Source organism: Alosa pseudoharengus, unplaced genomic scaffold, assembly GCF_046254945.1.
Source record: "Alosa pseudoharengus isolate Yale_2024_CS ecotype anadromous, Long Island Sound unplaced genomic scaffold, YU_APseudo_1.1 YU_APseudo_1.1_scf_4, whole genome shotgun sequence".
NCBI classification, from domain to species: Eukaryota; Metazoa; Chordata; class Actinopteri; order Clupeiformes; family Clupeidae; genus Alosa; species Alosa pseudoharengus.
This window is the reverse complement of record NW_027468774.1, coordinates 28671443-28743181: the sequence shown is the minus strand read 5'-3', so window position 1 is coordinate 28743181 and position 71739 is coordinate 28671443. Positions and strand designations below refer to the sequence as shown.

Sequence of the window (71739 nt, the reverse complement as noted above, 5' to 3'; positions counted from 1 at the left end):
GTTTGATGTGCCAGGCATCTGCAGTCGGATAAGGTGTAGCTGGATCTCCCTAAACAGACAAAACACAACACAACTAAAATGAGTAAAGAAAATGTTCTCCTTTTGGAATTTCATATTAACTTTGTACAACTGAAAGTTCGGAAATGAAGATGAAAGGTAAAACTTACATCATTCAGTGAAATGTAGTGCTCAAGTTTTTCTCTGAAGATGGTTGGTAAGAGCACCAAGGCAGCTCAGAATTCTAGGTTTTACAAACGAGAAGAGGTATAAATACAATGGATTAACAATGGCAAACATATCACACAATATGACAAGAGGTTACTTTTAGGGGTGTCACGATTCTCCAAATCCTCAATTCGATGTAATTTTCGATTTTAAAGTCACGATTCGATTCGATTTTCGATCTTTTTCAAATATTACTATTAATGCATTCCTTATATGTTATTTACTCTTTTTGGTCTTTTCCTTTTCAGATATTTAACACTTCTAAAGTGAACTACAAAAGAGTTGTTATAGGGCACAGTGTATGAAGGACCAAACTATTTCAAACATACCCCAAAAGGTGTTTTCAGGAAGGGATACTTGTTGGCGGCTTCAACAGCTGACATTCCACCCTGTAGCAACTCGCATCTTCTCCAGAGAAATGTGCGCCTCATTTTTTCCTCCACAATGGCACTATCTGGTTGAGACTTTTACATGGGCATCATTTGAGACTGCATCTTCGCCAACAGGACCTTCAGACTCATGATCCTATTGTGTACAAGTTCACAAACACACAAACACACACATTACTGGGATGCTCTATAACCTAGAGTCCTACCACTGCTGCAAATACTGTTGTACCACAGGAGGCCTACCATTTCGCATCTTCTTTCACATGTTATCTGGCTTGGTGTCTGTTTGGACTTGCCCTTGCGATGACCAAATTTCGCTTTGAACTGTTTGACCTGTTCTTCATCCAAGAGGTGATCGTTCAGTTTTGAACTTCCTTTTTAATGACATGTGCAACGTATGCTATGCAAAACAATGATTGTCAAGGGTTACTTTACATTGCATGACAAGATGATATTTTGTTGCAAGTATATATATATATCTCTATATATATATATATATATATATCTCTATATATATATATATATATATATATATATATATACCGTAAACATAAACATATCATTTCATTAGTAGCACAGTGACAACAGACTATTGAATAGTAACAGAAAACATCAGAATATATTGAAAGCATTCCTAAAGCACTTCAATGTCAAACACTTACATATCCATTCCCCTCCACGTCCTTCAAGAAAGGGTATTTGGCAACAAGTGCCTTGGCAGCCTTCACATAATCTTCACCGGAAGGATACCTAACAAATTCATTTAAAATGTTTACAATTGCACAAAGTTATTAGATCATACTGCATACATCCAAATACCTGCATTCAAACAAAACCAATGAAACAAAGGGTGTTTACAGCAAAAAGGGCACCATTTTGCATGTGCAAGGCTTGTAAATACACCACACCATAGTTAGACACAATTATTGCTCTCTACAGTTAATATGTTTATTGAAATCCAGTCTGTTGCAAAGAATCCAAAGATAAAAAAGTTAAAAACCCACCTTGATTCAGACATTGAAGCAGGAGCTGCAACATCGCAAATTTCTGTTTTCGGCTGAGAGATCAGGTTGATGAACTTTACTGCTACTTGCTTTTTGAAGAACCCCTCAAAGAGCTGGGAAATCATAAGGTTCGTCAGGCCACCATTAACAGTTTCCCCATCCACTTCATATTCTGAAAAAGAAAAAACAAAACAATTTCAAAAACAAAACAGCATTTAATATAACTAGTTAGACACTACAAACTCACATCCCTTGCACGAACAGAACCTAAACTAACCTGTGAAAAATTACCATTACCATTAATTCACCATTGAACTTAAACCATCAAGTCAGCAAGGTCAGCGCTAGCCTTCACCAACCACGTGGCTGGCTAACTGATGAACTGAAACGGCCTTGATGCTACCAACACTAAGTTATACAAATGCAATCATAAGTTCTCAATGTATGACTGATGTTTAACTAAACAATATTAGCAGCTATATTGCCATTGTGTTACCGTTTTTATTGTATAGCAGTTATTTCAACATCTTTCTCAGAGCCAAAACAGGAAACTAACGTTACATAAAGCCTGGGAAGTTGACGTTAATTCTACCAAAAGCATGTGGCGTCAGCTAGCTAACCAGTCTGGTAGCCAATGTAGCGCTATAGCTTCCCAAGTTAGCTATAACTTTTCTACCATTGACCACGACTGATTACCTAGCCAACTAGCTAGCTCTAACATTGGCTTAAATTAACACTTGACATGATCGATCCCAAATCCGCTAAAATGTCACCAAAGCACTAAGTAATGTTACTTAATGCATGCATAAATCAGATTGACAGGGAGCTAAGAGACCTTAGCAGCTCGTCCTAGCTTCTAGGTTCCATCTAGTAACGTTAGCTAGATAGATATTATACCACACGAAGTCCTGTTAAAAGTTTAACGCTATTGACAATTATTAAAAAAGCTACTTTACTCACCTATGAATTTTTTTCTCTCATTTACGGTTACGTCCAATCCACCTTTAGAAAGTTGCTGCAGAAGGTCTTCGGTTGTCAGCGCAGCAAGAGACATCATTCAGATTCCCTGCCTCAGCTCAGCCCGACCCACGGCACCGACCGTTAAAATCTTTATGGAACACTCCAAACACTGACGCCCGTGCCGACGCTACGGCGCCTGCAGTACGCAGCACTGTCCGTTGCGTTGACTGATGACCGCTGACGATAGCTTGCTAACTTATTAGCTGGTACAGTACACACATCGTCAACCTCACTCCTGACAAATTTGTTTGTTGTAAAAACAGGATTTTTAGACTATTCAATCCATATTTCTCATCTCATTTTCAAAACAAAATCATAATCTAGCCCAACTTTTTAAATAAATGTATAATCCTCTACCATTTCTCAGAATCATCCTCCATGTTTTTATTTTTGGCGAGGTCGAGAGTTCTAGCAGGACTGGCGATCTGATTGGCTGACGCATGACTAATAGCTCTAGTTCATGGGTACAAAATCATATGGTACAAACATGTACTTTCACAAATCTTGTACTTTGAAAGGTACAACATTGTATCACAGAGGTTCAGTCCTGTATCTTTCAAGGTACAACAAACTGAAAGGAACAATTTGGTACCTGAAGGTTTAATACTTGTACCCCTGCGTACCTTTTTTTCTGAGAGTGTACCCTCCATTAGCTGACACATATTAGTCCATTGGTGTTATTCATTAACACTATGGGAGTGCAGTCGAGTGGCATCTTCCCACTGATAATAAACGATATCAGCGCTCCCTCACTGATTACCATCAGACCACTGGCGCTCTTCATTAACCAAAACCATGATAATCTCTCTTTGATATTAATTAAATTTACTAACAGAATTGCTTTCATTCACAGCAGGGGGAATGGGGAGGGGGGGGGGGGGCAGCTGCAGGCAGTTCACGTATGGCATCTTTCCCTGCCTGTTGCGCAGGTGTGTGTGTGAGACAGAGACACTCTTCACACCTGATTCGCAACCTGCCAGCTGGGCATCTGAGGACTTAACTAGATTCCTCCCAGTGGCCGTGGTTACAGAGATTCACACAGCTTCACTACTGCTCCCATGGGTGCACGCTTCAGGTATAGAGCTTATCCTTAAGGCAGTGTTTGCTAATCCCTACATTGACAGGAAAAGAGGACAATGGAAATGGCGTCATATGGAAAAACCCCAAAAAAGACATGGGGATTTTAAACACATTAAGCCATTGAATTGTGTCTTAATGAATGTGATTAAGGCACAGTGGTACTGTGCAGTGCACTGCTAGACTGAGGATCTGACTGGGAATTCTGAGTTCTGTTAAAACCTGAAAGAGGGAGAGGGATGAGAACATTAGGGTGTGGATGAGAGACTCAAGACTGAACGAGAGAATGGAGACACCAATTAAAGGAAAAGAAAAAAGCCCAATATCAAAGTCGGGAGAGAAAAGACACTGAAGACAGCAATCAAAGAACCTCCATTTTAGAGATCAAATCAAGCATACAATAGACTCCATAAGCTGTGACAATGTGTAAACATTAAATGCATTTGTCAATAAAATATATCAATAAATCAATCAGTTGCTCTCCTGTTAAACCCATTTACTAAACTGACAGACATTCCCACACACACTCAGGAACAACTCAGACCTCTTTCCTCCATACAAGTAGTGTCTAGTTACTTTTTCAATACCATCTTGACTCTCACTTGCGTTTCCATTTACTGTGTGATTGAAAAAGATATAAGGTGATTGCTTTCTCACAGAGGGCTGGCTATGACAGGATGTGCAGACCCATTAGTAGTACTTTCATTTCCACGGACTAGGGCTCTTAAATGATGGCCAGAAATGACCTCTGGGTTTCATCACTGTACTTTTTCCTGATGCATCTTAATTCCTTCTCTTTTATGTTTCTTTGTTCTTCATCATCTGTTATGTTACATCTTTGGTTCTGCCTCACTCACTCTCCTTGTTTCTGCCAATAGGTAATTTCTATACAAGACAGAGCTCTTCATCACTCTCATTCACACAAAGAAGAAACTCTGTTGACCCTTCCCTGTCCTTCCTCCTTTGTTCTGTGTCCATCTCTCTGTCTGTGAAGAGCTGAAACACACATACACACACACACACACACACAAACACACACACACACACACACACTCACACACAGACACACACACACACACATACACACTCTCTCTCTCTCTCTCTTTCTCTCTCTTTCGTCCTCTCTCTGTCTCTCTCTCTCTCTCTCTCTCTCTCTCTCTCTCTCTCTCTCTTTCTCTCCCTCTTTCTGTTCTCCCTCCTCCTTCATCTCTTTCCATTTTACTGTCCGCTGCAGACTGCAGACCACAGACACTTTGCACAGCAGCCCAAATGAATCCCTGGCTGAGGGAGTCTGCAGCCCACTGCACAAGGGATATAATGGACTGCGCTGTGCAATGCATTCTCCAGCATGCTAAGTAATGGCTAAGTAATGGCCACTCGAGATGAGGATCCTCGGGCTCGAGGCTAGTTCATCATCTTCCAAGCATGCTACAAGAAGCAAATACAAAACCTACCTTACACTTCTTTGGTTTGACTAGCATGCACTGGCAGGTGACAGCTGGATTCTGGCAGTTGTGCGTTCTCCTTCATGGCACAGCATGCGTTAGCCTACTAGTAGCCTGAACGCCTAACCAAGGAACCAAAATAGAATCCAAGTAAGATACCACATGCAAATGAACCAAAATAGAATCCAAGTAAGATACCACATGCAAATGAACCAAAAAAGAATCCAAGTAAGATACCACATGCAAATGAACCAAAATAGAATCCAAGTAAGATACCACATGCAAATGAACCAAAATAGAATCCAAGTAAGATACCACATGCAAATGAACCAAAAAAGAATCCAAGTAAGATACCACATGCAAATGAACCAAAATAGAATCCAAGTAAGATACCACATGCAAATGAACCAAAATAGAATCCAAGTAAGATACCACATGCAAATGATGAGAAATGAACAATTAACAATTATGATTTATTCATGTCCCTTGTTTCTTAATTCCTCTCTCTCCCTCTTTCTTGTCCACAGTCTTATTATTTTCTCGTGGGTGTTATGCCTCCCTGTGAGTCTGTGTGCCTGAACAATACTGACAAATAAAAGGCAATTATATTGTTCCATATTGTCCCATATTCAGCACATCGGGTTCTTTTAGACAAGGATTAAAATTATGACTTTTAATTAGTGTGTCACACGTGAAGGGGGACTGACAGGAGAATTGTCTTTGAGACCACATACAGTCCCTCTCTCTTTCTCTCTCTCTCTGTATGTGGTCTCAAAGACAATTCTCCTGTCAACATGGCCATGAAGGAGAAGGTTTTGCTTTTGTCTTTGCAAGTCCTTCACGCATAACGATAATACAGCCTATACAACCTTTCATCCTATCTAGAGGAGAGATTTGTCACGCTACAAGTTAATTTAGATTAACGTGTATGTGGGCTACTGCTTAACTGTTGTGTCAGTCATTGGAGGAGGGTGCTGTTTCTGGTAAACAATCCTATTTCCTGGTATTTGCTTCTGTGATCTCTCATGTGACATGGGTTGCAGGAATATCGAAGGGTGCTTTTAGATGTCTTTACGGGGAGGCCATTCAAATTAAAACCAAAAATTATTAAATACTCAGGCATACCTGTGTCTTCTCTTTATGAAAATAATGTCAAGCACCTCATGGGTAAACTAGAAACATACCTTTAGATATACACTCTATATAAACACTACACTTATTTCTTGCAGGTAGAGTTAATCGTGTGAGGAATAATTCACCCATATTCCAAGATACCTTTTTTTCAGTTGTTGGATAAGTTTATCTTTTCATTGTTATGGGATGGTAAAAATCTTAGAATCCTCAATAGCCATTTATTTCATGTGGCCAGATTTCATCGCACCTTTACACCTTTGGCAGTTTCAATAATCTTTCTGAAAAATACTTTCAGGACTGTCCGTTTATTCAGACTTGGAGTTCAACCAGACCTGTCTTAGCCTACCAGAAAACAATACCTTGCAAACTCCTTAATGGCCAGATCCAATATAGATCAAAAGGTGTCATTCAATAAAATCAGAACTAAATGGGTTGAAGAACTTGGGATGAATACCTGATGCTACCTGAGATTGTGCTCAGAGTAGAGTTCATGGAACAGCCTCGGAACAGCCTTGGAACAGCCTTTCATTGAATCTATTTTATTAAATCAAAGCTGATGTGACAGTTGTAACTCTACCACAGCAGATATTGGTGAAAACTTTTGATCATCTATTTGCAAAACAGTGAACGGAGTATTTAACACAAGTAAACTAAGTGTAAAAACAGCCATTTTTAAAGTATTAATAAATTAGGTCTTAATGACCACTAATTAGGAAAAAAGCCTTTGCCTTAGCCTCCATTTTGGTTTGGAGAAGAAAAATGCTGTAGTGGAAATGTCCTGAACCACTACAAGTTGGCTATGAATCTGGTTTAGCAATCTGATGTTATTCCACATTTATTTCCATATAAACCTAGAATAAAAAAGTTAGATTCCTTGATATTGTACTTTGCAAGGCTTAACACCCTCCCCTCAGATACTATAAGGCCCTGACGGCTCTGCCCATCATGCACAATCCTTTTATCTGTGCTTTAGACAAAGTGCCAACAGTCCCCCTCCACTCCTCACTTTTCTCTCTCTTTTTTCAAAAATATGATTGTATGTTCAGTATGTGGTTGCAGCAGGTGAGATGGAATGGATTCTCAAATCAGTAAACAGGGCATTGTGTCCAAGTGAAGGGTTCTGTATCGAGTGATCGTTCTTGAATAAAACAAATATAATTAAAACATGAAATAAAATAAACTAGATGTACCGCAGAGCGGTACAAAATATGACCGCCGCCCAGTCCAGCACATTTTTTCCTCAAAAATAAATCACGCTGAAAGGCCTATATGATTCTAACTGTCTCAAATTGCATTATCCACACTCAATTCTCACTGGTATCTGCTAGACAACAAGTACCAAAACATGATTAGTTCATAGATTTCACATGTAAAATTAATTTTATACAACCCCACCCCCATCTTGCCTGTTCATAATTCTGAGAAATTCTTGAATTGTGTGCATGTGTGCGCGTACACGTTTATGTTTATGTGTGTGGGTGTGTGTGTGTGTGTGTGTGTGTGTGTGTGTGTGTGTGTGTGTTTGCCTGCGTATGTGTGTTTCTGCATGTGCATGCATGCGTATATATGTCTACTGTGTTAGTATGTGTCATACGTATGATTACTGTTTATGCACGTGTGCACATGGAATGGGTTAACATGACCCCTGTAGCCAAACATACGGAAAAAATTGGTCATCCTAAGCCCTACGGTTCTCAAGATATTCACAGAAAACTGTGTCTGCCCTACCCTCCTTTTGGGGGGTTCAGTACAGCGGGGGGGATACAGATCAAAATGAAAAATGATGGTTCCATGCTATCCATGTGGGGTTACATGCCCACCAAGTTTCGTGTACCCCGGTCTTTCAGTGTCCCGGGAATCCTTGTTGGTGTACGGTCACTAAATGTACACATAAATTATTTTATTGTAAGGCCCCCCATGAACGAAAGTTCACAAAGCTTGGCATGCATTCGAAGGGTGTCATAATGATCCTACACTTTCAATTTCGTGCAGTTTTGACCATGTCAGCCAGAGATATTGTGATGAAAACACCTAATTTTTTGCTTTTTAATTTTTAACTAGGTGGCGCTATACATGAAATAAGTGGTAATGGGATGGGTTGACATGCCCCCTTAAGACCAACATACAAAAAAAAGGTGGACCTCCTAGGCCCTACGGTTCTCGAAATATTCACAGAAAACTGTCTCCGGCCACCTACAGGCCAGTTGGTGTATAGTAACATAAATTAATTTATTGTGTGGCCCCCCATGAACGGAATTCCACAAAATTTGGCGTGCATACAGAGGGTGTCATATTGATCCTACACTTCCAATTTCGTGCAGTTTTGACTATGTTAGGTCACAGATACCTGTGATTACAACACCTCATTTTTACTTTTTTGTGTTTAACTAGGTGGCGCTATACATGAAATGAGTGGTTATGGAATGGGTTGACATGGCCCCTTGAGATCAACATACAAAAAAAAATGGTCCTACTAAACCCTACGGTTTTCGAGATATTCACAGAAAACTGTGTCTGCCCTACCCTCCTTTCGGGGGGTCCAGTCCAGCGGGGGGGCTACAGATCAAAACGAAAAACGATGGTTCCATGCTATCCATGTGGGGTTACATGCCCACGAAGTTTCGTGTACCCCGGTCTTTCAGTGTCCCGGGACTCATTGACGGAAATTTGGGCATGCGAAAAAGAAAAAGAAAAAAAAAAAAAAATTCTGACTAAACCTATATTCGCTGCGCGGCGGTCATAATAAAATCAGAGAACAAAGTTGGTACCAGAGGCACACACAGAAGTATGCAGCACAAAAATAGTTATTTTTTTCTTCTTTCTTTGGTCTTAGCCGATATAGTGCTTTGAATTACCCAAACATAGTAAGGCAATTATCAGCCATTACGCCTTCTGAAAAGAATGGGGATCTACTCTTATTGTTAACTATCCTCTTGTAAATGTTGAAGCGAATCTGATAGTACTTGGGCAGCCGCGGCCTACTGGTTAGCACTTCGGACCTGTGACCGGAGAGTTGCCAGTATTAGTCTGAGTCTGGCTGAGCTAGCTAGCTGACAGTCCACTTTAATTACCTATACACATTCATAAAGGGAAGAACACACACCGATACATATCCAGGACATACAGTATATACCCTATGGGGGCAGCCGTGGCCTATACTGGCTAGCGTTTCGGACTTGTAACCGGAGGGTTGCAGGTTCGAACCCCGACCAGTAGGCACGGCTGAAGTGCCCTTGAGCAAGGCACCTAACCCCTCTCTGACCTGGGTTGAATTTATAGTGGAAGCCTCGGGCTGTGGGTACAATAAATTGCATGGATAATGGTCCGAAGGAGATACGTCTAGGGGGTGTCTTTCCTTTTCTCTTGTGGGGACGAAGGGTGCGTGTGTTTGAATGTTGTTCTGCTGTGGAGGGGAGAGAGAGACAGAGCTAGATATCTCGGACCTGGGTTGAATTTATAGTGGCAGCCTCGGGCTGTGGGTACAATAAATTGCATGGAAAATGGTCCGAAGGGGATACGTCTAGGGTGTGTCTTTCCTTTTCTCTATGGGGATGAAGTGTAAGAGTGTGTGGGTGTGAGTGTGAAATAAAAAGAGAAACAACGTGTGAACAATTGAGAGGCAAACAAATTACTGACCAAATTTTCAAAGTACAAAGTTGTCACTAAATCACTACCACATCACGGAGAAATATAAAAAAAATATATTTGAAAGGATCACGTCACTGCACGAAACACATAGTACAATTTGAAATCTAATATTAATTGATATTAGCACAATCCAGATATGGGTCTTGGTAGGAAAACTAAGTTGTCAGATTGGATGGCAGTGAAATTACAATTTGGCAAATTTGAGAAAAAATTACAAAGGAAATTAGAGAAGTTGGAATTAAAGATCCGAGACAGGATTTGGAGAACAGAGACTGAGAGACGTGATTTAGAGGAGCAACTCATGGAAGCGGATGTGTTGCCAGAACAGAGTGGAATGAGGCGAAGAGGAGTAGTCTCAGAGGCCCACTCAACGGGGAGGAGCCAACTCCTCCCATACACCGACACCTAGTGTGGGCAGGGGGCGTAACAGGCAACCAAGCCTCAATCCGACTCTGCCTGACTTGGACTTAACAGCGCCATATGCCATGGTGGAGACATCTAGAAGTGCAGTGGACATTGATAAAGACAGCTTCATTGGACAGAATGCTTCTGTTATGGGAACCCCACATGGACCAAGCAACACCACCCTGCCTGACCAACAGCCAGCAGGTGACACAAAACAAATCATTCTGGCCCCATCAGCAGCCACTGCTTTCTACAATCCACAAAGACAAGGAATAACGTCTGCAACCAACCATCATCAAACTGCTCCACTCCAGTATGGCTATCCACAGCCACTAGCCATAGCTTCAGTACCACCTCCTGCCCCATTGTTGTTACCAATGCCACTGACTACAAGCCCTTACCCACCTTACCCACCTGTCAACTCTTTCCCTACCCCACCACCACCACCCCCGCCCCCACCTGTCAACTCCTTACCTCATCCACCCCCACCTCCCCCACCCCCACCCACACCAGTGAATGACGGGGTATCTACATCCGATGCTGACCAGGGAGTGACTGCTCCGGTAACAAGGCCGAAGACAAAGAAAACCAGGCCAGTGATGGAGGACTGGGATACCTGGGATGAGTCAGCTGATGAGGCACTCATGTGTGCACAGTAGCCACCGCCAACGGCGTGTCTGTGCTTTACCAACCAGCGAGAACCGATAACACCCTCTATGCTACTGCCTTGCTTGAAGAACACATCGAAATTGAATTCTTGATTGATACTGGTGCTGAACTTACAGTCTTTTCATCCGACCTATTGAAGAAACACAAAATACCTCTGTTAGGCATCATCAAGACAGCTGGTGGACCAAACGGAGAAAAATGCAGTCTGAAGCAGACAGCCCCAGTCACCATAGCCATTAGAGGAGGAGATGGAGAAGTCTTGTGGAACCTGAGAAGGCTAAAAAGAGAGGATCTCCTGGAACATCCTGCATGGGCTAAGGGAAAGAATGACTGTGGACTGTTGGAAATGAAACCTGTCAGACTGACTGGAAAACCACCTCCGTGTGTGAAACAAAGTCCCATCAAGAATGGACAGCTTGTGACAGAATTGTTGGATGCAATACAGCTGCCAGAGGAACTGGCAGTGATCAAAGTAAAGGCACATACAAGGCAAGACACCATTGAAGCAAGAGGCAATGCATTGGCGGATGCGGCGTCAAGAACAGCCGCAAGAAAAAGAGAGGGAGGGGATAACGAAACGACTAACGAGAATGGAAACACGGACGGATCTAACGGTAACAGGAAAAATTTTGAAAATGACGATGAGAAATGCATGATGAGAGTGACAAAGAAGGTCAAGGAAACATCTGTCAACGAAACATCTGAAGAGGGAAAACGGGAAAGTTTGGCCAACATCATGGACATGCAGAACAGCTCGAGCCGAGAGGAAAAGTGGACTTGGATTGAAAATGTGGCGAAGCTCCATGATGACAACTTGTGGAGGTTTGGAACACGAACAGTGGCTCCAGAAAGTCTTCTGCCATATCTGGCGGCGCAAATTCATTCGCTTGGACACGTGGGAGTGGAGAAGATGAGGAACAGATTCGTACAGGTCTGGTGGTCACCGAAGTTCACAGCAACGGCCAAAGACATCGTCAAGCGGTGTGTCACCTGTCGGCAAAACAATCACGACAAGAAGGTTAAGTTGCCCATGCTGAAGACACCAGCTCCACCAGGACCATTCAGAGTTCTCCAAATAGATTACATCACTCTTCCCAAATGCAAAGGCTACCGAGATGTTCTGATCGTCCTGTGCAAGTTATCCAGGTGGATTGAGGCATTCCCTGCACGATCTGGAACTGCACTACACACTGCCAAAGTCCTCGTGAAAGACATCATTCCCCGATACGGATTGCCGGTACAGATCTGCTCGGACAACGGAACACACTTCACTGGAGCAGTCTGCGCCGAGGTGGCCGGCATTCTGAATGTGCACTGGTCCCTGAACTGCCCATACCATCCAGAATCGTCGGGACAGGTGGAGAGAGCGAACCGGACCTTAAAGGAACGGCTGGCCAAGAAACATCAAGAAGGCATTCCCTGGGTTGACGCCTTACCAGCGGTCTTGTGTAGCATGCGAGCTACAAGCAACAGAGACACTGGACTCAGCCCATTCGAGATCGTGACTGGCAGGCCTTTCTCGGCACCAGGAACGATTGATTTGAGGAAAGCCGACATCCACCTGACATCCGATGCGATGCTGACTTACTGTGTGCAACTGACAAAGGCGGTCCAGACAGCGGCTAACCGAGTGACGGAAGCCTGGGGAGACCCCCCGGAAGGTGGGCACTCTCTAGTGCCAGGACAATGGGTGATGATTCACAAGCCCCAAAGGTTAGCGCTAGAGGCGAAGTACGACGGGCCGTATCAGATTTTGTTGATAACAGTCGGCAGTGAAGGTCCAGGGCAAAGAAAAGTGGATACATGCGAGCCATTGCAAGCTAGTAGACCCGCCGATAACATGATGGGCTTGGGGAGGGTACGAGTTCTATCTGATTTGCCGCCGATCTTCATTTTGGGGTAAGGTGTGAACTAGAGGGGGGAAGATTCATGGGATACTTTCATTTTGACGGGGAATGTATGAAGTCAGAGGGAAAATGAAAGGTTAGAGATCCGAGAGTAGAATCTTTCTTTGAGAACCCGAGCATGCCCGAGTGTTGTGGTAGTGGACTCTTCTTGACACAAACTCATGTTAGGAGAAATTATAGACTTGGACAAAATTAATTTTTGATTTGTAATGAATAATGTGTGATTACTAATATGTGAAATGTTTAATCTGAGATTGGTTACAATTGAGCTAGATCAGAGGGGGGGGGGGGGGGAGTAATCCTGTAGTCCTGGTTCTAGGGGTGGGTTTCTGGGGACACCCGTAGGGGAGCTGAACACGCAGCAACGGGTTAACCGGGGACTCACTGGGGGACCAGGGTTGGGAGGATGCTACACCCCTATAAAAGATGACTATATATATACTGTTGTTTTCATGTCTATCCTTCAACTGATACTGCTCTTTCTTTTCACTCCACATGTGCCTATGAGGTTGCCGGGAGCCACAGACAACATGGGACAGAGACTTTGCCTTTGAACCGGTTTCCTGAACTTCCAAAAGACTTTGTTTCCCTTTTCTTTTGACCCTTAGAATATCAGATAATCATCAGCAACATAATCAGTTTTAAGTTTTCTTTCAAGGTGCCTGCACTTTTTTTCTTTTCCTTAAAGTGCCTGAGAAGTAATGATTTTTTGTTAGGACACATCAGACTCTGTTTACGATTGTTTGATCTATAAAAAATCTATATTTTTTTAATTGATCAAGAGGGGGGACTGTAGAATTCTGGGGTATTCTTACTGTATTCTGATGTGTTCATATATTACTTCTGTGTGTAGTATACAACGGGGAGAGGTCCATACTATTGTACATAACATAACTGTGCCTTAGGCCTGTGCACCAGCAGGAAGGTCAGACAGGCCGATGTTTGGGAACATCCGAGGAACATCAGACATAACGGCCATTCGGGCTGGTATCCATCCGGCCAGAGCCTGGTTTTGTACACCTGTGGGCATCTGCCACGTTGGCATGATTTTCGTTTGTATGTTTTAGTATAACAGGCTTTGTCTTAGGTTTTGACTCTGAGACGGATCGAGGAAGCGACCAAGGAGCATCTTCTGTCGGAAGGCTCAGCCGCCGCTTCTAACAACAACCACAACTGTTAGACTCTGCACAGTTTTACTGTTCGAGACTTAGCCTGTGTTCTGTTATTCATTATTGTACCATCTACAATAAATCATCATCTAATCGCCGATCCTGATTCCGCCGTCAAGCTTTATTGACCATCTTCAATACAACCATTAGAACTAAAACACAACGCAACAACCAGAGAATCCTACATTCCCCAGGCGCCGCTGTTGTTGCAGGCAGCTCACTGCGCCGGGATTAGTGTGTGCTTCACCTCACTGTGTGTTCACTGTGTGCTGAGTGTGTTTCACTAATTCACGGATTGGGATAAATGCAGAGAGCAAATTTCCACGGGATCAAAAGAGTATATATACTTATACTAGAGATGCACCGATATGGAATTTTAGGGCCGATAACGATAACCGATATTTATTGGTTTGTTGTGGCCGATACCGATACGATAACCGATAATATTACTCTTGAAAAAAAATTGTGAAAAGTGATTTGGGGAAAGCATTTAATAAGCATAATTTTATTGCAGTAATTTTACCTACCACCAAATGATGGACAGAACTCATAATAGTCCTCAATAGTACCAACAACATAACAGTAGCCTAGCCCTACAGTATGTGTGGCTCCTTTAAGTGAACCTGACGTCAGTGAATTGCGAGTGAGTGGTTAGAGAGTTTTAATCGTTTTCATTTAGGACTAAACACTCATAAACGCTCAGCTTGGAATAAGCTACAGTATAGCGACCAAATCAGTGTTTGTGAGGGAAACTTAGGTTTAGTTTCAACTGCGGGTAACTGAATAAAGCTGCAACTCCTCAGACTGTATCTTAAGTCCGTCTACTCTGTTGCGCACAACCTGCTGCAGCAGAAATGAAAGGAGTTAGCCCTGAAGGTTTTAATAACTTATTATTAGGATGACCTGTCTGGAACTTAAGCACGAATGGTTAGCATATTTCTAGGTAATAATACAAAATCCAAGCTAAAGTAATGCAAATATAACACTGAAACACAACTTAGAACTAGGCCTACTTATGTAGGCCACTCGTCCCACTAACGAGTTTGTTTATTTGTTTCCCCGACCAGCGCGGTAACACACCAGCAAACACACCAGCACAAGACGGCTCTAGATAGGGCTGAGCTCCGCTCTGGGTTAAATGGCGGATGAGAGGATTTTGAGATGCACAGATTCCCAAATGAACGCATATCCACAGATTTTGTTAGCATGGTGAAATACATTTACACCGCTGACATTATATTGAGGAAAAAGTATAGCCAACCAAGCTCAAGTGTAGCCAGACGGACCTTACGTAGGCCTAAATTAGGACTTTAAAAAATATCGGCGCAAATTATCGGCCAGAATTCTGTTACTGGACCGATAACAATATTTTCATTTTTTCACTTATCGGCTAATAATATATCGGCCGCCGATATATCGTGCATCCCTAACTTATACTTATACTTATACCTTGAGCTTGCTTTCTTAATTATCCAGTCATCAACCTTCATAAGACACATACAATATGTCAAAAAGGATCATTTGCTTACTTAAATTGAAACATTGTCATTTTATACTTCTGTCATTTTTAACTTCCATTATGGCTGGGTAGTAAAGCATAAGGGTCTGATGATAGAAGATCCTTAGGAGACTCTGATGAGAATCAGCTTAAATATTTTAAAGGAAATTAAGTAACCCTGTCTTGTAAATGAGATTTGAACAAGTTGGTGACTCTGCAATGGACACAGAGTCTGAAGGAGTTTGTTAATAGAGGTTTAGAGATGGCTGATTTCAAGGCTTTTTGGAAAGCATTGCTCAGACTTTTTGATTACCTAGATAGATAGATAGATAGATACTTTATTGATCCCGAGGGGAAATTCAAGGTCTCAGCAGCATACAGACAACACATACACATTCTTTAACAGCAGAAAAAGTAATTAAAGTATATAATATAAAAACACAACTAAGCAATAAGGACAGTAGAAGATTAAGAATATACTAAATATACTAAAATACAAATTATACTAACTTAATCTAAACAACACTTAATCTAAATCAATTCTAAAAACAGTATCCACATAGTGGTGATTAATCAATCAGAGGCGCTTGTAATGACTGAGGCAGGGACTGAGCCTGTGATTCTCTGTGCATAAGGTAAGGTAAGGTGCTCTGTGTGAATGAGTGTCATGGTGATAGTGCAATGGTGATAGTGGTCATGGTGATAGTGCAAATGAGTAAGTCCAACAGTGCAACAATGCAGAAATAAAGTCTATATATCTATATATTTAACTATTTTAAGAAAAGGTGTGGCCACAGTTCGGCTGTGGCATGGAGGGAGGGGTTATGCGCTAATGTGCTAATATAGCACGCAAACAGAGTACCTGGGTCATTACTAAATAATGATCAATTTATTTGATTAATGAACAGGATTGAAGGCAGCATCAGGGTAGCAGGATGTTTCCTAAGGAGTAGTAATGAGTAATATTATAAAGAGTCGTGCACTCCTGATTACAGATGCAATTACAATTTTTATAAAGAAATGTGATCCGCAATATAACTGTTTATAGACACTTCTTCATATTCGTCCTTGTATTGTTTCCCTCTGAAGTTTGAATTTTCACCGCTTTTCGAGTGTTTGCTTACTTTATTGCAGGACTACTGTTATTTTCCATTTCTTGTTTAACCTTTAAAATATGGGATTGTTTCCTAGTGTGATTACACATTTGATAAGGTGTGTGCGTGTGTGTTTCTGAATTTACTGTACTGAGTGTGTGTGTGTGTGTGTGTGTGTGTGTGTGTGTGTGTTTCTGTGTGTGTGTGTGTGTGTGTGTGTGTGTGTGTGTGTGTGTGCGCGCGTGCATAATACAGAGTGTAAGGGCAGGATGAGGGCTGCGGATGATTCATAAGAGAAGCATAAAAGCCCCCTCTGGTCCATAATTGGCAAGTAACTCTAACCCCCTATGGTTCCCACTGGTAAACCGCCATCACTCAGACCCCATAACAAGCTGTAAACACTGAAACATGCCCATGGGAGTGATCGAGGACATAAATACATGCACATGAACACACACCAAAAAATCCCTCTGTGTGCTTCTCACTCTCCTTCTTCTCAGTTTCTCCTTCTCTCTCTCCTTCTCTCTCTCCCTCTCTTTATGTCTCTGTCCCTCTGTCACACTCTGACACATTAGTCTATGCTATGTTAATAGCAGCCATCAGCCACTGTAAGACAGAGTAAACAGCAGACTGCAGTGTTTGGCTGGTGATCAGAGCTGAGCTGGCCCCTGTCCAGCAGATCCCCCCCCCCCCCTGACTTCTTATCTCCGGCGTCAGTCTCGGGCGCGGGTGCAGGAGGCGCGCTTCACCGGAGCCCTGCCTCCCCTCGCCGCCCCTCCTCTCTGCAGAACCAGACGCAGTCTGAGGCAAGGCATCTGTTACACACACACACACACACACACGCACACGCACACGCACACGCACACGCACACACATACACATACACATACACATACACATACACATACAGACACCCACACACCAGAGACATTCACACACATGCACACGCACACACACATACATAACATGCACACACACATACACACATACACTTACACACACATACACATACACATACACATACACATACACATACACATACACATACACATACACATACACATACACATACACACACCCACACACCAGACACATTCACACGCATGCACACACACATACACACACACAGCCTTGGCATGGCATTTGTATGGCACGATGATAAGGGCACTGAACTGTTGACCCGACTCAGCAGGGTTCCGGATGAAAAAGCCTCAGCTTTTCTCCAGCGCCGCGGAAAATGCCCTTCGTACTTTTACAGCATTCCGGATGGAATGGGGTGGGGGGGGGGAGTAATTTGAGGCAAATTCATCTTGTGTCATACTTAAAAAGATTGGAAGAGGGGCCACTGTAATCAGCTAAAGGGTGACGGATTAAGGGAGGGATGGAGGGTGGGGGGTGTCATATTTTGGCTTTCATCGTGGTCTCTGAAAGAATACATGACTTGGAGGCGGCTTCTGAGAGTCTATATATTTGTAATGAAATCACTCGGACAGACTGGCCACACACCACACAGCAAAACAAGTGTTTAAATCCTCCCAAATGCCACCCTCACACACACACAGATACACGCACATCCACATGCACACACACGCACACACACACACACACAGAGAGAGAGAGAGAGAGAGAGAGAGAGAGAGAGAGAGAGAATAACAAACACACAAACACACGAATATGCGCAAGGACATTCAGGCACAAACACATGGACATATATTGTATAGGCACACACATGGCACACACACACACACACACATACACACTTGTATTCAGTTTCTAAGCTTGATTGTTTGGTAAAGTGCTTGATTGAAGTTGGTGCAAAAGCAGATTTGTTTTGCATCTGCCTGATATAACTCCAAGGCAGTATGCAAATGGCCTGCCGTTTGAGGGTCCTCACAGTGACAAATGACCACACATACATGCCTCAGCATTTCCACTGGGGGATAGCTCCATTATGCACTCGCACTGCTAATACTAATTTAATTATTCCAACATGTCTCACTGCCACATTCACTTGCTCTCACGGAAGGGGAGTTGACTTGCTCTGTCTGCTTCTGTGTTACACACACACACACACACACACAGAGAGAGAGAGAGAGAGTTTTAAAAACAAGCAGATCAGAGTATCAGTGCTCTTGTACCCCAGTGACCTGACCTGCATAATTGGTGGCTGGCAGTGCAGCAGCCCATTACTGTGAGAGAAATCCCCCAATGACCAGGGCCACAGTCTAGTCCAGCCCAAGAGACTATGGGTTTCTCTCTCTCTCTCTCCCTCTCTCTCTCTCTCTCTCTCTCTCTCTCTCTCTCTGAGGATGTGTGTGTGTGTATGTGTGTGTGTGTGTGTGTGTGTGTGTGTGTGTGTGAGAGAGAGAGTGTGTGTGTGCATGAATGTATGCACTGCCTGATTGGACAGAAGTGCAGCAGGCACTGGCTCCAGCATTTTTCTGACTGTGCTTTTGGTGCAGTTCCTTACTCCAATGCTGCATGCAGCATCATACACACAGGGTGGTGGGGACAGACAGTTGTGCCACTGATTGCACATGACAGAAGTCTCTCTCTCTCTCTTTTCTCTCTCTCTCTCTCTCTGTCTCTCTCTTTCTCTCTCTCTTTCTGTCACTCTTTCTTTCAAATGCACATCACATGCATGGCACACACAAAATCCATACAAAGAGAGAAGCAACAGCTCCATCTGTGGTGTGAAGTTTTAACTGCACACAGCCACTGCAGAGGCAATATCCCTGAGAGAACTGTAACTTCTTGGCAATAATATCACATGCCATGTTTGGAGGGGATGCATCATAGTGTCATGACGGGCTACTGGGATGATAGTCCATATTATTAAGGGAAGATGGATGGAGCTGGGAAATTATTGAGATGATTTGGTATCACCAGGGTGATGAGGATGAGGCATGGATGGACTGTCTAGTAAGACAATGATCCACAGGAGACTTGAGTCTCATTCAGCTCTGGGGAAGACAAATAAAGGACTTGGAATATCCCAGTCAATCACCAGACTTAAACCCATAGATAATTTGTGGAAGGAATTGAAGATCAAGATTCACAAGCAAGCCCACTGCAGGGTTGTGCACAATTCAATTCTGCTTCTTTTTGCTACCTCAATTGAAATGCAAGTGAAATTCAAGAATTGAATTGGAATTTAAGAGCCAGTTTCAATTCAGTTGTGGAATTTTGCACAAGCCTGGCCCACTGGAATGTTCAAGATTTAGCCTAAATTCATTGAATAGGTATTTCCCCCTCTGTACAAATGAAGATCATATTCTTACTTCTATATGTCAAATTCAGAAAATTATATTTAGCACCAGTCATACAGCCATACTCATCCTGACATTTACTACAGGTTGCAAAACCAGAATGTAACTCACAGGTACTGCTTCATACCCTCCCAGTGTGACACCACATCCACAAGCTAACTTCTGAAATGTTCATTCAGAATAAAATATACAAGAAACGTTTTAGCCATTTCTGCCACAACACATATCATTATTTGGAGAAAACAGAAAGTAGAAAGTATCTTCTTATTTCACTACTCCTCTGTACACAATTCTGTGCACCTCTGTGACAGGTGTGACTTGAAAATCAACAAGATAACAAAGAAGGCACACAAGACAGATCATATGATCAAATGAAGCAGCAGAATGAACACTGATGTTTTCAGCTAGTACATCAAAGGATGACAGAGACCAAATGACCAAAAAGCACAGTCATTTTGTGGGGAGAACATTTTTGAATACATGTTCCACGTCTAAGAGGACTCTCTTTGGGCTCCTAATTATAGTCCAGTCATTGAAGGTAACCAAAGAGCCCAAGCATTGATGGCCACTGAATGACAAGGCATCCATTCATTTTCATTCAGTTGTTTGTTCAACTGAATCACACTGAGAAGACTGTTTCTCTGTGAAGCCCTGGAGACATCATTGCCTGCTCTCTCTCTCTCTCTCTCTCTCTCTCTCTCTCTCTCTCTCTCTCTCCCTCTTCCTCTCTCTCTTTCAATTAAATTTTTTTTCAATGCAAGAAAGCTTTATTGGCATTGGCAAAAACGTTTCAGCAACATATTGTCAAAGCTCAGTTACATGTACACATAGAAGGATAAAGTAAAGTAAAGATAAATTAAGTAAGACATACAAATAAAATTCTAATAATTTCCCTTCCCTGAACTTGTCCTTTTCTTTTTTATGCACATTGCCCTCATTTATTAGGCATCTTCTGCTTTGTGAATACCTCTTATTTCCACACACACAATGATCTGTGCACTGTGAACAACTTACCCCTGTGGAAATTTTAAAATACTGTTTGTGTAGTTTGGCAGAAAAATAAACCAAAATACCAAGTAACATAATTTGCTGAATAATGTGACCATATTGAAATGTGAAATTGGTCAAATAATGCTTTGAGAATACAGCCCTACATGATTGTATCCAAAAGGCACCTTTCACGGGCCGGAGGTATTCCCTTGCCCACCTCTATTTCTGCTGCCTTGTCTTTCAATACTGATCCTGACTAAATTATGTCCTGGCTAAAATAAGACAAGAAAAGCCTGCAGGCTCAATTCTGTAATGAGGTCTCTCAGATTGAAGAAGTCACCCCATTTGCAGTGCACTAGATCTGCTATGGTGACTCCCTGCAGAGTGACAAAACTGAGCCTTAGTGCACTTGAGTGACACCATGTGCTGACTCTGTGCAGTACAATAAATGAAACTGACAGCATGTTAATTATGATGCCTCCTCAAATGCACTCAAATGACAATTCAAACCACCAGTGATGTCAAATCATTTTTCAAAATATAACAGTTACATGCCATCGGTGGTATAGTCTTCCCAGGCCACTCTCAGGAGATGTTCTATACACAAGACTGGAGTCAACAATGACAGGATGACAATTTAAGATGTTGTAACTTATATTGTTCTCCTCCAAATGTTCAAGGGTAAGAAAGTCATCTCCAAGACCAAGGCAAAACAGTATAATGTCTTATGCCCTTTTAGCTGCAACTAGAAATAGCCATGACTTTGCAGTTTTTACATTCAATAGTGTTCTTTTGAAGTCTTGAGAATGACTGAATGAGATTTCCCTCTTGACATTAATGTACTGTCAAGCGAACTCTAACAGAAGTGACACCAACCGAATTCTGAGAACAAACATCACTTTTGGGACCAGGGTGAAAACTGACAGGCATGTTGGAAGAAAATATAGCTTACCCACCCCCTAGGAAACAAAAAAGAATCTGAATAGACACAAATCAGACTATATGCATTAATGTTCATGACACAGCAGAGAAGCAAATAAATGCACAGCTGGAATTAAGTTTCTGGCTAAACACCCAGTGACTTGCACACAGCCTGGAAATCTTCATTAAGCATGACTTAACGAGTCTCTTCTTGGGCCTCTTGGATCTTGGTCATGAGCACAACCTCCCACACTGAACGTGACAGAATATTTCTGACATTCCTTGAACAGCAGGCATGTCATAAAAATAAAAAAAATTCAGTGCAGTGGACAGTCCACCTACGTCCACATTTTCAAACATTTTTACATCTTCCTCCATGCCCTCACACACTAGACACACCATCCCCTGTGCAGTGGTGTCAGTATGGGACAGAAGATGCCACATCGACAGGCGAGTGTGACAGCCCTTTTTATTTGTTCAAAGACACATCACTCTGACTAACAACAGCACCAGAGGAACTGAGCAAGCAGATTCAAAGGTAGGGAGCCGTCATGAGGATATCACATCACTTATAGAGTTTCTATCCTTTACCTGACACCTGAACGTTTTTTTGCATCATCAGACTATGTGATTATGGGGTACATTCTTTAAATCATGACTCCAAAATGTTGATGCTACGTGTTCAGAGGTTCATAGCCTCGTAGATTAAGATTAGAAAGCCTTTCGACTGGATTTCTTTGCTCCACTCGTCAAACCCCTCAGCCCTGAAATGAAATCCCTGCCTGAGTCCTCTGACTTCCTCTCTGGCCTCAATCAGCAGCCTGTCCTCATTTGATTCCTTTTAGAATGTGAATGCATCCATGCACTACTTTCATCATAGGCCTGTTGATCTAATCCTGAAATTTGGCAGGAAAACAGAACTTCAGTGAAACTCTTTGAAAAATAACATCAGCCTTTGACTATTTTACATTTGATTAATTTGGGATGCATGTTTTATCAGTGGTTCATATACATGCCACTTCTGTCTACATCAGCCTGCTCAGAGATTTAAATAGAGTGATGTAAAACTGTATTTGATAATATGTGTTTTTACAGTTTGGGGCTCTAAGGTCTTTACTGAGATTTCCATTGTTTAAACTTGTTTTGTATCAACAGTCTTTATTTTTCAAATTGCACCACGACCTCTGATAATATAGATTATCTCCTTCATTTTAAGTACTGCCTAGACACATTGCTTTCATTTTCTGTGAGAACAGAAAATTGTGTTTTCAGCGCTGTTTTTTTGCAATACATTCAGTCTTTCAACAACCTCAGTGAAAAGGCTTTCTTAATCCTCTGATGATTCAGGCTATGATTGATTTTATGCAAAAACCATGATTATGGAAGAACATTTTGCTTTTGTTTTGCATTCTGACCATATTATTTTCAAGTTTTCTTTTATCGCTGTTCAAGGGATTCTTCTCAGATCGTGTTCTTGTTTTGAGGTTATCTTTATATATGTGCATTCATATTTGTGTTTGTTCAGCACTAAAGCTCGATGCTTCTATACAGTACATGAATGAGCGAGTTAAAGAATAAATGAATAACTTAATCAATCAAGCATTCTGTTTTTGCCTTCACACATGTGCAGTATGCCATCTGGTGGTTGAGGTACTGTAGGCCTATTGCATTATTCGTGACTCAAATTCATTATTTCACTGAGGTGAAGAGTGCAAAATGGATCTATCCTTGAAACAATCGTATACTGATAATGATAATAAGTAGGCCTATAACATTGAGTATTCACTTTCACAATCAAGAATGGACACAGCAGCCTACTACTTCAAAATGCCTATTAGGTAACAGTGCGGTTGTGCTTGCAGTCAAATGTTCACATGTAAAAGTAAAAAGATGTATAGGCCTGTAGCATAGCCTACTGTTTTGTTGTGTGGTCTAGCCTATTTATAATGCTCATGGGACTCAGAAATCGCATCAAACATCAAGTCAAAAGAATAGAATGCTGAAGTGTGTGGCGTAGAAAAAAACATTCTAGATGACACCCAGTCAGACATTAGGCTATTTTTCTTCCAAATGTTGATGGAGCGCTTAACACGTCATCCTAAGCGGAAGGCTACATGGCAGTACGTTCAGAGTAGTGAACCATAAAACAGCTGATGAGCAGTGACCACTTCCTGTTAGCGTCACCTGACACAGAATAAATGGATACTTGGCATCTTATCGAATGGAGAGAATTATGTAGATGATCAGTCGTTCAATACATTAGCCCAACATCTCACAGATACTTGAATGCATGCAGACAATGAACCGGATAAAGCGGCACTAACTGGCACTACTTCTATCCATGCGTAGTAATACACTGTCGAATGCATCACGCAGAGCGAGCAGGTGTATGACGCAAAACGTTGCATTCAACGAGGTGAAATCCAAGTCTATCATTCTGGAATTTCGCACAACTTACAACCATGTATTTGATCAAATAACGTTAAATGCATTCGGTTACTGCTCTGAGAAGAAAAAGAAACCATCGACACGTAAAGGACTCGGCGGAAGAGTGTTAAAAAACGTATTTACAGCATGACGGTAAAGGTAAGTCGAACATCACAGCAAGTGATGATAGTGAGAACGCGTAGCCTACGTTTAGCGTTTAAGTCCATTTTTGAAGCTAGCGTCAGGGAATGTCTAGCGTTATGTTACCTGATGGTTTAGTAAGAAAGCTAGCAAAGATTGCTACTGTCAACGGGACTGCAGGGCGCAACCGATCGTCCCTAATACTACGCCTTCGCAGAGCATTATCGACATTTAGCCTTTAATCGTTGCATTTTAGTTGGTAAGTGTTTATCTCCAGTGGGCTCATTTAAAGCGGCGATACTATCTGGTTTAGCCCAGCTGTCGTAGGCTACTAGGATAGTTTTGAAATTAGCTTGCTTGCTTGCTCGCTATAATGTGTGTTTACGTCTGATTACAGTTTGCAAAGATGTTTCAGGAAGAAGAGTTAGCTAAGTAAGAAGCCAACTATGTTAGTTAAGTTAAAAACCCCTGGTGGGTCTGAGTTTTAATAATGCACACATCACTCTTGTCTAATTTGTCATCAGTTGCTCAGACAGCCTGATTGTCAAGAGGTCCGTTTTTCTTCTCGCTAGATAACAAACATGGCCAACTCCATCGTCGTCAATGCAACTGACATATATGGTGCCTGAAATGTAGCCTGCCAAGTTAGGCTGTTTACATTGCTTTTAAGTTCATAATGCCTAACTTGAGGGAACCATTGTTTGTTCTATGTTCGGTCTCACGTTATTTTCTTTCTGCCACTGATTATTTCCCATTATATTCTTCATTATTTCCTTCATCGTTGAGATTACACATGTGCAATTTAGTAAACCCATAAACAGTTTAATGCAAACAGACTCTTTAAGCATTTCCTTGTTGCATAGTAAGTCAGTTGTGGACATCCAAATACTGGTCGTAGTTTTGGACCTGTTGTTATACATATTCACCTGATGAGAAGTATCTGACTATCCTACCAAGAGTGGCCATTGAACAGGTGTCAGGACTTGCAAACACGTTTTCAACGCGCAACTTTACATAGGCTGTAATCGCAACGTGTCCTCATTATAGTGAGTCAGTCATAGTCAGTCCCCGCCCCTCAAAAGCTATGTGCGTCAGTTTTAATAATTTGATGCAGTTCTCCAACTTAACATTGAAAACCAGTTAAAGGTTTTTCCAATGTAGCCCTATTTTTCATTAATTATGTAATGGCATTTAAACAGTAGACCACCTGTTGAATCATTGTTTGCAAATCTGCATCATAGGCTGTTGAAATATATGGATTAGGCTTCTGTAGATTTGCAAGATTTAGATAGATTTAGCCATAATCAGCAGCTTTTGTTCAAAATGTTGTGTTGATTTTGCATTTATATTTAACCAGAATATTCATTTAAATAGCGTGTGAATAACACAGGGGCTTGCAGACTGATGCTCAGCTGGGCAGCGAACACGATAGGCGCGTGGCAGCTCTTTATCGTCAGTGTGTCGTCACTGTGTGGGGTGGGGGCTGGCATAAGGGAGAGAGGGAGGCACAGAGAGGGGGAGAGAGAAGCGTGCTGTGAGTCATGATGTGCTGTGGTAGGCATAGGAGGAGCACAAAGGAATAGGATTTGGCAAGAGCCTGTGTCTTTGAAGTGTATCTCTCTCTCTCTCCCCCCACATTTCACCCAATTCGGCTTAATCAGATAATTTTATCTGTGATCTCTGAACCAGTGGCAGTTTAATTAACTTACGTGTGTGTGTGTGTGTGTGTGTGTGTGTGTGTGTGTGTGTGTGTGTGTGTGTGTGTGTGTGTGTGTGTGTGTGTGTGTGTCTACTCTCTGACTGGCACTGAATACAGGATCTTCTGTGTGTAGTTTCCTGAGGAAGGGTGTGGGTTTACAGTTAGGCAAACATGCTTACAACTGAGGCCTTGCCAATGTACACCTACTCTGGCCTCTCAGTGATTATAGTTTATGTGTAAGTTAGTTAAGCCTACATGTTGTACGTGTGTTTGTTACTCTGGGCCATTTTAGATGTAGTGTTCGGCACAATTAAACACTCTTTTCCTGTCTCATTTACAAGCACCATCCCCTGCACCCCCCCCCCCCCCCACCTGCTGTGACGTTATCCTATTTACCTTATAGAGGGCTCTGTTGTCATGACACAGGTTGCCATAGGAATGACACTATTGTACCCCTGCAGCTGGTTAGTGTCCCTGTCCTTTGTCACATGTGTTGACTTGGATTGTTCGTGAAGGCCAGTAATGATGGCTATCAGTGAGCGAGGTATTGCCTGCTGCCTCATTCATGGCCATATCTGTGCTCTAATGGGCCTTGACCACAGCAGAAGTGTGTGTGTGTGTGTGTGTGTGTGTGTGTGTGTGTGTGTGTGTGTGTGTGTGTGTGTGTGTGTGTGTGTGTGTGTGTGTGTGTGTGTGTGTGTGTGTGTGTGTGTGTGTGTGTGTGTGTGTGTGTGTGTGTGTGTGTGTGTGTGTGTGTGTGTGTTGATTTTCTTTTTTGTTGTGCCTATTTTTGTCTCCTACCATCAGCCAGCTGATTCCCCAGTTGGATATTAACCTTTAGCTCATCTATGCATTGGACGGGTAGAATAATTAAGCAACTTTGCTCTGTCTAAGTGCATTTGATGCCATTATCAGAGGGAGAGCTCACCTTCATTTATCCAGGCATTTCCTGAAGGGTAGAGTTTGTTTATTCATGGCTTTCTGTGAGTCATTCATTGCCAGCTAGTCAGCAATCTGACTTATAGCCAGGCCTTCTTGTCAAAAGGACCAGGTGTTGGAGAACAGGCTAAAAGCTTAGGTGGTGGGCTGAGAATCTTTTTTATTTTTTGAGTCATAGCTCCATACAACACTGCAATTTAATAGGCTGTACTCTCAGTCTTCTTGGTTAATTGCTTCATAGCTGGTGTGATTCACTTCGCTGGCCACTATAGTGCATTTCTGTTGCCAAGCAGTGAGTCAGAAGAAGCAAAGCTAGATGCTGGAGTTTGACAGTCATCTCGCAAGTGCTGACATAAATTTGCACCATGAGATTAACTTTTAGCTGCGTAAACCCTGCAACCCTTACTCTATTCCCTTATTAACAGCTAAACTGAGAGAACAACTTCATCCCCATCTCTTCACTCAGACACACTGTTGTGTTCTGTTTGAATTTAGTTTTTCTCCTTTTTTCTTCTAACCCTTGAGTACTTGCAGTCTCTGCAGTTTTACACCTTATAGCAGTTGCACCATGGTCGAGTAAACATCACTTCACCCCTCAAGTCCAGGCATGTATGTACTGTAGCCACGTGTGTGCATGACTGCAAAATCAAAGATGACTTTGACTTTGACTTCAACCCTATGCATTGATAAGGAAAAGCTATGTTTATGCACTGATAGTTTTACATCAATAATACAAAACTAATGGCTTGGTGAATGATTTAATCAGATGCCGATCTAGCCATGATGGACTGTTTTAATTTCAGATATACACAGGGGTGGTGTTAAATTCCTTGTGCCGTAGGTCGGGGATTCCCTCCCAATTAACAACCAAGCCTATTTAGCATTACACAGGATACATCGGTAATGCACATTTGGCTGGCAACAGTTGCAAATGTGCCACTTGTTGTACCCAAGATTCGTAATGGCCCTACATGCGGGACGGGACTACATGCATTGCTAGTAGCCTGAATGTCCAATGAAAGAACTAAAGCAACAAAAACAAAATCACCACCAAAGCAACCCTCGTGCGCAAAAAACAGCCTCACCAACAGAACTGCCTTTGTGAGCAAGCAGGCACCTCCCTTCGTCGATCGTCGATTCGTTCGTCCCTATCGTTGAATTAGGTCCTTGACACCTCCAGAAGGCTCAACAGTAGTGTCTAGTGTCCCAGAGCCCCCCCCCCCCCCCCTATCCACACTCATGATGGGTTCTCTACCAACAAATTCTTTGGTCTTTCTGCTTCCTCGCTGTGGCTGTTTATGATCCTATCAGCATCATAACTAGTTGAACCCTTGATATAAGTACCAAGAAATAGCAACAAGTTCTCGTGTCAATTCTCTTAAAGGTTGTATCAGTGATTGCAGGCCCAAAAAAGGCCCAAACATAAATGATCACATTAATCTAATCTTTCCTAACGATCCGCTAGCTACCCGCCCCATAAGCAGGCTGTCAAAAAAACGCATCTCTGTAGGCAGCCTAGGCTCTGAGATCTGCACACAAAAACATTTGCTACCAACAAGTGTTGCCAACCACTCAAAGGGGTCATTCCACATCAATTCAACCAATTTCCAAGATACAGCCAGTTTTACAGGGGGATGGGGGGCTCTTGATTTATTTTCAATAATTTCAAAAATCCCCCCCCCCCCCAAAAAAAAAAAAAACACACACACATTTGGCTGCTTTTTGACTTAGCCTAGCAACCCCAGTGTTGATGTGCAAGTTTTCTAATCTAAATGTGTCATCACCTGTCTGGGCCTTTAACTCTGGATGTCATTACTGACCTCTTATCAGCTTCTTGAGTGGACTGTTGTTTTCAAAAATGTGTTGTATTTTTCTATCTGATTGAGGTAGCTTTGTGAAAGTGAGCTTATCTTGTCTAGGCCTACTTTGAGGCTTAGACTCTAAAATGAGCCCTAGCTTTTTATGGTATCTAGTAAAAAAGGCTAACTGATCTAGCAAGACTTTTTGTGTAGGGTCTAATATGTGTGCCACATGCTTACATTCCTTATTTTCCATTTCCTACACACACTGCACAGAGTAGGCTGCATTCCAGGAGAAGGCTATTCTCAACAGTTCAGCTGTGCAGGACTTATCGAGCAGGAAATCCTCATGGCCCCTTTCTTCCACAGTGTCATGCAAAGCTGGTGGTAAATACGCCTCCCTTTAATCTGACACCAAAATAATGCCAGGAGAAGTTCCTTTGAACAGAGTTTGAAGAGGCGATTTGATGCTTGAGTTGGCCTGATCCAACACCAACCTTAAGTTATAAGGATTATGTGGTTTGATAAAATGTATAGCCAATAACTTCCCTCTGATGGGACTGATGTGTTCCTTAGTTTTAATAGTCTCTCCATTTATTTTCTATTCCTCTATGTGGGCAACCCCCCCCCCCCCCCCCCCACTGGATCAGTCATGGGTTCTGCTGTGAGAGTGAGAACAGTGCTCGTCTTATAGCTTATGCTGTGAAAACACTGTTGATGTCGCTCCTGGAGAAATGACTCGACCAGAGGCCACTGTGATGAGATTAGCCAAGGACGAATTGTTTTTAAGCCATGGTTCCCAGTATCTGCGTTATTATTATTGTATGAGAGCACCGGGCAGTAGCAAAAGTTGCTCCGTGTTTTTCTAGAGCTCTGAGATGCAGGAGGTGAGTCATGGTCTGTGCTCCTCAGCCACGGTCTTTATGCCCTGGGTTTCTGATATGCTCGTGCCAATGCATTGTCTTAACCAGGTCAGCCTTTCCCGCTGTTAGAGTCTTGACTGTTTTGAGTCATTTGCAGTTTGCTGTTTAGTCTACGAGAGTGAGTGTTTGGGCTTATTCCCCAGTTCCATTGTTGTTTCCAAAACAATGTTGAGTGCAATTTATTTTCTTGTAAGTCCTCAAGTGCTATTTGAAATAGTTGTAGATGTGTTGTCTTTTTGTTTTTCGTGTCTTGCATGTTTTGTGGGCTTCGGGCAGGTTTTATCCAGGGGCATTGTGTTTGTGTGTATTGGGCCGTGTCTGTGGGAAAGAGTGAGATGTAAACCACTCCCAAGGGAGCAGCTATCTGCTGTCAGAATCCACCTCGGGGGGGGACAAATCTGTTGCTGCTGTTTGGCTGTCATTTGTGTAATGCAGGCTTGGTGCAGGGAACAGCACACCAACACATATTTGGGTTAGTCAGCTGCCTCTTTCTCTGGCGTCATTAACCATCAGAGTGTATGGGGTCTGTACAGTTTTTAGGGTTTTTAGGGTGACATCAGGTTGTTCATTTTTCATCCATTGACATTTAGGTTTTAAAAGTACGCTAAGGTTGAGCCATGGTGGCAAAAAAAGCTAAGGGTTACCTTTAGTGCGGCCTCCAGCTGAACTCTTTGATTGATTAGTAATGTCCTTTGTGTGGTGTAATAAGGTAGTGGGGCTGACGGTACACTTTTCCCCTCTTTTTCCCCCTGCAGCGCTGGTGATATCTGTCAACCTGCATTTGACCACCCTTTAAATTCCCTGAAGCTAGCCACACAGACAGACAACCAGCATGTCCGGTAAGTGTTCCTTTCCTTGTTACACTGCTTCCTCGTCGTCTTGCCTACAATGCTCCTGTTTCTGTCCTCATAGGGCCTTTTAGCCTCCTGTTTCCTTATGCATAACATGTCTTTGTTTGCATGATAGATAATGCATTCTCTCTGCATGTCAGTGTGTGTGTGTATACTCTGTGCTGTTCTCCTGCTTCTGTGTGGTCATGTGTGGGGTGGTGTGTTTCAGGGAGGTACACCCCCGCCCCAGGAGGGCCCTTCTCTGCTCTCACCCCCAGCATGTGGCCTCAGGACATTCTGGCCAAGTACCACCAGGTAAACACACAGCAGATGGGCCGCTTCCCACAGTCACAGTCTCTACTATTGAGGACGGTTACTTCTCTCCACTTTGTTTTGTTGTTTTGTTTTTGTGGACTATGAGGGTTTTTTTTTTGTTACAAAGTGTCTTTTATGACTGAAGATCTTTTGGTTAGAGACTTGAGAGAGTGTATAACTGGCTTTTGTGATGTACGTTTTTGCAGAAAGACCCTGCATTGGAGTCGGAGGTTCAGTATGATGAGTTTGGGTTCAGGATCGACAGTGAAGGTGGGTAGTGTAAACCAGCACTGGCACAAAATGGAATAATTTTCATCTTTCGGTGATCTGCATTCTATGCTTATTGTATACATTTACCCTCTCACTGCCGTTACATTGCTTTTGTTCAGCTCATGATTGAGTTGGGGGGGGGGGGGGGGGAAACCCAGCTGTGGGGCAGCCGTGGCCTACTGGTAAGCGCTTCGGACTTGTAACCGGAGGGTTGCCGGTTCGAACCCTGACCAGTAGGCAAGGCTGAAGTGCCCTTGAGCAAGTCACCTAACCCCTCACTGCTCCCCGAGCGCCGCTGTTGTTGCAGGCAGCTCACTGCGCCGGGATTAGTGTGTGCTTCACCTCACTGTGTGTTCACTGTGTGCTGAGTGTGTTTCACTAATTCACGGATTGGGATAAATGCAGAGACCAAATTTCCCTCACGGGATCAAAAGAGTATATATACTTTAGCATGTAGTGATTTGTGATGTAGTGGGTTGTAAAGAAACTAAGCCATGTCAACCCATCCCATAACCACTTATTTGCAGTATTTTCATTAAAAATGAAAAAGCAAAAATTAGGTGTTGTAATCACAGGTATCTCTGGCTGACATGCTCAAAACTACACAACATTGGAGGTGTAGGATCATTATGACACCCTCTAAATCCATGGCAAGTTTCGTGGAGTTCTGTTGGGGGGGGTCATATATATTTATGGATAGATTTAGTGACTGTACACCAATTGGCCTGTAGATGGCCGGACACAGTTTTCTGTGAGTATCTTGAGAACTGTAGGGCCTAGGCTGACCAATTTTGGTCATATTTTGTACCCCTTTGTGTTCCATCTAGTTACAATTACATTAGCTCATGGTATACTAAAAAATATGATGAAATGGTGTGGATAGTTTTTTTTCTAAATGGTTTCTTTTCAAAATGTTTTCTTTTCCCCCCCCTCACCCCCCCCCCCCCCACTTCCTGTCCTCAGACGGCCTGGACTCCCATGAGTGGCTGCGTGGCGAGGGTGCCCCACTGCGCGAGGACCCCCAGCAAAGGCTGCGCTGGCAGGCCTACCTGGAGTTCACCCACAACCACGCAGTGGGAGACCTGACCTGGGACGGCATCTCGCCCTGCCTGCCCCGCACTGACCGCCTGCGCTCGCTGGTCCTGGCCGGCATCCCCCACTCCATGAGGCCGCAGGTGCGTATGGGGGTTCAAGAGCAAGCCCTGCTGGGTGAGGGGTTGGTGAGAGAGCACTGAGGTTCTGTTGTTGCTGTATGGTCTCAAGCAAAATGTCATGGAGCTCAAATAAGGTTTTTGTGTGTTAAATGTAGAAGGATGGTTATTAGCATTGAATGGTGGCCATGCTCTTTTTTTGATGTCCTCACAAGAGGCTCTATTTTTAGATGCAGCCCGCCAGAGATGTTATTTGGACTCTCCCTTGGAAACAATATAGCACTGTACCTCGGCCCTGTTTTTCCCCATTAAAATGGTTGTCAAAACAAGTTGTTTTTGTTGTTAACTCTGCTGTGAAACAGTAGTCTGTTGATGTCCAGAGAGGGTAAGCATATCTGTATCAGTTCCGGTCTTTTAAGTCTTCTTATCAAAGGAGTTGTTTGTCCAGCCTGAATTATCAGAGCAAACTTCTTGGAACTACTTGGTACATTTGACTTGGAACTTAACAGATCTAACAGGCTTCTAAATGCAGGAAGTAGGACTGTGTGATATGTTTAAGCTGGAAAGTCCCCCTCTATTTTTGCAGCTAGTCGTGGGTTTCAGTTCTTGACATTTGTGCACTCCTCGACTCTTAATACAGTACACTCCTCACAGTCCTGTAGCTGTCTGTGCTAAACAACTCAGAAAAAGTGGCTTGGAACAAGACATAAACAAGACAGACAGTCAGCATGTTGCTTTAGAAGCACAGATTTGATGGATATAATTTGATTAGCCACATTTCCACAGCCTTTCACCAGAATCAGACTGTACCTTAAAAATGGACAGTGGCTATGGCTTTTTTTATCGTGAACACACACCCAGAGACCGATGACTCTCTCCCCAGCTTTGGATGCGGCTGTCGGGGGCACTGCAGAAGAAGCGGACGTCTGAGATGTCCTACAAAGAGCTTGTCAAGAACAGCACCACCGACGACACCACAGCAGCTAAACAGGTACCCCTGTTCTCCCGTTCTCATGACCTTACATTTCAGCACTTCACTGGACTAACGGTAGCTGCACCAATCAAAGTTTTTCCTAAAGTTGTTTTGTGGTCATATGATTGCATAAAAAACAACCTGTCATTGTGTGTGTGTGTGTGTGTGTGTTTGGCAGATCGAGAAGGACCTGTTACGGACGATGCCCACCAATGCCTGTTTCAGCAGCCTGACGAGTGTGGGGGTGCCCAGGCTGAGGAGGGTGCTGCGGGGGCTGGCATGGCTCTACCCCGACATTGGCTACTGCCAGGGCACGGGCATGGTGAGAAAGACACCCCCCCCCCTCCCCACCAATGACCTGCAGTCTTCACTCCTTTTCATTCTCTTTCCTACTTCCTCTCCAATGTGTTCTTGAGTTCTTTTTGTTTCAATTTCGTCGTGTTTTTGTTATCCAACATTCTCCGTTTTTGTCCTCCCTGCATTAGTCATGTCATGTAGTCATCATGCTGAATCTGCTTAGTCATCTCACACCTTCACACTTGTACCCACAACTGTGACATTTAAAAGTATTATATTTATATTATATTATATGATTTATATTATATTTATATGCGTGTGCGTGTGTGTGTGGAGCTCTTCTGACCTTCTCTGGTGTTGGTCCGGTTCCTGCGTGTGGTCCAGGTGGTGTCGTGTCTTCTGCTCTTCATGGAGGAGGAAGACGCTCTGTGGATGATGTGCGCCCTGATCGAGGACCTGCTGCCCCCCGCCTACTTCTCCTCCACGCTGCTGGGGGTGCAGACAGACCAGCGCGTGCTGCGGCAGCTCATCGTCCAGTACCTTCCCCGTCTTGACCGCCTGCTGCAGGAGCACGACATCGGTGAGGAACCACTCTAAGGATGAGGGTAGTTTACTAGAGGGTGATGGCCAATTTGATGGGTATCTCTTTTCTCCTCTTGCAGGAGTTTGTCCATTGGCACTATTGTAATAGGCCGACTGTGGTTGATGTAGTGCCATTGATGAAATATGTCATTTTGATTCAATTAAAGCAGATCCTTTCTCCAAAATTGAATTAGCAATGCCAAGAGTGTGGGTTCAATTCCCACACTTTCCAAGTCTTCAGTGTAGTGTGTCGTTGTTCTGGTCAATGCGAGTTGTGTTTGGGTGCAAACATTCCTGGTGGTGTGTGTGTGTGTGTGTGTGTGTGTGTGCGCGTGTGTGTGTGTGTGTGTGTGTGTGTGTGTGTGTGTGTGTGTGTGTTTGTGTGTGTACGTGTGGACCTATTGTGTACCTATTTCCCACATTTTCTCTGACTGAGCCACCGTGTCTCGTGCCCTGTTCTCAGAGCTGTCCCTGATCACTCTGCACTGGTTCCTGACGTCCTTCGCCAGTGTGGTGGACATCCGCATCCTGCTACGGATCTGGGACCTGCACTTCTACGAGGGCTCCGTCGTGCTCTTCCAGGTCACACTGGGCATGCTCAAGATCAAGGTGATTAAGATGGGATCCCGGGAAAGACCCATGATTGTGCTCCACAGCTTTGGCTTTGTCTAGTCTCTCTCTGTCTCTCTCTCTCTCTCTCTCTCTCTCTCTCTCTCTCTCTCTCTCTCTCTCTCTCTCTCTCTCTCTCTCTCTCTCTCTCTCTCTCCAGTCCCTTATTTATTACTTAACTGATTAAGAAAGAAAACACAGCTCAGAGCATAGTGCATTCATTATTCATCCATTCTTATTTATTTATATCCATACCCTGAAGCCTAGTGCAGTAATGAAATGAGCTCGACCTCTTTAACCCTTTCCTGTGATAAAGATGTAACACCTGTGCTATTTTATTCTCTCTGCCTGTCTCTTTGTCTTCTTGCGCAGGAGGAAGAGCTGGTGTCGTCCGAGAACTCGGCGTCCATCTTCAACACGCTGTCGGACCTCCCCAGCCAGCTGGAGGACGGCGCCGCCGTGCTGGGCGAGGCGGTGCGACTGGCCGGCTCGCTCTCGCAGGACAACCTGGACGCCCAGCGCCGCAAGCACCTGGCCTACATCCTGGCCGAGCAGGCGCAGCTCAACTCCGAAAACCACCACCACCCGCACGCCAACCTCAACGCACACCTCAACAAGGTACCCGGCCGTTTACATCTCACCTCAGAGAGCCGCAGCATAGCTCATCACAGAGAAGTGCAAACTGGCCTCTGTTCAGTGCACCACTGCTAATTTGCACCACATTGTTGCGCAACGCAAAACACCTCTGTATCAATGCAGCACCACACACTGCAACGTTAGATGGTTATTTATTAACCTCATGACCAATTTGTTTCACTTAATCTACATCACTGTCAAAGACACTAAGTCCCCACATCGAGTCACAGCTACTTGATTTCATTGCTTACAAAGGTTTCCACTGTGTACTTGATGCTCACATGATCCTGGAGATCACATTGGCCAGTGGCAAGTGGCAGCGGCAAGCGTAACGCAACGCTCAGACCATAATAAGTTCTATTTCGTTCCTAAGTAACACAAATGGGTTGTCTTAACTGACAATTGAATACTCTCGCGTTGCGCTTTGAAAGTTGAACCAAGTTCAACGCTAGTGATATGCTAGCGTTGCCACTGTTCCGCTGCTGAACCATAGAGAACAATAGGAAACCTGCCGCTTGCCGCTGGTCAGTGTGATCCCCGCCTTATCACCTTATCACCGCCTTATGATGGTTCTCTGCCTGATGTTTAGAATGCCCCCTGGACAAGTAAGCTAGTTCATTCATTTGCACAAACAAATGACCTGGAAGTCCATCATCTTGTGTTCCTCCCTGACACACACACACACACACACACACACCTCAGGCGGTACGCAGACAGAGCCTGCGCAGGAAGTCCACGCTGAGCACGCTCCTGTGGGGCGAGGACGACGCGGAGTCGCTCAAGGCCAAGAACATCAAGCAGACAGAGCTGGTGGCCGCGCTCCGAGAGGCCATCAACCGCACCGCTGAGCACTTCCACTGCCTGGACCCCCGCAACTGCAGCACGGTGAGACACCACACACACACACACACACACACACACAGCACTCCACACAGAGGAGAGGGCCACCAAATCAACAACATCCATACTATATATGGAGTATTTGTTTAAATTCATCAGTGTCAGATTTTCTATCCATCTGTTTTTTTTTATTTGTCTCTTTCTCTTTCTTTTCTTTTCTGGTAGTTTAAATTCCAAGATCTGTATCTCTCTGTATCTCATTCACTAAGTTTGCTCATTCTCCCATTGTCTCCTCTGCTCTTCTCTCTCTCATTAGGATCTCACTCCAGACTACTCCATGGAGAGCCATCAGAGGGACCATGAGAACTTCCTAGTGGTGTCACGAAACCGCCGTCGGCGGGCCAAGGCTCTGCTGGACTTCGAGCGCCACGACGACGACGAGCTGGGCTTCCGCAAGAACGACATCATCACAGTGAGTAAAACCGAAGAAGTCCCCAAAGCAGAGCAGTCATGCCCAGTTCACAGTGGTTGGAGCCGAGCATCACACGCATTCAACACCCCCCCCCCCCCCCCCTTCGTCTTTGCCTCCTCCTCAGATCGTGTCCCAGAAAGACGAGCACTGTTGGGTGGGAGAGCTCAACGGGCTGAGAGGTAAGGATGAGTCATTTCAACCCCCACTGCACACACTGGAATCTGTTACAGTATTATAGGATGTCGAGGTTCGTGGCAAAGAGTCTCAGCAGATGGTTTAATTAGAAATGTTTAGCATTTTCCCTTTTTGTGTGCCATTTAGGTTGGTTTCCTGCCAAGTTTGTGGAGATCCTTGATGAACGGAGTAAAGAGGTCTGTATGCCCTCCCTGACTTGTATGCAACTCACTTTAGTGATAGGCCTGACACTAATATCATCCTTTATGTTAAAGTGTGGCAAGGAAAACTTATGATCATGGGCTAAAATGGCTTTTTTACTAGGCACCACATAAACATGACTGTCCTTCATGACTTTCATGAAATGACAGTGAAGTTTTATATCAACCACCCTTTCCTAAAAGCACACAAACACATACGTGTGGTAGGGCTGTGCAATTACAAAATGTATAATTCACAATTGACCATTGATCAATTAATTTGGCCCCTTTCCTTTACAGTGGTAATTGTTGTATAGATGATATTTTGCATACATAGTTTATTTTACAGTTGAATTATATGAATGAGGTTTCCAAATGGATGACGTTTATGATTTTTGCCACAATCGAGCAGTCCTACAGTGTGGTCTGACTGCTGAGGAAGTAATCATCAGTGCCAGAGTTCCATGTCATTTTACAGTTGCACTGGCGGTCATTGTTGTTAGTTGGAAGTGGCAGAGGTGGGTAGTGTGAGTGGGGCCGTGCTTTGTGCGCTGATGGTAGGGGTGCGTGTGTCTCGCCAGTACTCCATGGCAGGGGACGACTCGGTGACGGAGGCCATAACAGATCTGGTGAGGGGGACGCTGTGTCCAGCCCTCAAGGACATCTTCGCGCACGGCCTGAAGAAAACGTCCATACTGGGGGGGCCGTGCCACCCCTGGCTCTTCATAGAGGAGGTAGGACGGCCTGCTCTCATCAAGCACACTTTAACTCATTCAAGGAACTCGCACACATTCAAATGTTGCACAAATGCAAAAATGTCTACATTGTTTTAAAGATCCGATAAACCAAAATCTTACCAACATTGCTATCTTATAGGTGTATTATCCAGAGCATAAGGTGGATAACCTCTGTTTTTTTCCGGTATTGTGGGTGCTTAGCAACAAGTGTTGGATTTGAAATGTGGGTAGTGCCCAGAATTCAGTACCTTTGAAATGATGATGCTGGTGCTGCTACTGCATCATATATGATTATGATTATGATGAGGATTACAACTTGAACCATCGTCTGTATGCTCAGGCTGCTAGCAGAGAAGTGGAGAGAGATTTCAACTCCGTCTACTCCAGACTGGTGCTGTGCAAGACCTACAGGTGAGCATTTGAATGAAAAACCTGCTGTAGAAACACAACACAAGACGACCAGTAACTCACAGAGCAGCTCAGTCCAGACTACAGATGCACGTCATCCCGGCAGCAAATGAGAAAAATTAGCCATTGACCTCCCCCATCAGTGTGTGAATCATGTCAAACGGATGTCATGCTGTAATTGAGGTAATGAATGTGAATTGTGTGTCTGCTCAGGCTGGATGAGGATGGGAAGGTGCTGACCCCAGAGGAGCTGCTCTACAGAGTACGTGTGGGCGGAGGCTTCCCCTTTCACTCGCTCACATTTGACCCCTCAGGGACTTCACTAGCATCTTTATTAGATTTACTTTCCCTGCTATGACACATCTCGGTTACTGAAATGTATGTGTGTGTCAAATGAATTGTCAGTACAAGTTAAGGCACTTTGCCATGACCGTGGGTCACATGATGCATAGTTTCTTTAACTCATTCGAGGTTTAGAGGACTTTCAGTATTGAAATATTGGTTGTCTCTTCATTGATAGTAAATGTGATAAGCGCCCCCTATCTCTTTTCTCAGGCAGTGCAGTCTGTTAACATGAGTCACGACACGGCGCACGCACAGATGGACGTCAAGTTCCGCTCACTGATCTGTGTGGGCCTGAAGTACGTGTTTGTACACACACACACACACACACACACACACACACACACACACACACACACACAGTCTTTGTCTCTCGGGCCTGTGAGCATAGGTGCAGATGATCCACCATCCACATGTTTACACAGCAATGTGCCATTACTGAAGGTTTGTGTTCATTTTCGACTGTGTGCTTGTCAGTGAGCAGGTGCTGCACCTGTGGCTGGAGGTGCTGTGCTCCAGCATCGCGGCGGTGGAGAAGTGGTACCAGCCCTGGTCCTTCCTGCGCAGCCCTGGCTGGGTGCAGATCAAGTGTGAACTCCGGTAAGACAGATGTGAAGGGTGAGGGAGTGTAAGAAACTGAGGGATGATCATTATAATGAGCTGGTACCCATAGAGGGACCCAAGAGTGGTGGCTGGTTGTAAGAAAGATTGATACCATTCAGTATTTGACTTCTGTTTTGCTTTGTGTTTTCTTCAGGGTTCTCTCCAAGTTCGCATTCAGTCTCTCTCAAGACTGTGAGCTGCCTGCTAAGAAAGAGGTGAGCCATAAGTATATGTCAAGTTTCAATCTTATCTTTTCCTTTCTCTCTCTCTCTCTCTCTTTCTCTCTCTTTCTCTCTCTCTCTTTTTATTGCTCTGTTTGTCTGTCTTTTCTTTGTTCCTCCCTTTTGTTTTCAAAAAATCCTCACACACAGACATTGAGCACAAACTCTGTCCACATAATGGATTTCTGTATGTGTCTGCTGTTCCAGAACTCTCCCATTCTGAAATCTGAAGTGGTGGATGTGTTGGTTCAACATCATCTCTTTAGTTGGGATCTTTAGGTAATCGGCAAGGCTGCAGAAGACTCTTGCTGAGTAGCAATACGTCCCTTAGAGTAGGTACTATTGTAGTAGTAGTAGTGCAGACCTGGGTCAGATAGCAAGCAAGTGGCTGGAGAATCACCACTGCGGTATAAAATGCATGTCTTTATACATAATGCATTTGGAGGAGAAATTCCTCTCAGTGCATGATTGCAGCACTTAGCTGATCCAGGCCTTTAATCATGTAGCTTTAGCCTAGCATTGCTCTTTCTCTCCAGGCTGTCCTCTTGTGTGACCTAACTCACGTGCAAACTCTACTGCCCCCTACTACCACCTAAATCGGCCGTGGAATCCTGCTGTGAAATCTCTGGGTCAACAACAGTGCTCCAGTCCACACCCAAAGCCTTAGCTGCAGCTGTTTGTCTTGCTCTCAAGAAGTGCCCCGTCCTTTGTTGAAATTAAGAGAAAGGGGTGAGGCACTGCAAATACTGTCACCACCAGCCTGCACCTAGGTTGACTTCCATAAGGCTATTTGTCAAAGGCAGAACTAGAAAAGAAAAGAACTAAGCAATTAAGAAAAGAACAAGGCATTGTTAACCATTTTTTACAGTCTCATCCCCTAAGTTTGTTGAAGGCACAGAAATCTGAGACATTCATCTGTATATTTGTTTTCTTTAAGGTGGGGAACTTTTCTCCTATCATCATCATTATTATTATCAGACAAGGCAGTTTCGGTCCTGGAGACTGTTCTGAGAAGAGTGGGAAATGTATCTGACTAGCTGTTGACCTTTAGAACAGTTAAAGCAACACCAAAGTACTTTTCCTCTGTCGCACGCACGCTATTTATTCATCCAGCACCGGCTTTGCAAATAACGATGTCCACAGACAAGGTAGAATATGTTGCATGATTTTATGAAAGTATGATGTATTGCGACATCAGAAGCAAGTCAAACTTGTAGTTTCTTATCTCATTCCATCGAACTACAGATCCGCTACCCGATCTGGCAAACTTACATAGTGCGGTTATAGCCGATAGAGGGTCGTGAAGCAAATGCAAAAGTGCCGTTCACCCTGTTACGAGTTGATGAACCACTGAAACGATTTTGGAAACATTATTTTAAGCTACAAAAAACTCTTTGGTGTTGCTTTAAGGCTTTGGGTACCTTCATCTTCCTGGGGCAGCAGTGTGCCTAGCTTTGACTCTAATATCTGACTGAGTGGCAGCGTTCTCAACAGAGAGTGGCACCCTGTGTGTACAGTTTAACCCCCTCAGATATCTACACTGGTCAAAAGCGCTGGCTTTACACAGAGATTATAAACTGCACTCCCATGCACGTGGCAAGCTTATAAGATGTGACAACACTGCCACAAACATGGCAAGCTTCAGATGCTGACAGTCACTCAAGACTTCCCATCAGCAGGTCACTGGTGCCGGGCAGGATTGGCCAGTGCTGATGGGTGATAGGGCATCATCACATGCATGGTGGCCATGTCTGATGGAAATGCTGAATTATGAACACTGTTGAAGTAAGACCATCATGACAAGAACTTACATTTCCCTCTCTCTGTGTGTGTGTGTTCGTTCAGGAGAAGGAGCAAAAACCGTTGAAGGAGGGCGTGCAGGACATGCTGGTGAAGCACCATCTCTTCAGCTGGGACATCGACGGCTAACATGCCCCAGTCACTTACACACACACACCCACACACACACAGGCCCATCCATCCACACGCTTACCTCCTTCCTCACCTGCACTCAAGAACAGCATCACTCAGCAGTCTGGATAGGCACCTGTACATCGCAGCCACTTGGGCTCAGAGCTTACCAGCTGCCGCGAATGATGTCACTAAAGTATTTAAGGACACGCAGGTCGTAGTGGTCTGCAACAACCTTTAACGCGCCTTGAAAATGAATCGTTGCCCTTGCGCCTTACTCTCGAGAAGACTATAGTCTTTTGAAGAAGGACAAAAAAAAGAGACCTATGTTGTTGAAGCTGGCATGAATCTGGCAATCTGTCATGGCGCCCTCTCCTGGCCATATGTCATCAAGGCCCTCTCAAGCGTTTGCATTGCAGTATATAGCCCACATGCAGGGCTGTGTCTACCTAACACTACTACAGTACGCAGTAGAAGGGCTGTGTTTTACCTCTGTCTCTGCTGAATAGAATACTAGCGATCCATCGCTAACTATGCAGCAAGGGGGGTTGCGTCTCATGGCTGAACTAAGACACCTCCATTCTGTCCTGGCTGTCTATCGACCACAAACCTAAAGATGGAAGGTTTATCTGTGCATGAGAGTTCAGTCTCTCTGTCCACTTGGCACTGTATTGTTTTCGACCACAGTGAAGGACTCATTAATAGGTCAATGTCAAAGTTCTTATGAATAAGGAGAACTTAATGAAGATGCTGAAAGATGCTTAAGCAATGTTCATTTGTATGTTCTGGTATTACTGATGAAATATCACTGTGGATCTAGTCTCTTTCCATATCTGTTCTAAATAGCTTTACCACTATCTTCCCCTGAATTGTGTAAAATATGTATAATTCTATTTTTTTTGTAAATGTAGTGGATTCATGATCCAAGTTACGTGTGTGGTTTACAAGGGCCATTTTGCTTGCAGGCTTCACTAACGGGTAAAAGAAAGGTCATTTTTTTGCTGCACAGTGGACCCCAGGTCACCCATTGTGATTGGTTGTTTGCCCATTATATGCCATGAATAGGGGTCTAGCGGTCACCAATATCTGCAGTTCAGTCATCCAATGCTTAAACACTAAATAACCTGGACCAGAGATTTATGCCCAGCCAGGACAAGACCAGGGCATCCCAAATTGGGCCAGACTGACCTTCCTTTCACTACAGGTGTTAATGTAGTGGACTTTGGCCTCCTGTTGTATTGGTTGACCAGGACCACATGAACCTGCAGGGCTCTTGATTGTATCCTATGTAGATGTACTATAATTCAGATCTACACATGAGTAAATAAAACTCCAACTTTCAAAACAGTATTGAGACCCTGTGTTGGCAAAAAGAGAGAGGGGGAGGTGCAGTGAATAATACATACACAATAATGGAGATAATTATTTTATTCTCAATAATTTATTTGCTGAAATATCTAAGAGAAAAACATGGTTTGGTATTTCACATGTAATCGTGAGAGATGGTCTGCATGTTTTTATTTTACCTGCAACAAGTCTCCACAGAGGATGTCTGCGACAAATTACAATTCTATCTGATGTAAGGTGCTTGGTGAAAGTGTGGCATTATGGGTAAGACCATTGTGAGTTTATCATTTCCAAAACTTGGTTGCAAATAAAATGGCTTTTCGAATGATCCAGAATAAAACATACTAACTAAAATGCATTCCCTTTCATTAAAAAAAAGAATAGAAAAAAATATATATAAATAAACTAAGGCTAAATGTGTTTTTATGAACCACCAGTTCGTCCACAGGTGATGAGTTAAAAATGAAACTAGATAAAATTCCTCTTGACTGCTAATAACGTGAACTGCTAAATAATCTAACCCTACCGGTCTAAGTTCTCCAAATGCTTTTAAAGACCCTAAAGCTGTGCTGTGTGTATGCATGCTTGTGAGAAGTATCAAATGACACCTGACTGCCTTAACAATGGTCACTTCCAGAACTGGAGACCAACACTTCCAGATCCTCATTCATGTAACTATTGGCCAGATCTTGATGAACATCGGATAAGTATTTAAGTTTGGTTGCTTTCTGATTTTTGCATGATCAGTCATGGCTTTTTGAGCCAGGCAACTGCACTGCCTGACACTGAACACTGGAGTGCAAACCTCTGTGTCCACTTGCGTCACAGCCTGGCTGCCCAGTGAGTGGACGCAGATGGGCCTCATCCCTTCTGTTCCACTAGAGCTGCTAGACTCTGCACTGCACTGTACCTTCATGATGATATGGTGAGGTGGACACAGCACCACAAACGGTGAAGATGGTCAAGGATAGTCGGCTACCCACAGATTTGACATTTCAATATTCAGCTGAAAGCATGCAAGTGGTGTTCCTGTCACCTTTGCAAAAGACCATGTGTTCATATTATATAGATCATCTGTGTGCACTTAAACAGCTCTCACTCACATTTAACAATACAGAGCGCTTGTGCAGTTTATCTAGAGATTATATATGCGCTCAATTTAGACAATATAATTCCAAAACACATCAAAGAACAACAAACACCTTTGTATAATAAGTTAGTTTCACAAGACGCTGCCATACCTCAGTTGTCTTGGCTCAACGACACCCCCCTATCTCATCATTAGCAGTGCAGTGGCCCAGTTGCGCAGCATACGGGGGGAGGATCCAACGTTTTTAAAATGGGGGGGGAGGAATTCAGACAGTCAGTGAGCTTTCTGCTCCCAGTACTGTGCGCGTTAAAGACACTTGATGGAGTGATGGGAATGATATTTGAAGGAGGGAGGGAGGGAGGAGAGTTTATACAGGCCCTGTGGCACCTGTTGGGGGCGCTGTGGAGCTGTTCTGGGATTTTCCTTTGTGTCGCTGTCCGCCTCGTCGTCTGCCACCGCCAGATTTGGGCTGAAAGATGGAGAGGGGAAAAAAAAGAAAAAAAGTTTTAAATTATGCTAAAAGAACATGTTCTGTTAAATGAAGGTCACGTAAACACAGTAAAACAAGAAACAGATGTTGCATGCTTTACCAATATCTTTTAAATTATCCTCCAAGAATAAAAGAAATACTAGTATTGGTATGAAATGTAAGTAAAAATACACACACACAAGACATACACAGACTCACATACAGTAACACACAACAGAACACTGTTGGATCCAGGACCATGTCCAACAGAACCAAACAGTCTATTTGCTATGTCCCTTTTACAGCATGTCTCCAGAGCGTGAAGGGACAATGGTCACCTGCGGGAGCGACCAGCCCCACAGACCCGCTCTTTACCTTGTTCTCTTTGTTGCCTTCTTTACTCTGGGGGTCCTCCTCCCCCTCTGTCTGAAGCGGCCAAGCAGCACCAGAGAGACAAGGGACGTGTTAGGGGTGCGGGGAAAGGGAGGATTACGAGGAGGAGGAGGAGGACAAGGCAAGGGGAGGACATGTCATGAGGAACATAGACCAGATGAGGAATGAGGCAAGATGAGAAGGAAGAATGATATGAGATAAGAGGGGGAAAATGGTGCACAAGTGGGCCATGTGAATGATGAGGATGAGGGCATTTTACAAAAAAGAAAGAGGGAGTCCAATGATGACGTCAAGGAAGTGTGGATTGGAGGGGAAGAGTTGAAGAGAGAAAGTGGAAAAAGAAGGATTAGAGGAGCTGTGAAAGCTTAGGGACATTCAGCAGGAGAGGCAGAACTAACAGGGACTACATCCTACAAGCAGACCAAGCAGCCCTTCTATTACCACTCTCATCATATGAACTGCTGTTTATGCAGCCATCTTGAATTGCATTTGTATTGCATTTACTTACGGTTTTTATAAACAAGAAGGTTAAAATGTATCTACGTTGATGTATATCTTCCTGGGAAACCTTTGTATGGCTAGAGCTTTGTTATTACAGTCAAGCATTATCTGAAGCATCAGTTCTCCTTCAGAAGTGCAATCTTCTCCAAGGCCTCTCTTACCAGTTGCTGTGTTGTGTGTGGAGTGGATGAAAGTGCTGCACTCATAGACTCCTCATTGGTTGGTATCGACCCATCCTCTCGACGGGGCGGGACTTTCTTTGTCGATAGCATCTTGATTTGCGGAGGTTTGGAGTTGGAGGGCTGGTTATTGGTCGACTGTAGTAGCTGAAAACGAACATAATTTCCTCTTCATTTGGTGCAATAACAGTAACAATAGGCATTCAGCCAAGACATCCCAGTGAATTGATGCATGTACTGTACCTTGCAGAGATGCCATCAACCACAACTGTCCAACAACTAGAAATTAATGTTTTAGATCTGTGGTGTTTGGCCGTTAGCTTGCTCATTTTAACACTCTTTACTTAAAAAGTCAATTTCACCGGTAGCATTACGAGACTGCATGGTACTGGCTGGTGTATCTGACCTTAGTGATGGTGCCCACAGCTTTGGTCCTGCCCTCTCGGAACACCAGCCTCTGGTCTGTGTGCAGGTACTCAGGGGTCTTGATGAAGCGGAAGTGAACGGAGGCCTTGTCCCCTGTTCGTAAGCAGTCCTTGTTCATAGAGAGGATTGTTGCCGTTTGCCGGATACTTCCGCAGTGCACTGCAACACACGTTTGACACACAATGGTCACAGTAGGATAGGATACACAGATAAATACACTCTGCACTGCAGCTTAAATGTTATTCCTCATTTTCGTAAGTCACTTTGGATAAAAGTGTCTGCAAAATGAATAGGTGTAAACTTAAATCACTTTAAGTATAGAGCTAGCTGGCCATATGAACTTACGGTGAGGCCATCATGCACCAGAGGCATTGAAAAAATGGCTTTCTGGGTTGTCTAGTGGGGGGCTGTGGGGAGGCTGTATATGTATAGTCATGGTAAGCTGGGATAACTGCAAGCAATCATGATGCCTTAATCAAGTCTTAAACTACTGTGTTTTGTGCCTGCTTGTATGTGTGTGTCCATGAGTGTGTGTATGAGAAAGAGCAAGAATGATAAAAGACATATACCCATTGCCTGGTAGCGGGGGGAGATGGTGGTTGGGTGGTGCAGCACTAGAATCTCGGCCTCAAACTCCCAGGAGGCCTGTGGGTTTAGCTTGGGCGACACCATCACCATGCCCTTCCTTATGGAGGAGCGTTTAATCTGGGAGACAGAGGAAGATGCTTTTTTCAGCTTTACAGTTGCACTGGCACTTCCTGTTTATTTGGCTGCCAAATATATGATAATTTCAGACAACCACAATGAAAAACAGTGTTGCTCTGAATGCAGTTCATGTAGTTTTTTTTTCTAATCTGACATTAATGGCCACTATTGCTCTTTAAAACTGTTTTCAATTTCTGTGTTAGTAGAAGTCAGGAAATCCATGTTATAGCCAGTGCATTTAGCTATAACAGGTGTATTGTGTTGGTTAATAACAGCCACACCATTTTAGCCTTGAAAGTTTTAGGAGCGGATTGCAGAGCCCAAGGAGTCCACACTTATGTTTTGTTCATATTTTTTCATTTCAGATCAGATCGTTGGTTTACATCTGCTACAACAAGAAGAACTTTAAATATTTGACATTACACATATTTTCAGCAGGAAGTCTGGGTAGAGCTCTGACCTTTTTCAGTGCAAAAGAGGCAGTCTGTCCACCCCGCACTTCCTTCACAGGCATCCTTTTGCGGTGAATGGATTTGACAGCGATGGGCAAGAAACTTCCCAGAGGGTCAGGACCAAGGAGCATGGTATCATTCAGACGTATCAATCCACGTAACGTAGTTCCCGATACTACGGTTCCCACACCCTAGTGACAGCAGTAGGAAAATATATATATATATATATATAAGTGGAAGCTACCAACCTATCAAAGTGTGTGTGTGTGTCTGTGTGTGTGTCTCTGTGTGTGTGTCTCTGTGTGTGTGTGTCTGTGTGTGTGTGTCTGTGTGTGTGTGTGTGTGTGTGTGCATTCTTTTTGTCCGAATACTGACTGGCACTGAGTAAGTGTCATCAATCTGAAACTCGGCAGGCTCGTCGTCTTTGAAAGACGCTCTGGATGACAGCAGGTTGAGGAACATCTTCAGCAGGTCCATATTCTCTCCTGTCACATTGGAGATCTGGAAGATCGGACACATTCTGCAAGAAAAAAAAATGTAAGTTATATATTCCAAGAATTGATTATCTATGCTAGTGTGTGTGTGTGTGTGTGTGTGTGTGTGTATGTGTGTACATGCATGTACGTATCCACATTGCCGTGAAAATCTGTACCTCTCAGAACTGAAGTTTGATGCAGTGACGATGACGTCGTCTTTATTTTGGACCAGGACAGGGATCTTCCTGCACCCTGGGGACTTCAGTAGTCTCTGCAGAAGTTTCAGGGTCTCTGAGGAAAGACACGAAGGTAAGACTTGAACTCGAACATCACTATCGATACTTAACAAACATGATTATTTACTGTGTGTGACCATCATGACAGGAGCTGCTGACGATGCTCACCTTGAAGGATGTTGGCTGGGCACATGTCAATTTTAGTGACCACCACAAACACAGGCACATTCAGGGCCAGCGCCAAGCCCAGGTGCTCCTTGGTCATGCCCACGATTCCTGCATTACTGCCCACCTGAAGGACACAGAGGACCGGGGGGGGGGGGGGGGGGATCAGTCAAAGTGGGCTAGTCTTAACAAGCATTATATTCACAAATAAATTGATGGTCAAGCATGTTGATACTTACCATTAGCATGCAGAAGTCCGGTAGGTGGCCAGTCATGCCAAACACGGTGGTCTTAAGGTACTTCTCATGGCCAGCCAGGTCAATGAAGGTGATGACTTTTGAAGACTTCTCACAGATCTTGGTCCAGTCAAGGCTGCCTCCATGGCTGTCGGGCTTATTGACCACCTAATGAAGGAATGAATGAATAAATGAATGAACAAGCATTTTGAATGTTTAGTCAGTGAAAAGCAATCTGTAACAGTAGGAGAAGCACTTCACTTTCCTCACTACAACATACTCCCTTCACTGACAAGAAATACTGATGGGAATTGGGAGCTGTCGGAATTAGTCTTAAAATGCTGACCTACAGTTGCTGTGTTATAGGACAGCATCCACACGACCCTGAGAAACTACATGAACTAGTCAGTGACTGGCCAAGATTCATCCTGTCAGGATGCCCACCTCACCCTCCTGGTCGAAACCCAGGATGTCGTTGCCCACGCTGCTGGTGCGGCCGCTCTCCATCTCGTGCTTGTGGCGGAAAAGCTTCTGGCGGGCGAAGCCTCGGCCGTTGTCCAGCTCGCCGTGGGTGAGGACACCCAGGAGCGTGCTCTTCCCTGCGTCTACATTGCCCACCACGGCCACTCTGAGAGAGAGAGAGAGACAGACAGACAGACAGAAAGTAAATAAGTGAGAGACAAAGAAGAAGCATTAGAGGCTATTACCATCACTGTTTCTTGCATGTTCTGACATCAAGAGTGAAGCCTTCACAAATAAATGGTTTGCCTATATAAGAGGAAGAGATGTGACACAAAAAGACATTTCCCCTGGGATGGATCATTGCTTGACTCACCGGACCTCCAGGAAGTCGGCCTCCCCGACGCGGCGGCGGATGAGATAGTCGCGCACCTGGCCTCCCGCCTCGGTCCGCTCCCTCAGCAGAATAAGGTCGGCCTCGATCTGCTCGCACATGGACTGCACCGTGGCAACTGAAGCCTCCATGTCACTCTCGTTAAGACCGTACTCTCCACCATCTGCACAGGTGAGACAACAAATGAACAACAACAACAAAAAGACCAAGAGGCCTAAAGCTTTTGATTTGATACAACGCTTCAGTTACATTCATCATTTATGCCTTTTCCATTACAGGCTACATGCACAGCTGACTGCTTGTGGTAGATGCAAAACAGGTCGTCATCCCTGATGTTGAGCTTTAAACCTCAGGGGGCGGACAGGTAATAATAATAATACTGTGATCCAGACTGGGTAAGGTTTCTGTAGGTCTACATTGGGAGAGGGAGGTTTACATGGCAAAGTGTAATGAAAACTAGAGGTTCAGTGCTGTGCAATGTACTGTAAAACCCTGTGGACAGACCGGTTGCTTGTTGTTACAGTGCTAACAAGACACATGTATTATGTACTGTGTACATGCTGTCCACACACATGTGCCGGAACCATTATTATATGGTTTTACACATGTACAACAGGTCCTGTTAAGAGTTATGTCCTTTAACAAAGGTACAAAACCATATGACTATGGGAAACTGTCTGTTGTTTCTGTAGTTTGTGGCCTACATTATTAAGACAATACTAAGGAACTAAGAAGCTCATATTCTGATCAGTTGGTGTGTGAAGGCACCTGAGGGATGTCTGACCTTGACTACAACTCAGTAAAGGAAGATTTGTAGTCACACTAGAGTTATGTGGTGTGATAGTTGTAAGGAGGAAAACGTTTCCGATTCAATTTGCTTAGGTACCTCAGCGTCTCTCTTATTTCCCTTTCAAATGTGGAGGCCTGAATTGAGTAGAGCATCTGATCTGTGTTGCCTCCCTCCAGATTTCCATAAATCCATCTATCCATCCATCACCCTCTGTCTCCTTACCTAAGCCCACTCCCACAACGTAGATGGTCTCTCCACATCCTTCGTCCATCCGCTCTCTCAGCTGCCTCAGAAGTGCATCATACTGCTCGCCGTTTGGACTGACCAGAGCCAGCTGTCAGGAAAAGACATTGACCGTGAGATACTTTCAGCATAGCAACCGACTGTGTACGTGAATCTCTCACGTTCTGTTGGACACACCCAGTCTGACATGGGGGGGGGGGGGGGGGGGGGGGGCATATAGGGCAGCAGAGTTGAACAGATAATTGTTGACAGAGAAAGAGCTATTCTGATGCACTTTGTTGCTGCATGTTGCATCATTCATTCACTCTGCACACAACTGACACAGCAGCAGTCAATATGATTTGGGGGGGTGGACCTTGGATCATATACATTTCCAGACATGCATGGCCATGATAACTTGAAGATTTTGAATATCAAAAGCAAACTGACCTCTCCTGTCTCGCAGATTCAACCCTCAGACACACACACACACACACACACACTATCGCTCTCTCTCGCTCTCAACACTTAGTTGATAATCAGTTCACATATGAATAATCAATTCACATGAGAAAATGCTGGGAGGTCAGTGATTTTGCTTTTATTAGTTGAAACACCTGTCACAAGTGGAGAAAGTTCCCATAGCTCTTTGGCGAAATGTAGGCAAGTATAATGTTTCGAAGTCCTGAAATGCTTTCTTAAAAAGTTAATAATTACTTCCATCAGTTATAACTTGCGTTTAATCTCATCAGCTTTGTCAAAATGATCCATTAGATTTGGGCACCTTACTGCATAACGGCACTGTGTTCAGGACAGGGATGAGAAACCCTGACTCAACACAGGACTACGTTAACAGAGAAATAACTATCCCTGAAGCCAGCACGACACAACATCTTTGATAACAACAACGCTGGTCAGACTCGTAGCTTGTTAATGATACCGTTTAGTTTCTTAACTGAGAGGACTTCCTCCTCACACAACCATAACATTCACTACAATTAGCAGCTAGTTGACTAGCTTTAGCTATATAGCAGACTGTCCTCATCAAGGTACATACAAGGTGCATTGCTTGCTAACGTCTTGCTTACGTGCAAAATTAAATCATCAACAATTTGCAACTATCTAATATTAATCTAATATAAATTATGGTGATATAAACCTAAAAGGTTGCACAGAAGTTTGCTGGCTGGTCAGTGGCATGCTATCTACAGTCCATAGGCCTACCTTGCTGGAGAAATCTATTCCATGATCCCCGCCCTCGCCGTTAAAGGTCTCGCCGTCCTCGAAGCAGTCCGCCTCTGCGTCGTCTCCGCATCCCCGTTCTGGAGCAAACATGCTAGCAGGCACAAGACTGTCAGTAAGCATAGGAACAGGGCTTAAGCTCGGCTCGGTTGCCGCAGCCATCGATGCCATTCTTCAAAATTCACAGATGTCAGTAACTAAAGGATATTTAGTTACACGTTACACGATATAGACGGAGAGTTTAGTCAGTCTAGCAGGCAGGCAGGCTGCTTGATTTGTTGTGATGCCCGTTGACAGCTAGTGCTAAGCTAGCAATAGCTCTCCTGACAGCTAGCTGCTGTGACGTTACACCGGTTTAGCTAACTCGCTATCTAATGAGACACCTACATATTGCTGAATAGAAAGCCCACGTTGATCCAACAAACAAGTAATAACGTTAGGTTTCAGACATCAACTGTCAAGCAGTCAGTACTGACACTAGGTTTGTAGAGTTTGGAAACCGTACACAATCATGGAGACACACCTGTCAATTAATTATTCAGCACCATTCTGACCAATCGGAAAAGAGACTCGCAAAGCATGCCTTTACACATCCAATCGTGTTTAGAGGGTTGTTCATCTCATTAGGTCAATGAAACCAATGATCTCAGCAATTTCAAACCTGTCCTGTGAAGTTTCACTTGTCTATGGGGTTATTACACCATGCATTTTGCAAAGCAAGGGTTCTGATAGATTCTTACAAACGAGAGCAATTCATCAATGACTAAAGTAGTGATCTGCCACGTCAATAAACTGTCAATACAAAATAACTAAAACGACTAGGCCTACCCTGATACAAGTGGTCATAGATAGACCTATGAAACACTGTCATTAAACATTTAGCTTACCTGGGGGAAAAAATTATCTATTGTTTTTAATTAAGATATCAGTGACAGTAACGACTGAGTAAAATAAAGTCATATTAGGTCTATTCACAACAACCATTCGACGCACTAAAGAACAGGCTGATGCAACCACTTGTAAACGCTGAGTCCTACGCGCATAATCACGGACACTCCATTATTTTGCTTAACGCGTTGAAACAAACTGTCAAGGCAGTTGAAGTCATAATGGCCAGTGGTGGACGAAGTACACAAATCCTGTACTTGAGTGAAAGTAGAGATACACATGGTCAAATGTTACTCCAGTAAAAGTCCTTTTACATTTCCACTTGAGTGAAAGTACAAAATTGCCTTCAAATGTAGCCTATGCTACTTAAGTATCGAAAGTAAAAGTCCTGAAATGTATTATGACGCATGATGCATAGGCTACTTGAAATGATTCGGCACAGACATAGGCATTCCTAGAGCCTTTCTCCTTCATTCAATAACAAAACCAACTAAGAATTGTTGTATGTCAAAATAACTAGAAACAAACTAATGTGATATCTTATCTTAGATACTTCAAAGTAACCACTTTTTGCTTTGTTGAATGCTTTACACTTTTGGACCCAATCAAGACATCCCTTTTGTGTTTGAGTGTCATATTGTCTATCATTGTCTATATTATCATTTGCTCAATGGCGTCATGAGGCTAGGTCAAGGGGTCAACAAGGTACATTAATAGTGCATAACAATAACATTAGGCAACACCATTATTTAAAGCCTAGCTCACTTAATAGAAAATACACATATGTAAGTACACATGTATTTGGACAGTCTTTTTCCAAAAGGAACTTCAGCTGTACTTAAGCTGTCACAAAATGTAGTCAAGTAAAAAGTAAGATATTTGGCCTAGAAATGTACTGGAGTAAAAGTAAAAAGTTTAACAAAATTGAAATAGGCCTACAAGTAAAGTACAAATACATAAAAAAGCGACTTAAGCTACAATAATTGAGTAAATGTACTCAAGTATGTCCTCCACTGATAATGGCCTATGAAAGTCAACTTCAAAGTAACCTACACTATGGGAAATTATAGGTTTGTTCAGTGGTGTAGTCTACGTGATACGCAGGACTACGCATAAAAACATCACCATCTCATACCGGGTACCCACTAGACTACACCACGTTTGTTAGGTTCCTTGGATTTGTTGAAGAACCAGCTGATGCAAGTAGGTTAGCTATGGTGTAAACGCCTTGTTAGGGTGGCAATCCGTCCGGATTTCGTCCGGACAGTCCGGGTTTTCAGCCTTCTGTCCGGACAGAGAGGGTGTCCTCCTTTTTGAACTTTTGTCCGGATTTTTGGCATGAGTGGCCATCTGTCCGCATTTCATCAGCACATAGGCTGCGCCTCATTCCAAGGCCCCTGACTATGATACCTGACTCACCGCTGTTTCGTGTCAACGTGTCATTTGTGACCCTCCGCCACCACCGTAGGCTATACATCACAAAACTCTTTACTTTTCGTGAAGTAGCTGATGCGACAACTCACCTCGTGATTGAATAAATGAATGCTGCACTATACCGGTAGGCAGGATCGGACTGGGAGCAAAATTCGGCCCTGGCAATTTTCTCCTGGACCGGCCCACCACTGGACCGACGACACCCCCCCAAAAAAAAAAACCTGATTCCCCCCATAAATAACAAACACACAGTATTATAGGCCTACTGTAGCAACACTTCATAAACTGAACCCAAACATTTACATTTGGACCTAGATTTACCTTTTACCTTTTTTTTTTTAATTATGGCTAATCACACCAATTTAAAGTGATTTGAAATTGAGAGGGACAGGATTCAGGGATACTACTAAAGACAGGCTCATCTTCTTCTGTCTGTCTCACGTCATGTTACCCCATGCATTAACCACATGTCACTGCTTGACTAAATGAAAAATACAGGCTACTGAACATGGACATCGTCATATAGTAGTTGACCGAAATTACGTTTTGTGCCAACATGTTGTAGAAACACAAACACAGACTTTATTTGGTGCAAATCTTCTCCTTTACTTGTAGTCCGCGACAGGCCCGTCGCTAGAAGGCAAGCAAACCAAGCAATTGCTTGGGGCCCCGAGCTGGCCAGGGGCCCCAAGACAACGACTGGTTAAGAATAAAATGCAACGACAAACTGTTAGCGCCCCTTTGATAGTCAATGCAGTAAAGTGCAACGACACTGTTACCGTGTAGAGTAGTCGCTGACAGCAGCCAGCCAGCCAGCCAGCCAGGTTTGTGGTCTCTGCTGCTGCTGCGAAAATATAAAACCTTGGCAGTCATAATGAAGCGGAGTTATGCGTCCGGAAGCCAGAAGAGAAAAGAAGAGGATGACAAGAAAAAACAAGATAGTGGTAAGTGATAAACTAGATGTACCGCAAAGCGGTACAAAATATGACCGCCGCCCAGTCCAGCACATTTTTTCCACAAAAATAAATCACGCTGAAAGGCCTATATGATTCTAACTGTCTCACTAAATTGCATTATCCACACTCAATTCTCACTGATATCTGCTAGACAACAAGTACCAAAACATGATTAGTTCATAGATTTCACATGTAAAATTAATTTTATACAACCCCACCTCCATCTTGCCTGTTCATAATTCTGAGAAATTCTTGAATTGTGTGCATGTACATGTTTATGTTATGTGTGTGTGTGTGTGTGTGTGTGTGTGTGTGTGTGTGTGCTTGTGTGTGTGCCTGCGTATGTGCCTGTGCATGCAAGCGTACATATGTCTACTGTGTGAGTATGTGTCATACGTATGATTACTGTGAATGTATGTGTGTGTGTGTATCTGTTTGTGCACATGTGTGCACATGAAATGGGTTAACATGACCCCTGGAGGCAAACATACGGAAAAAAATGGTCATCCTAGGCCCTACAGTTCTCAAGATATTCACAGAGAACTGTGTCTGCCCTACCCTTCTTTCGGGGGGTCCAGTCCAGCGGGGGGGCTACAGATCAAAACGAAAAATTACGGTTCCATGCTATCCATGTGGGTGTACATGCCCACCAAGTTTTGTGTACCCCGGTCTTTCAGTGTCCCGGGAATCCTTGTTGGTGTACGTCACTAAATGTACACATAAATTATTTTATTGTAAGGCCCCCCATGAACGAAAGTACACAAAACTTGGCATGCATTCGGAGGGTGTCATAATGATCCTACACTTTTAATTTCGTGCAGTTTTGACCTTGTCAGCCAGAGATATTGTGATGAAAAACCTAATTTTTTGCTTTTTCATTTTTAACTAGGTGGCGCTATACATAAAATAAGTGGTAATGGGATGGGTTGACATGCCCCCTTAAGACCAACATACATAAAAAAGGTGGACCTCCTAGGCCCTACGGTTATCGAGATATTCACAGAAAACTGTCTCCGGCCACCTACAGGCCAGTTGGTGTATAGTAACATAAATGAATTTATTGTGTGGCCCCCCATGAACGGAATTCCACGAAACTTGGCGTGCATACAGAGGGTGTCATAATGATCCTACACTTCCAATTTTGTACAGTTTTGACTTTGTTAGGTCACAGATACCTTCAATTACAACACCTCATTTTTACTTTTTTGTGTTTAACTAGGTGGCGCTATACATGAAATGAGTGGTTATGGAATGGGTTGACATGGCCCCTTGAGATCAACATACAAAAAAAAAATGGTCCTCCTAAACCTTACGGTTTTCGAGATATTCACAGAAAACTGTGTCTGCCCTACCCTCCTTTCGGGGGGTCCAGTCCAGCGGGGGGGCTACAGATCAAAACGAAAAACGATGGTTCCATGCTATCTATGTGGGGTTACATGCCCACCAAGTTTCGTGTACCCCGGTCTTTCAGTGTCCCGGGAATCATTGACAGAAATTTGGGCATGCGGAAAGAAAAAAAAAAAAAAAAAAAATCTGACTAAACCTATATGACCGCCGCTTCGCTGCGCGGCGGTCATAATTACACTGGATAAAATAGCTCTACTTGTCTTATACAAATGGTGTCGCAGCAGGAAGGCTAGCCTAGCAAAAAATGTTTATGTTAACTACCTGCCTGACGGCCCATGCTGCTTGTAACAAACTAGAACAGTTAGCGCAACTTTTTTTTTCGAACGGACGGAATATGGTTACATACTGTCATATGTTTATTAACGGGATAAGGAAGACGCAGATCTGTTCCAGAATCACTGTTTATCGTATTTAATGACATAACATTGCTATAGCTTTGTAATAGGTTTTGATGAAAGTGGCATAGCTTCTCTAGGCCTACTAACTATTCGACCGTGATAATCTATTTACCAAATGGGGGTTAGGAAAACCACACGATAAATTCCGTGCATCAAAGCGGACTGGAACTTTCGTGTCTAGTAGTATTCATGCACGCCAGCTGTTTACTGTCTTTAAAGCACCAGGTGCATCTGTCTATTTCTCAAACAGCAGAATGCTTAAATGCTATGTTAAGCTACAAGTAGGCCTAGGTCAATGTATAACATTAGCTTGGGATGTTTTTACAGTAAGCATTGGTAGTTGTGAAAGCAGCTGCATCCCTTCTAAATATCAAAATATGGAAATGCTAACATATCTTTTCTTTCTCTCTCAAGGTGCTTTGCTTCCTAAGGATACTTCCACTGATGAAGATGGCCTGAAAGGTTAATCTTATGTGTGTATGTGTGTGACTGTGTGTGTACTTGTTTTTATGTTGGATTTTTAAATTGCTATACAACCTGCACTCTTTATAGTTTGAACAATGCATCCTTTTTCTGCATAAGATGGCAGTGTTTTATTTTCTCACTTAGTGAGAACTGAAAAATGTTAATGTGAGTGTGTGTGTGTGTGTGTTTAAGTATGTTGGATTTAGTTATTGTGCACAATTTATATTGGATTTTATGGTACGGTGGTGTTTTTGCAAATGTTCAAATGTTCAAAATGTTCAAAACTAATGCACAGTGTATATATGCAACTGCAGTATTTGCACTGTCAAAATGTTGTATTTATATAAACTATGGGTGAACTTAAACTATATGGCTATGTGGTGGTTCCTGTAGGCTTTTTGCGTGCGGTGGGGGGGGGCTCCATGTCCATTTTGCTTGGGGCCCCCAAATTCCTTGAAACGGCCCTGGTCCGCGATTAACATTAACTGTAGGCTATCACCACAACTGTAGACTATACTAAACGTTTTTGCCCTAGTTTGTGTGCCGTCATCACATTTTGCAAAATTAGGCTACCCTTGATAGCCTACTTTTTACCTGCATCGACTCGCGATTGATTGTGCATCTGATGTAGGCCTAACACTCGCTGGAGAGACCACTTTCCAAGTTTCACTTTCACTGTTGTTGTGAGCTAAAAGGCTAGGCCTACTATATGGGGAAAACTTTTAGCCTTTTGAGTAGGATCAATGAATGGGTTTTCTTTAAGCTGTGCTACACTTTTCCACCAAGTTGTGCGAAAATTGTAGGCTACATGTAGTTTTTTTTTTATGTTGACAGAACCGCACTACAGTAGCCTATATGGTGCAGTAAATGGAAGCTCTTGGTGGCGCGTGCATCTAACGTCTATAGGCCTATTTATGGAATAAAACTAGACCTCTGATTGCTGTTTACGGTTAAACTGCGATAATGTGAACACCAGCCAGCGGAGGGCACTTAGACAGCCTAGGCTACCATGCACTCCAACTAGCGGCTGCTTGGACAAATCCACTTGAGGGGTGGGGCAGGGGGGCGCGATCGTAACACACACTGAACCTGTAATGAAGAGGCCAAAATGATTGACCTGTCACCCCCCAAGCCAAATGGATGCAACTGCATTTATAGGCTAGGCCTAGGCCTACACGACGAGCCGCAAATAGGCTAAATAACTTTTAAAAAAAGAAATCCCGGAGGTAACCGGTTGTACAGATTACCAGTCCGAGCCTGCCGGTAGGCTAGTTGCATATGCCAAAACTAAAGACGTCTTTCAACTCTGGGTGGTATTCTGAACACCGCTTTGCAACCAAAAGCGGGACAGGTGCATGCATTTTATAAACTGTGAAACAGATGTCAGCTCCAGGGGTAAGAGTGCCTTAAAGGCACACTCTCACAGACAAGCACAAACAGAAAGCCAGATTGGCCGGGCAATCCTCTGTGGCATCGTTTTTGCTCCAGCAGCAACCACAGCTGTAGAGCTCATTAAAACACACACAAAAATGATGTACTATGTTATTATAATAAATAGTTGCCTTGTATGGGGATGTTGGAAGTGGAAATTGTTGACTAATGTGAGAAAAAAACACACAAAACAACAACAAATGTTACTATAATAAATTATCAATAAATAGGTGCCTTCTTCTAAAGAAATGTTTTTTTTTTATTTCATTCCCCACTAATGTTAAGCCTATACCTGATTCCGAGTGTGTCCTCACTTTTGGACCTTTGTCCTCACTGTTGGGCACAAGTGTCCTCATTTTCAGTGTCATGGCGGTGGTCACCCTAGCCTTGTTCCGTGTAATCATGGACAGCTCCTTTTTTTGTTTTATTGGTGTGTTCAAACCATCTGTAGGCCAGGCCAGTTTAACAAGACAAAACAATACTTTTTCTTAGCAAAAGTTAAGCAAGAAAATAACCTCAATGTTTGTTTTTTAATGGTGGTTATTATAATTCTCTAACTGGGGTAACTATACAGAAACTCAGCAACAGCACATGTTAAGTCCACATGTCTCTTTTTATTCTTCTCCCAAAACTACATGTCTCTCAGTGAACTCCTGCATGTAACTTCATACTACTGCACCCTAGTGGTGGCTCCATAAATGCAGGATACAACATCCCTCCACCCTTAGATAAGTTACACCCTTATCTGAAATAACAGACCCTTTAACATCAAACAATTAACATGACATAAATCAATGCTAACTCAGTGGGGGTAGACTGCCCCAGCTCTGGTGGACTCAGAACAGGGTTTATTCTGCCCCAACAGTTCTGGCCACTCTAACTACAAATCAAGTTTGTCAGGGGCCATCCTTGTCCTACATGAACGACGAGGGCACTCCACTGGCTTCCCAACAGCTGGCTCTTCTATTAGCGGTAGTGGAGTCTGCTCCACTGTACTTTCATCACCCTCCGCAATAGCACTAGGCCTTTGTCCGTGCTCCTCAGGCTCTGTCTCCGGCAGCTGTTCTGGCTGTTCAGCTCTCAGGGCATCAGCATCCCCGTCTGCTTCAGTGTCTTGTTCGTGTTCTCCGTGTAGCTGGTGGCGACCCTCTAACCCCCTTCTCGCTAAAAGGTGGTCCACATGGCGCCTGAGCACCTGGCCATCCACCTGGACTTTGTAGCTGAGAGGGCCGGTGCTAGTCATTACCACTCCTGGTACCCATTTCTGACGACCTGTAACATCCCTTACCCACACTTCAGAGCCCGACATCAGTGCCCTGGTAGGTCTGGTACGGTTCCCCCTACAGATCATGCGTTCTTGGCTCTGGAATACTTTACTGGAGTGTCTGGCTTTAATAGGTCCCATCTTGTTCTGACAGGACGCCCAAACAGCATCTCTGCTGGTGACCTCCCCGTAGTTGCATGAGGTGTCGATCTGTATGCTGCTAAGAACCTCGATATGCGTGTCTTCAATGACCCTCCCGACCCCATGGTTTTCTTCAGGGCCCTCTTTACCATCTGCACTGCTCTCTCAAGTAAGCCATTTGTGGATGGCTTGTAGGGGGCAGATGTTATGTGCCTTACACCATTGGATGCCAGAAATCCCTTAAACTCTGCACTTGTGAAGTACGCCGCATTGTCTGACACTATCGTGTGGGGAAGGCCGTAAATGCTGAACATCTCCCTTAAGTGCTCAATTGTTGCTACTGACGTGGCTGCCCTGACTGGGGCCACTTCCAGCCATTTTGAATGCGCATCTACTGCTATCAACAACATCTCCCCCAGAAACGGACCTGCATAGTCTATGTGAATGCGTGTCCATGGCTTGCCAGGCCATTCCCAAGGAGATACTGGTGCCTGGGGAGGAGTGTTACGTACCTCTTGACAGATAATGCAGGCATGCACTTTCTGTTCTATTTCATTGTCCAACCCTGGCCACCACATGTGACCTCGGGCTGTTGCCTTCATCCTCGAAATTCCCGGGTGTGGCTCATGAAGTTCATCCAGCAGAATTTCACGAGTGTGTGGTGGAACCACCACACAAAGTCCCCAGAGCAGGATGCCATCTTCCACACTGAGCTCTACTTGTCTTTTAAAAAACGGCCTCAAAGCCTCAGCTGGGCAGCTGGGAGGCCATCCCTCTTTGACGAAACGGCAAACCTTTGCCAGTGTAGGGTCCCTTGCAGTCCACAACTTCAGCTGCTGGCTGGTAATAGGGGCTGTCTGAAGCTGTTTTAGTAAGCATGTCAGCTCAGCTGGTCTGTTTGTCTCCTTGGGCCTTTCTGGAAGGGGAAGTCTGCTGAGACCATCAGCGTTTGCAATGGTGGGTCCTGGCTTGTATGCGAGGACATACTGATATTGAGCCAGCAGTAGAGCCCAGCGCTGGAGACGTGGTGAGGCTGCCAGCTGAATGCTCTTAAGCTCCCCAAGGAGTCCCAGCAGGGGCTTGTGGTCTGTTTGTATGGTGAAGCCACGCTCGTACACGTATTGGTGGAACTTTTTCACTGCAAATATTACGGCAAGGGCTTCTCTCTCTAACTGCGAATAGTTCTTTTCAGCTGGCGACAATGAGTGGGAGGCAAAACAGACAGGTCTCTCAGAGTCGTCTATCCTGATAAAACCGCTCCTACTCCGTATGGAGACGCATCACAAGTTATGATTAGGGGCAATTGTGAGTTATAATGGACGAGCAGCGTTGAAGCTGACAGCCAGTCTTTTGACCTCTGGAATGCTACATGCTGTTGAGAACCCCATCCCCACTTTACCCCAGCCTTTAAGAGGCCATGCAGAGGGGCCAACACTGTGGACAAATCAGGAAGGAATCGGCCATTGTAATTAATCGTTCCCAGGTAAGCACGCAGTTCGGTAACATTTTTGGGCTCTGGTGCCTCCCTTATAGCTCTTACTTTCTTTTCCAAGGGTTGGAGACCAGCGGCACAGACCCGATGTCTTAAATATTCAACCGCTGGAGCCATGAATTCGCACTTAGTACTTTTTAGCCTAAGACCTGCTTCCTCTAATCGTGTCAGGACCTGACTGAGTGTTTGGAGATGGGCTTCTTCTGACGGTCCTGTCACCAGGACATCATCCAGATAAACAGTTGTGTGTGAAATTCCTGCCAATAAGTTCTCCATTGTCCTCTGAAAAATTGCACAAGCTGAAGAAACTCCAAAAGGGAGACGTGTGTACTGGAATAACCACTTATGAGTGTTAATCGTCACCAGTTTACGCAAATCTTCAGCTAGAACTGTTGGTAGGCATGTGCCCCCAGCCAGTGTAGCAAAAAGCTCCTCTATTCAAGGTAGAGGGTACTGTTCTAATCTTGAAGCTACATTTGCGGTTAACTTATAGTCTCCACAAATCCTAACAGTACTGTCTGGTTTCATCACAGCCACGATGGGCGCTGACCACTCAGAGTGTGTAACAGGTTTAATGACCCCTGCTGCTTGTAGTCTGTCTAACTCTGCTTCAATCTTAGATCACATCGCGAAAGGCACAGGCCTGGCCTTACAGTAGCGAGGCTTGACAGATGGGTTAACATGGAAACTTCTATAACTTTTAAGGTCCCCAGCTCATCTCTGAAAATCTCATTATGTTTTGAGAGGACGTTTTGCAGCGCGTTATCTGACACCTTGAAGATTGGCTTGAAAAGTTCTTTCCAATTGAGTCGTAACACGCCCATCCAGTCCCGCCCCAGCAGATTTGGACCCTGATTTCGAACCACCAGTACATCCAGAGTGGCTGTCTGGCCCTCATAGTAGACATTCACCGTCATTTTACCTTTTACTTCTACCTTCTCCCCCGTGAAAGATCTCAGTACCACTTCAGAGGGTAGCAATGCCAACCCAGGTGCTGCGGCTTGCATTTTCTTATAACAGTCCTCCCCTATGACTGTGCGTGGTGCTCCTGTGTCCACTTCAAATTGCACTGGACTGTTGTTCAACTTGACTGTAGCCACAATGGGGCCATGCGGCTTTCCTTTCAGTGTCATTAGATAATCAGTCTGTTCCTCCTCTTCCCCTGACTCTTGAGATGGAGGGGACTCAGACATAAGGTGAGCGGCTTTTGGGTCCTGCCTCCTAGCTACTTTACCTTTGTCTTGTTTACGCCGCTTACACACTCGGGCTATGTGACCCACACGTTTACAAAAGTGGCACACCATTTCCTTAAATCGACACGAATCAGCTGTGTGCGCATCTCCACAGCGATAGCAGGTTACTGGTTTTGTAGGTTGTCGTGTTTGTGTCATGGACCCCGGGTTTGCTACTTGATTTACTTGAGAAGTAGGCTGCAAGGTTTGTGCACCTTTATCTGCTGCTCTCCACAATTTTGTTCGGGCTATCAAGTCCATCATTATTCCATACAGAGCACTGCCACACACAGAGAGAAGAATGGCCTGTTTCATTTTTGCATATGTTACCTCATTAGCTTCAAAGTAGAATTCCAATCTTTCCACATATCTACTCCAGTTCTCTGATTCTGGATCGAATGCCTCCACTTTTCCAAAGACAGACATTGTTGCAGCTTCCTCCACTTCAACTTCACTATCAGCAAACTATCATGGGGCTAACTACTTCTTTGAGTAGCCTCGATGCAGACCTTTTTCAGTGCAAGGTAAGTCAGATCAGCATGTTTTATCCTCGTCGCCAAATATTATAATTCTCTAACTGGGGTAACTATACAGAAACTCAGCAACAGCACATGTTAAGTCCACGTCTCTTTGTATTCTTCTCCCAAAACTACATGTCTCTGAGTGAACTCCTGCATGTAACTTCATACTACTGCACCCTAGTGGTGGCTCCATAAATGCAGGATACATCAGTGGTATTGGTGTAACTAAAACAGATAGCCCAGTAAATACTGATAGGACTTTCAAACTAGCCTGGTGAACTATCAAATAATGTACGTTGTCTAAAAAAGTGTAAGTATTTGTGTCTTGGCGCGTGGTTGGTGTTTCAGCTGACAAACACAGCCTAGGATTAGGTTATCTATTCAGTTGTGTCGCAACAAATTGAATTAGCCTATCTCAAGTCAGACTAGATGTACCGCATAGCGGTACAAAATATGACCGCCGCTCAGTCCTGTACATCCTTTCCGCGAAAATAAATCACACTAATCAATTTGTCTCCATCTTTTACTCCATCCCCCACTCTTGAAACTTTTGTGTATGCTTGTTTGGCATGCCTGTGTGTGTGTGTGTGTGCGGCTGCACAGAAAGTAGCCTACTGGCGCTGAAAAGGTGAATAGATTGTAGAATAGCCAAATAAGTTGTAGCATTGTTATAAAACATTTAAAATCTCTAAACAATCACAAGTAGGGCAGTTCATCACAGTTCATCCATTGCAACTGGATTGATGAAAGGTCACTTACAAGGCTACATTGTATTTGGGAAAAGCAAAAGGTATCAGCATAATGTTATATTTTTATTTATTTATTTATTTATTAATAAACAAAAACATCTCTGTCAGTTCCATGCCGTTTTCAACAGCTATCAAAAACAAAGGTCATTTTTGGATAGATGGATTTTTTGTGAATGTTTCTTCTTCTGCATAAGATTTTAGTCATCTTTAGTTCATGTGATACTTTATTGTCAATGCACAAATTAAGTAACAGTAGTCTGAAACAAAATGCTGTTTTACATCTAACCAGTGGTGCAAATAACTGACATGTCCAAATGGGCCATGATGAAATGCGTCGCTAGACTGTTCATACACATTTTAACGGGCCAAAGTTGAAGAGCTGTTGTCCGTTGTTGTTCGTGCAAATATAGGCTGATTCATGTTCCAATTGTGTAACTGAGGTCCATGGCTTGTCTGGCTTTCACCAGACCAAGCTCAATCTTTTAAGAAATCAAAAAATAAATAGCGGGCAGATCAGGCTGGGTTCGTTCACCCAGCCTAGTCCATAGGCGCCCGATATTGTTTAATTTTCCGATTGAGATATCCACGCTCTGGCTATTCTAAATGCAAAAATGCATCAGGGAGTTATGATAAAACTGTAACTAACAAACTTGATCCTAATAGAAAGCTGTTAGCTTCCCTAAGCTACAGTTAGGCCTATAAGGTAGGCCTATTTACAACATAAATTGTCAATATAGGCTATGCTGGCGACACCAATAAAATCTCCTTTGGATACAATTACAGTGCTGCTATCAATTTGCTTGGTATAACCGCATTTATAGTTTTCTACAAATGCAATCAAATTGGCCTCCATCACTCAACCAACGCTAACGGTAACATTACTATACCTAGGTCCTTATTGATATTATAAGATTAACGTACCTGCAGTAAAAACCAAGCATGTCCAATAAACATTCTCACATGTATTTCGGCTTCAAGAAGAAATAGGAATTACATTACATGTGAACATCGTCCTATCCTTATTAGACGTTCTCTGCGGTAATATACTATCCTTGTAGGAACTAGGAAGCGTCCATTGTTTTTCCAACCCACTTTTAACTTCCAACAAAATTACGTCTTACTGCAACGATGCGCCATCTAGTGGACAAACGACTACTTATCGCCAATACTGGAAATGCAGCCATGATGATGATGATGAATATTTGGCTTTCTTTTAATCCTACTGAATTTGTAATTATGTATCGGCCGTTCTAATACCGATAGTATGTGCGTACCTGTGTGTGTGCATGTGTATATGTGTGCACCGCCATCTACAGGCCAATGAGTGTACAGTCACTAAATGTACACATAACCTAAATTTTTTAGACCCCCCCCCCCATGGATGAAATTCTACGAAACTTGGCATACCCCCAGAGAAATCCAGGTCAATCATACACATAAAATTTGGTGCAGTTCTGAACATCTTAACTGAAGATAGGGGCGATTAAAGCAGAATGATATTGCATTTTCATTTTTTACCGGGGGGGTGCAAATCACAATGAGTGATTATGGGCCAGGTTGATGTGGGCCCTTGAGACCAACATACCATAAAAGATTCTTCATCCTCAGTGCCACGGTTCAGGTAGTTATTTAGGAAAAACTGCTTTCTTTGCGGTTCGGGGGGCCCAGCACGGGGGGGGGGGGGGGCGGGAGTGGCCCCCGGGGACGAAACTAAATTCTTCCGTAAAAGTCTACTGGGGCTACATACCAGGGCCGTAGTCACCATAGAGTTTTCCCCCCCAATATTCAGATGTGACCAAAAAGTCCCCCCCAATATTCGGACATAGAAAAATAAATAAAGAAAAAAAGGAAACCAACAAGTCCCGCCATCTGAAATGCAATCAAACGTAAATAACGCACAAATTAGTGACCTGTTGATGGTTTCAGAGAGAGTAGCCTACACTGTGAGTGGTTTGTCCTGGAGGTTTTGCGTTTATCGTTTGAGGCGTGCGCTATCAAAAGCTTAATGCACCCTGCTGCGGTGCGGGCTGTCAACAATATCGCAAAAGATACCGGTACAATTCTCACAAAACTTGTTGGAAAGGTGTAGCACTGTCTAAGGAAACCCCATTCATTTTTGAAGCTGATCAAACTCAGAGGGAACTTTGAAGCTATTCCATATTGTAGCCTATTTTCTCGCAATGATAGCGAAAGTGAAAAAGCGAAAGTGTCCTTTTATTTGAATGTGTGCTTGACTGTGTCATTCATTTCTTTCACATGTCTTACAACATAAATAATGCATTCATATGCTAGTAGTAATGTCAGAAATGAACCGGTTTATAAGCCTCTTAGAAATGGTTGTTGCATCTTGCATGTTACATTTAGATGCGCGCTCAATCGCGCATCCATGCAGGCAAAACGTAGCACTCAAATGTGGCGACGGCACAAAAGTTGAAAAAACTTTTACAATGGCGGTGATAGCCTACAGTTAATGTGAATCGCGGACAATAACCAAAGAAAGGAATTTCCATCCATTCACCAAATAAAGGCTGTGTTTCTACATGTTAACACAAAACGTAATTTCTGTCAGAAACCAGCCTATAATGCATAGGGTAACTTGAGGTGAGTCAGACAGAAGAGGGACCTGACTTAGTAGGCTATAGCCTATCTTGAATCCCATCCCTTTCAAACTACCTTAAAATTGTGTGATTAGCTGCCAGAATAATAAAATCAAAATACAAAATATGATTGGGCTATAGGTCCAAACCTATGAGTAAGCATTCAGTGTAATATAGAGGTTATCAAAGATACTCTAGTTTGTATTTTTTTTTTTTAAATATACATTTTGGAGACAAATGGAGTCATAGGCTACGACAGGTCTATATCCAGGGATGGATTATTGAATGGACCTACTGGGCCCAAGAGCTCAGGGGGCCCTGAAGCGTAAGACTGTGTGAAGTTGCTTCTCCGCCCTTCTCTTCTATTTCCACAAAACTCACGTCGTCATAATGTAAAGGGTCATTTTTTTTAAGTCTTCCGGGGCAGTATGCCCCGGGCGCCCCTATCTTAACAGGGGAGGGTTTTTTTTTGCATCTATGCCCAGAGGTTCATAATCCATCCGTGCCTATGTCCGTCAAAAGTTTGGTATATCCTAATTGACTGACTTAACTAATGACTTGTTTGTGATTTTAATAATATTTTTGCATGGCAGGAAATGTGAATTGAAATTCTGTTATTGAAATTCACACCGCACCACAGATTTGGTCCCCCCCAATGTTGGCATCATGGCTACGGCCTTGCTACATACCCACCAAATTTCATGTGCACCGGTGTTTCGGTGTCCCGGGTATCGTTGACCAAAAATTCAGGAAGTAGATGACAAAAAAAAAAAAAAAAAAAACCTTTGACAATCATTATATGACCGCTTCGCTAGCGGCGGCCATAATAAGTTAGCAAGTTAATGTGTATTGGGTCTGGGTATGTATTAGTCTTTATGTATGAGTCTTGTGATTTACGGATGTTTTATGTTCACAGATTCCTTCCTGGCAAATCGCAAGTTGTCTTTATAAAATTTTGCAGGCCAACGGATAGACTGTTTCCAAGATTAAATGTCATTATGTAGGCGGCCTAGGCCTATTGCATACGACTTAGGCTTGGCCAACTATTCTGTCAAGATCAGAAGGTCAGTGCGTAGTATGCCATTTCGGAAACATATTTGGCTTTGCCCATAGCTCACAGCATCAGATGCAATCTACTTGGAGATACTTGAGCAAATAGCTGGATGCGCATGCAGGAATCTAGTCATACCGCAGGAGGGGGCCAGAGGGCTGCGCTGGATTTCCACATGGGCCTACACTACAGCATTTGCATTTCACAAGTTCTGACGACCCTGTTGCAACACTACGGAGACGGACGGAGAAACATAGGAATGAAGTGTTCAGATGGCGAAACACGGCTTCATCTGAATAAGCCTACATATTCCTGTTTTTGTCTTGTTCCTGTAGCATAGGCCTATATTATGCCCCAATCACGCAAGTCTTCGTTCTTCTGTAAAGGTGCCACTAATCATCTTGGCTAATCATTCATTACAGTGATGAGAAAAGTAAAACATGTTGCAGCCCCGATCCAAGGACAACCTTCCAAACTAAATCTGGAATTGCGCCAGGCACTATAGCTAACTTCATGACGTCGTAGCCCTGCCAACTGTCTCATGATTCTCTCCTGACATTGCTCTGAGCGTGGTCTGTTTTTCAAAAAAAGGCACTGTTGAAATCATAGCAACCGAACTGAAAACTGGAAAGCCCTCTGTGTGCGCGCGTTGCGCCACGTTTTGGTTTGGACAGATTTTGGAGTTCACGTGGAACATCTACATACGCACAGGCTAAGTGGACAAAACTATTTATCCATGATGCCACAAAGTGTTTTATGACATTTGACACCCTACCCCTAAATATCACAATCTGGTTTAATGAGAATTCATAATTCAATCACTTACCCCACAAAATATAGCCTGATGATTTGCGTAAATATAAATTGTTTTGGTGTTTCCAGGATGCGCGCACTAGTCCGCAAACAACATTGTAGGCCTATTGTGTTTTCAAGTTGGATCTGCATCTGCATCCATGGCATTTCTAAGTCCAATCGCAGTTTGGCCGAAATGTGGAGTAAGACGCGTTTTCCATCCGCAATATGCTATAGTAGGCCTAGGCTAATATATAGTTTTGCTTGCAGAGGGCTATGAAACAAATATTTTGCCATTACCCTGGAAACCCGGCGCATGGGCTATTATTAGACGGGGGGATATTATTCGTGTATATGTTGGCTATATGCCATTTCAAATTAATCACATCTGCGGATTTAACGCCTATTAAATCGACTATGTCTTAAACTATCACAATGTTACACTATTGCTGAAGAATTCAAACTGTAATCTAAGTCAGAAACTGTTTCATTTCGTCATTGGAGTAGAGATGAAAGCGCTTAAATCCAATTGGCTGCATTCAACATCAGTCACTTAGCATGACTTGACCCTCAGTTGATAAGCGCGTGCGCAAGTCAGAACTTTCTTCTCACTTTCATACTCTCTCCATACTCTTCACACAGGGAAAAAACTGAGAAGGCTACGATGGCAGTAAGTGTCACTTTTGTTCTTATATTCATTGTGATTTTTTCAAACAATAAATGCAAATGGTCAGTCAGTCTGAATTAGGGAATTTAGTTACTGTGCTGTTGTGTCCATATAGGCTGTTATGTTTTAGTGCATTTAGATTGAATCCAGAAAGTAATGTATAGATTATGAGGCAAGAGGTGAAAAGCTGAAAGGCTTTGAGACCTCGAAAAACAGCAGGAAAACAACACAAAAATTTGTAATAAAACACATGCAGCATCGAATAGTCAAATGTTAATATGTGCAGCATATGACTGAAATCCTCAGGTGTTGTTTCAAACAACAAAGGCTTTGTCTATAGGTTGGTGTTTACTGGCAACGGTCGATAACACTGTCAATGGTCGAAAACAATATGGAATGCAGAACAAATTCCATCAAGACCCAATTAAGAAAAGTGATGGAGAGAATTTAGAATGTAGTGGCTGAGTTTAGAAAGTCTGTATGTTTTCAGCATGCTGAAGTTCAAATGGCTTATGGTTACTTTAAGGTCAATTGTGTAGACCAACCTCAAATGTACCTTAATTTTCTTCTTCAAGTCACAAGACATGTTAGACTTCATGCTTAGATCAGATTTAGGCTATAGAGCTACTGCAGCCACACCCATTCAGCTTTACTTTCTGGGTATAAGGGACGGAGAGGAATCCATGACGCTTCCAGAAATGAGAAACGTGTTGGATCTGGTACAGAGCCATTGGCTCCAATAGGGTCAGTAGGGAAACTGTGTGCTGACTGACCGAGGCGGCAGCTGTCCGGTCTCATCGCTCGCTGCCCCAGTCCATTGCAGAGGGAGGTGATATGTGTCACAGTGGCGAGAGAGCCAACTTGAAGGCTCCGTGGGCCGTTGCCAAGCACTCTGAGAGAGGGGCCAGTTTACACTACCGCCAGCTGAATAATGCGGAAAGAATTCCCCCTCTGTCCTCACTGTATCTGCCTTCATCACTTTCTGTGGCTTTCCCACCAGTTGCTTGCTATGCACGCCTGCTTTACACGTCTTTTAGGTTTTACCTCCTTGGTTCTGATCTTGTTTCTCTCCCTGTTTGTCTACTGTCATTCCATGCCAGTTCTCATTCATACCCTCTTCCACTCTAAACTTTGTCTTCCTCACTTTCCATCTCTCTCTCTCTCTCACTCTTTCTCTCGCTCTCATCCTCTCTCTCTCTCTCTCATTCGCTCTCTCTCTCTCATTTGTTCCCTTTTCCCCTCACTTTCTATACTCTTTGACTTCCCCTTTCTCTTCCCTTGTCCTCCACCAGATTTAGAAGCCTTCTTTCTGCCAGTATAAGCGCAGCTATCACATGTAAGCCCCCCCCCCCTGCTCCAACTCAGGCTCCTATTTCCACAGGCTTGGCATGGCTCTGCATATCCCCCTGTAATCATCACAGCTTCACTCTCTCAGCTTATGTAATAGTGTGCAGAGGAGACGTGCATGTAGGGCCACACCACCTAGCAAACCAGGTTATCACACTCACTAATAGACTACACACACCGACCTCTTTGCACACAGCAAGGATGCAGGACACATTCCTCAAAGGCTCACAAATATCAACGTTAACCAGTGAGGATTTCAACACAGGAGAAGTAGCATTGGTGAGTCACGCCTCACAAGTGTGGCAGGCTGGAAGTCACATCCCTGTGACTCACCTCAGTGAGTGCTGTAGTAATCACTTACATTATGCACAGTAACAATTTACCAATGGGGAACAATTAATCTGTCAAGTACGGCATGACCACCGTAACATGAATAAAACATTAACTTTGGGATATAGACTATAGTGGTTACAGTATTATAGATATATAAGGGGTCTATATGTAGAAGCTTGGGACTCCCTTTCACATGATGGTGCCTCATAGACAGTCACAGAGTGCAAGTTTCTGTTGGACTCCTATTGGTGGTTTCCTCAGCATCTTCCCGCCTTTTGGCCCTGCTCTTTCATCTGCCAGTAGGACTGCCACAGTGGAAAATATGATTACATTTTGCCCACTCCAGCCCTATACATTAGCCACCTATTTCCGTCGCCATAATAGGAGCTTTCTCTTTCTTTCCCTCTCTCTTTCCACCTCTCTTTCTCTTTCTCTGTGTCTTTCTTTCCCTTTCTGACTCACACTCAAATGCTCCAGTGGAAAATGATCACTGCTGTCCAGCGGCAGGATTTATAGGCCTGGACTGACTCTATGCCCATTTTCTAATGGTTTGTTAAAAAAGGAAAAAAAGCACAGATTGAAAACAGATGTTTTGCTGCGGAGATGTGTGTGGCAGAAATAGCTCAGAGAGACTTGGTGAGGTGTGGCCTTGGTCATCCTTACTGGCCATTTTTGGAATTTGTTCCTTTTTTTTTAACCTTTTTTGGTGTCCTACAGCTACAGCTAGCTTAACCTTGATGCTGGATCAAAAATGTATTTCAGTGTCAGCTGTATACTTCTCTTTTTAATTAGGTAATGAACTAGTTCTGAACTCAGCCTGAAGCAGTACAATAATAATTCATTGTTGTATTTTCCCTTAATTGATTGTGTATGAACTTTGTGTTGGCTAGAAGGCACAACAACTTTCCCATGTTTTCCTGTAGGGTGTGGTGGTAACGAACATGTCCTTCAAAGTGGGTCAGACCCTAACCGTCACAGGGGTCCCCAACGCAGATTCAACCAAGTAAGTGAAGTAAGCTGCATTAACTATTAGAATGGTAAAAGCAGCACAAAGCATATATATTATCTAATCTATCTTTATCACTTAACTGTACATCTACCTCCATCTTAGACTTATCCTACATGGGTCCTTTAACTGCTAACTTCTGCCATAAGCCTGGTTATGACTAAATATTTTGCTCTGAGTGGGAAGTGTTTAATACAGTGTATACAAAGTGCATGCATTCCTCAAACATTGTTTGGAAAACCACAGTGCTGTCAAACTGTTAGTCTGCATGTAATCGAAAGGCCGGTGAGATGTAATCTTTGCGACTGACCTGTGGCCCACAGCTTTGCCATTAACATTGGGAACAGCAAGGATGAGCTGGCCCTGCACATGAACCCCCGCTTCGATATCCACGGCGACCAGCGTGCGGTCGTCTGCAACTCC

At 43.6% G+C, this 71739-nt stretch overlaps 3 protein-coding genes and 1 long non-coding RNA gene across 7 annotated transcripts in view; 2 read left to right on the top strand and 2 right to left on the bottom strand.

The window, feature by feature from the left end:
* LOC143103134 (uncharacterized) overlaps window positions 1–2781 on the bottom strand; it is a 2920-nt gene extending 139 nt beyond the window's left edge. Inside the window, exons 1-7 of the long non-coding RNA XR_012982728.1 lie at window positions 2579–2781; window positions 1619–1790; window positions 1277–1364; window positions 858–1014; window positions 555–750; window positions 168–241; window positions 1–49 (exon numbers count right to left, since the gene is read on the bottom strand). The exon at window positions 1–49 is cut by the window's left edge and continues 139 nt beyond it. This is a non-coding gene — a long non-coding RNA (uncharacterized LOC143103134). The remainder of the gene's footprint in view (window positions 50–167; window positions 242–554; window positions 751–857; window positions 1015–1276; window positions 1365–1618; window positions 1791–2578) is intronic.
* Window positions 2782–24058: 21277 nt separating this feature from the next.
* sgsm3 (small G protein signaling modulator 3) lies at window positions 24059–42711 on the top strand. Of its 4 annotated transcripts, none has more exons than XM_076265751.1 (21): window positions 24059–24450; window positions 30548–30631; window positions 30852–30937; window positions 31144–31207; window positions 32171–32382; window positions 33242–33349; window positions 33510–33653; window positions 34013–34208; window positions 34674–34819; window positions 35192–35437; window positions 36158–36340; window positions 36612–36767; window positions 36892–36946; window positions 37089–37138; window positions 37723–37875; window positions 38219–38289; window positions 38500–38548; window positions 38842–38927; window positions 39106–39228; window positions 39386–39446; window positions 41298–42711. In XM_076265751.1, the coding sequence occupies exons 2-21, from the start codon at window positions 30625–30627 to the stop codon at window positions 41379–41381; spliced, it is 2280 nt and encodes a 759-aa protein (XP_076121866.1). In that variant the 5' UTR covers window positions 24059–24450; window positions 30548–30624; the 3' UTR covers window positions 41382–42711. The 4 variants fall into 4 exon arrangements, with proteins under 4 accessions (XP_076121866.1, XP_076121870.1, XP_076121869.1 ...); XM_076265755.1 differs by lacking the exon at window positions 24059–24450 and adding an exon at window positions 24552–24691; XM_076265754.1 differs by lacking the exon at window positions 24059–24450 and adding an exon at window positions 29055–29256.
* Window positions 42712–42773: 62 nt separating this feature from the next.
* gtpbp1 (GTP binding protein 1) lies at window positions 42774–52355 on the bottom strand. The gene is made up of 13 exons (XM_076265756.1): window positions 51128–52355; window positions 49904–50015; window positions 48874–49054; window positions 48483–48666; window positions 48042–48206; window positions 47806–47929; window positions 47578–47692; window positions 47301–47445; window positions 46934–47116; window positions 46338–46473; window positions 45749–45927; window positions 45325–45489; window positions 42774–44269 (listed from the first exon to the last, which is right to left on the bottom strand). The coding sequence occupies exons 1-13, from the start codon at window positions 51314–51316 to the stop codon at window positions 44168–44170; spliced, it is 1980 nt and encodes a 659-aa protein (XP_076121871.1). The 5' UTR covers window positions 51317–52355; the 3' UTR covers window positions 42774–44167.
* Window positions 52356–68583: 16228 nt separating this feature from the next.
* The window catches only part of LOC143102264 (beta-galactoside-binding lectin-like), a 4312-nt gene continuing 1156 nt past the window's right edge, over window positions 68584–71739 (top strand). Inside the window, exons 1-3 of the mRNA XM_076265750.1 lie at window positions 68584–68633; window positions 71234–71313; window positions 71640–71739. The exon at window positions 71640–71739 is cut by the window's right edge and continues 72 nt beyond it. Coding sequence (XP_076121865.1) covers window positions 68628–68633; window positions 71234–71313; window positions 71640–71739 — 186 coding nt within the window. The 5' untranslated portion in view covers window positions 68584–68627. The remainder of the gene's footprint in view (window positions 68634–71233; window positions 71314–71639) is intronic.

What these genes read in the sequence shown, in the direction of transcription:
- gtpbp1 (XM_076265756.1), bottom strand. Translation starts at nt 51,316, where the DNA reads ATGGCATCGATGGCTGCGGCAACCGAGCCGAGCTTAAGCCCTGTTCCT. An exon ending in CGGACTTCTGCATGCTAATG is followed by an intron (nt 47,930 to 48,041) that starts GTAAGTATCAAC and finishes TGTGTCCTTCAG; the next exon opens with GTGGGCAGTAATGCAGGAAT. An exon ending in CTGTGGGCACCATCACTAAG is followed by an intron (nt 45,490 to 45,748) that starts GTCAGATACACC and finishes GTTCGTTTTCAG; the next exon opens with CTACTACAGTCGACCAATAA.
- sgsm3 (XM_076265751.1), top strand. An exon ending in CCCACTCCATGAGGCCGCAG is followed by an intron (nt 32,383 to 33,241) that starts GTGCGTATGGGG and finishes CTCTCTCCCCAG; the next exon opens with CTTTGGATGCGGCTGTCGGG. An exon ending in TTGATGAACGGAGTAAAGAG is followed by an intron (nt 37,139 to 37,722) that starts GTCTGTATGCCC and finishes GTGTCTCGCCAG; the next exon opens with TACTCCATGGCAGGGGACGA.